The following is a 72089-nucleotide window of genomic DNA, read 5'->3' on the forward strand; positions in this document are numbered from 1 at the left end:
TGCCCTCCGCTGTGCAACGAGACATCAACCAGGTGGAGGTGGAGGATGATCCCTCCCCGAGCGGTAGCCCTTTTCACATGGGCGAGGCTCATGGTGAGAGCTCGGTCCCCTCGCAGGATCCTCCCATAATGGTTTCCCTTCCGAGCGAGGGGGAAACAACTCCATCTTCAGCACACCGTGAGGTCATTCTACCTCTGGTGCCCGTCGAGCCCCCTTCTTCTTCTGAGCCAGGGGCATCACTGGGTTCTAGGTCCAGCCATGTCAGGGCCCAGATAGCATTTTTCGAGTCATACCTCCAGAAATTCCAACCACTATTTGCCCATGTGAGTGTCCTTCTGCCCAGCCGCTTTTCTTCTCGTTCTGTTTCTTTCCTTCTTCTCTTTTTTTTTTTTTTTTAATGAGATGGATTGATGTTAACTTTTCAGGCCGCTGAGGTGTTTGCCGACTTGGTCTCCCGAGAGCAAGGGGCTCTGGAAGAGGACCTCAAGACCCAGAGGGTGCTAAACAAATTGTTGAACCTCCGCGAGGAGAAGATGCTAAGTGAGAAGCAGTCCCTGGAGGTGGAGAATGAGTCCCTGTGGGAGAGCAACGCGTTCCATCTTGAGAAGATTCGCGAGCAGAGGAAGCTGAACAAGGATATGGTCGAGCTAATGAAGATCATGAGTCTGAAGCTCAACCTCAAGCGCAAGGAGCTCCAGCTGAAGGGCATTGAAATGGATAGACTCCAAGTCAGACTGACCTTCGCGGTTGCTGACTTGGAGTCTACACAGAAGGCACTGGAGGTTCTTCGTACCAAATCTGGCCTTCTCTCGGCCGAGGGGGAGAGGACCCGTATAGAGATCCAGAGGCTGGGGAGCGAGTTAGAGTCCGCTCGGTTAGCTTTGGAGAGGAGCGTCGATGTTGCTAACACATTGGAGGACGAGCAGAGGCATGTGGCCGAGTTGGAGCGTGAGCTGGAGTTTGCTCAAGTGGCGCTTAGTCAGAGCGAAGGGACACTTGGGACGCTGGAGGCTGAAAAGAAGTGGGCCATTGAGATTCGGGTTCACATGTTCCACCGTTACATGGTACTGCTCAAATCTGTGGACGTGGCCAAGGCTTTAGCCCACGCCTCTATCTCCCGTATGGAGGCCTCCCTGAGTGATGTCCAAGATCGCACGACCCAGCTGGAATTGCAGCTTAGGAGGGCCCCTGCCCTTCACAACCAAGCTTGGATCAATGGGTACCGGGATGGCCTTGAGCGCCTCCGGGGACTGCTCCTCCAAAACCCCGGAACCGACCTCCGCACTCTGAACCTTCGGGAAGTCATGCCAGATGTGAAAGCTTATGAGAGGATGCTGACTTGGGGCATGAAGGAGATGCCTTTGGCTTTCAACAGTCCTCCTCCTTAGCAATCTTGTTGTTGTATTTATATATATGTATCTTTTTTGTTGCACGCTCTTTTCGAAAACACCAATGTATAAACTTTCCTAGAATAATAGCTTCGATTCTCGTATTCTGTCCCGCACTCTGATAAAGTGTCAAAAACTACATGATTAAGCTACTAAAGTGAATGAATTGTTTAACCAAAAAATGAATTAATCACTTAATTATGTAGTAGTTTTTAGTACTTGACTCAATGTTGAATCATGATATTTTACTCTTAAAAAGATTTATGCGGCTGCTAAACTCCATCAGAATTAATATCTGAATTTTACCCTTTCCATTGTGAACACTTAGTCCCAATTTTATGTAGGGTATTTTTGGAAGAGGCCCACCAATTGAACGTGCAGCACCCAAATGCTAAGGGGCTAGGGATTTGAAACACAAAACGAAAAAAAGAAAATGAGGAAGGCAACAGCTAGCCTCAAGTCGTGCAGCAGCACACTCACGCACACGGAACTGTAGGGACTGGAGCTGAAATGCGCAACTGGAGAAGCAAAACGCTGGGCTAGATCGAGCAGCATAGGACGCGTAAGAGGAGGAGGGACTAGAACGAGCGCACTGCAAGGGCTGGAGGTGAAATGGTGCAGAGCAGCACGTGGGTAGTGGGCTGAAACGCAGAAAGTGGAGATGTGAAATGCAGAAACTGGAGACGTAGAAAGCATAGATGAAATGCAGAAAGTGGGGAGGCAAAACACCGCTGGAACGAAATGCACGCACAGTTTAAAAGAAATGTTTTTCCGTGCGCCGTCTATCTCTTTTTCTTCATGTTTTTCATTTCTTCTCTAAGGGATTTTAGGTTTTCAAACTTTTGGTTTTGAGATGATTTTATTTTCTCAATGATTCATGAAAGCGGATGAAACATTTTGATTCAAAGATGTTAGGCTAAATTTCTAAGCCTAGGTTGTGGGGAGTAATCCAGAAACTTATTGGCATGACTTTGCTCATTTTTTATTGATTTTCATTTCACATCTTATTGAGTTGTAATGCTGTTATATTTGGAGAAGCTTGGAATTCTTTCTCATGCATTTTGATCTGTTGTAGACATTAGGCACAACTGATGCTTGATCTGATTTAAGATTCTGATAGTCTTCTTTTATTGCTCAACTGACTTTACAACTCAGTAGGGAATTTGGAGCTAAGATATAACTTGTGCTTGATTTGTTACATTTTCCGATCATGATCCTTTCGTATGGGTTAGTGGTTGAGTAGAAGAGGGATTTTAGCATTTTTATTGTCAATCTGTGAAAGGATGAAAACTGCAGCTTATGTGCTTATTTTTCTGCAATTCCTAATTCCTTGCAACCATTTCTCTAGCATTTATTTCTTTCAATTTCCATTTCTTTTAAGACTATAAGCATTCAGAAAATTATTACAAAAAAATAGGGAAAAGATCCAAACCATTCTTCATTAATCCATTTCAAATCAGTACATAAATTTACTTTACTTGTTTCTTTTCTTGGTTTTGTAAATACCCCTTTTTACAAACAATTCCTTCACACTAAATACACTTCATTATACATTTACTCAGCATGAATACTATTATCCCTATGGAAATGACCATGGAACTCATCCATGTACTACTTTGATAGCTTTTGCACTTGGAAGACAGATTTAGAAAGCCATCACACTCTCCCTTTAATTTTTGTAGTGTACCCTGTAGTCCTTTGATGTTAAGTTTTACCGGACCGAAGAGTGCATCAGGTTCCCCTCCTCGGGTAAGCACCCCGCAAGGCAATTACCGTGCCGGGTTCCTTAGCAGAGGTCCTCAACGGGGCTCTACCTACTGAGTGTAAAGTGAGGTGCTCCAAAGATTTTTTATCCTGGCCTACCTTTTGATGGGCGGCACACCACAGGGGTACCATGGTGTAGTGACTTGCTTAGTGAGCATTTTCTCATTTCGCCTTAACTTTCCATGGGGGGTTCCCATGCGGGTTCAGACAGGTGACACTTCTTCGCATTCAGTGACCTTTTAATTTTGAACCCCGCACGTGACTCTATCGTGTAGCTACCACCTTCCTTCTAGTGTCCACCGAGCCGTACCCCATAATCTTTATGCACGTGGGTGGCTGAACCTACTGCCGACCTCATGACCCTTATGGGGTTGCTCTTCACCGACACTTCTTTCTTCCCTGTTTGGCCCAAGTGTTGTCCAGCTTCGTTCAACCGCACCAGGTGCTTTTATCACATTCGTGACTCAAGTTTCGTACTTAACTTCCCATGGGGGGTTCCTGTGCTGGTTCAGACGGGTGACACTGCTTCGCATTCGGTGATCCTTTAATTTTGAACCCCGCACGTGACTTTGTCGTGTAGCTACCACCTTCCTTCTAGTGTCCACCGAGCTGCATGCCATAATCTTTACACACGTGGGTGGCTGAACCTACTGTCTACCTCGTGACCCTTCTGGGGTTTGCTCTTCACCGACACTTTTTTCTTCCCTGTTTGGCCCAAGTGTTGTCCAGCTTCGGTCAACCTCACCAGGTGCTTTTATCACATTCGTGACTCAAGTTTCGTACTTAACTTCTTCATTGGTCACCCTCTTTATGTCATTTTCGTGTCGGCTAAGATTTCCCAAGCTTAATTCTCCTCATCGACCGCTCCTCGGGATTCGAGTTTTCACAGGGGACGCTTGGGCAAGCCTTGGAGTCCCCGAGGACACTTGGGAACCGCGCCGGGGGGGGGGGGGCTCTTAGGTGCCACGGGGCCCTAGGTGTACCCTGAGTCATTTCCAGCTATAAAAGGGGGGGGGGCCGTCCTCTTCTGCCAGGATATAACTGGCTCTGCTTTCTCTTTCCTTTATTGGCTTTGTCGATATGCGGTGACCCTTTTTTCCCTTCTTCTGCAATTTAAGGGAGGTGGACGCGTTCAGTTCTGGTGTTTGGGATGCTGCCGGTAGGGGTTCAGTTGTTGGGAACACGGCAAACTCCACACATCTCTTGTTCTTGCCCTCTTGCTTATGACGCCTCCCTTATTCTAGCCCTCTTGCTTACGGGGGTCGATCTCCATGAGCATTTGAACCAGAACCTGCATCCCACAGGTTCTGGACAACGTTTTGTCCAAGCAGTGGCATAGCAGCTGTGGCTGAGGAGGGCGGGAACAGACGTCGGATGGGGGCTACTCCTTAGTCGTTGCCTGCCCATCGATCTTCTGTTACCCGCGCTGCTACAGCCTCCCGGTTCAACCTTGAATCCCAATTCGTCACCGGGAGACTCTTGGTTGGGTGCCACCCGGCTCCTCGCCAGCAAAAGAGGGGACGTACTTTGCCGAATCTACTGGGCGTCCATCTCCTTAGTGTTGCTATGTTTATTTTTGTAGTAGCTTTGTAGTTGGGCCCCTTTTCGTCTCTTCTTCCCATTTTTACGATGTAAGAATTCCCTTGTAGCTCCACTTGTAACTCTGTTCGGGATATATATTTATAAAGAACTTTGTCTACTTTCTTCTCTACGGGCTTTCTATATCTTGTCTCACTTTAGCTTTTGCCTGGGTGATTGTAGTCAAAAGGTCGGAGCTCATGGCCCGATCCTGGTGCTTCCCTCACCAACGCGTTTCTTTCTTTCCCTTTGCACGAAGCTCGGCAAGTCACTTAGACTGCGTTGGGAATAGTTGTTAGTAGGTCAGAGCTCATGGCTAGGTTCCTGTGCTTTATACTTCTTGGATTGGCACTTATAGGTTGGCAAAGCCCGATGGCCCCGCTCCCTCACCAACGCGTTCCTTTTTTGCAAGAAACTTGTCAAGTCACTTAGACTATGTTGAGAATAGCTGTTAGCAGGTCAGAGCTCATGGCTCGGTTCCTGTGCTTTATACTTCGTGGCTGGTCTTAAGATCGGGCTTAAGTGACTTGGGTTGTTTCAGAGGGACATAGTAACACAACATTTAGAAATTAGCTCATTAAACCTTTAACTAGTAATAGTTTGACATTCGTTTGAGCCTGGCTCGGATCATTTTTATACAAAATACCTCCTTAAATGCTCCACATTCCACGGGTGTTGTAGCTTGTTCCCTTCATGGTCCTTCAGCCGATATGAGCCAGGTCTCCCGGTCGCCGTTACCAGGTACAGTCCTTCCCACTTGGGACCTAGTTTTCCCCCCCATCTTGGGTCGTGACTTCCGTCTGCTTTAAGACCATATCACCTACTTTGAAGTTACGAGGTCGGACTCGATTGTTAAAGTATGACTCAACTCTTCGTTTGTTGGCTGTCGCTGGGCGCACAGCTTCCTCCCTCCTTTCTTCCAGGAAATCTAGACTCTCCCTCAGCTGCTCGCTATTCCGATCCGGGTCATATTGTTGCACCCTGTACGTGGGTATGGCTACTTCTGCTGGTATCACAGCCTCTGTTCCATAGACCAGAGAGAAATGTGTTTCTCCAGTTGGGGTTCTCACTGACGTCCGATAGGCCCACAACGTGCTTGGGAGTTCATCAGCCCATTCCCCATTCTGTGCTCCCAGTTTCTTCTTTAAGATGTTAAGCAGCGTCTTGTTGGTGGTTTCTACTTGACCGTTGGCTTGCTGGTGTCCTGTTGAGGAGCACTTGGCCTTGATCTTGAGCTTCGAGCACCATTCTCGATAGTGCGAACAATCAAATTGCCACCCATTGTCAGAGACGAAGCTTTAGGGAATACCGAAACGATAGATTATGGATTTCCAAAGGAAATTTGTTATTGCCCGAGTTGTGATTGTCGCTAAGGCTTTCGCCTCCACCCATTTGGTAAAGTAATCTATTGCTACTACAACAAATTTCACCCCTCCTTTGCCAGGACAATGAGGTATGGGGGCGTTTTCCTGGCATTTAAAGCATTTCCGGGTGAACTCGTCGGCGTCCTTATGGGCATTAGGTCAGTAGTATCCCGCTCGGGCCGTTCGCAACGCCAATGCCCTTCCACTTGCGTGGTTGCCGCACACCCCTTCATGGATTTCAGCCAACACGTGTTATGCCTGCTCAGAGGAGATGCACCTTAACAGAGGCTCGGTGTAGCTTCTTTTATACAGAATTCCTTCTACTAACGTGAATCTAGCTGCCCGGTTTCTAACCTTTCAGGCTTCCTCCCGATCAGCTGGCAGAATTCCCTCTTGAAGAAACCTCAAAATATCTGCAGCCCATTCCAGGGGCTGTTGGACCTCGATAGCTGACACCCTAATTCCCACCCAAGCTATATCAACAGTCCGGGCAACCACATGGTCTGGAAGCGGGACCTCTTCTTGCCCTGAAGCTGCCTTAGCTAGCCAATCCGCTTCCTGGTTATCTCCTCTAGGGATCTGATGGATGGTAGAATACTAGAAGTGATCCCGCTCCTCTCCCACTCGTTGAAGATATCTTTTTAGATTTTCTCCCTTCGTAAGGAACTGTCCAGTCACCTAAACCACTACTATCTGCGAGTCGGCTTTTACTTCAACTTCTCTGGCTCCAAGGGACCTGGCAATTGTTAGTCCCGACAGGAGCGCCTCATATTCTGCTTCATTGTTGGTGACCTGGAATCCAAGTTTGAGCGCGTAATCGAATTTCTCACCCAAATCTGTCACTATGTGCACTCCCGCTCCACCACCCATTCGGCAAGATGAACCGTTGACATAGACCTGCCATGGCTTGCCCTAGGGTGCAACGATCACTTCTTTAGGGAAATTCAAAAATTCGGCTACAAAGTCTGCTAGTACCTGTCCTTTTATCGACGTCTAGGGGAGGTATTCGATTTCGAACTCACTTAACTCAATTGCCCAGCTAGTTATTCGGCTTGAGATATCGGGTTTCTGCAATATCTTCCTCAGGGGGACATCGGTTTGGACCTTCATTGGGTGAGCTTGAAAGTAGGGCCTGAACCGCCTGGCAGTGATTACTAACGCAAAAGCCAGCATTTCTATTTGAGGATACCTGACTTCCGTGCCTCAGAAAGCTCTACTAATATAGTACACTGGGCGTTGAACCCCTGCCTCTGTCCGGGTTAACACAGAAGACACCGCATTGGGTGACACCGCCAGATACACAGTCAAGCTTTCTCTTGGGGTGGTTTGGCTGAGCAGCGATGGATGAGCCAGGTATCCCTTCAATTCGTCAAAGGTTCTACTACAGTCATCATCCCATTCCCGCACCTTTTGGAGGACATTGAAGAAAGGAAGGCACAAGTCAGTTGATCTGGCGATGAAACGGCCCAAGGCGGCTACCCTCCCCGTTAGCTTCTGAACTTCGTTGATGTTCCCCGGCAGAGGCATATCCATGATGGCCTTGATCTTTTCGGGATTGGCCTCGTTTCCATGGTTCGAAACCATGAAGCCTAGGAACTTACCTGATTCCACCCCAAAGGCGCATTTATACTGGTTGAGTTTCATTTTGTACTTTTTCAGCACCGCAAAGGTCTCGCGGAGATCATCAAGATGATGTTCGGCCCTCCTGCTCTTAACTAACAGATCGGCTACATAGACCTTCATATTCCTCCCGATCTGGTTCTTGAACATTCTGTTGACCAGGCGTTGGTATGTCGCTCCCGCGTTTTTGATCTCCCCTATGGGGGGTTCTTTCCTTCTCGAATTTTCTGGACGTGGGCCCCCTTTACTGGGATTCGTAGTTCTTCTCTGTTCGGGACTTGCATTATTCCTCCAAGCATGGTCCTGGCTCTCACTAACTGGGCTGCGGCTCCTTCAGTCTGGATCTCATCTTTCCCGAATGGGACTTCGGTTTCGGCTTCTTTGCACGGGGCTCCGATCTTGATTTCTCCAAGAGTAAGGGCAGTATCCTCGTTGTTAATCACTCCTTTTACCACCGTGTCATTCTGTTCGGGTCCCCAAATCATCAGATTTTCCCCATTTAGTATAGCAGTCTTGAGTGTTGTGCCCACTGCTCCTGTGGAAGGAATAGTATTTGGGTCGGACCGGGCCCTGTTCCCGTTCTTCTTGTTGACTCAGGTCTTCTTCCACTTCTACTGCCAAGCTAGAGTGCAAGCGTGGGCCATGCTTCCCCTTGCCTTTGACTTTGTGAGCTCGTTTCTAGCGGGCCCGGTCTAGCTCTCGATGCCGATCTGTCGCTTTCTTGTCTGCTCTTTCCAGATCCAACTTCCTAGGCGCTATCAGTGCTTGGAGTGTGTCTTCCCCATTTATGTAACCGTCTGTCCGGTCCATAAACTCCCTCAAATTTGACGACGTCTTGCAAGCAATTTCCGCCATGAACGGACTGTGAGGCTAGACTCCCCCTAATAATGCCGCCAATGTGATCTTTTCATTTTGGTCGTCCGTTGTCATCCGTTCCCTGTTAAAGCGAGAGAGGTATGACTTAAGGCTCTCGTCATCCCTCTGCTTAATAGTTAGCAGATAGGCGACCGGCCTCCTCCTTGTCCGGCTGGCCATAAACTGCGTTAAGAACCGACTTGCTAGTTTGTTGAAGCTATCTACAGTTCCGGGTTGCAAGGAAACAAACCACATTTGTGCTGCCCCCTTTAAGGTGAGAGGGAATGCCCTACATGCTATCTTGCTGGGGAAACCATGGAGAGTCATGGGAATGCCCTGAATGATGGCTTTGTTTATCTGCTTCTGTTTCTTCGACATTTCTTCGTAACGCAATGTTCTCTTGCCAGAGAGTCTCCATATCTATCATGAGCTTCTGTATCGCCTGGTTTTCTGGTTAGACCTCGCTTTGACCACTTCAGACTGCATTCTTTCACGCTGTGAACGCTGGGAGCTGGTTGTTGCCAGCATACAAAAGACACGCTAGTTATGAGACAACCAAGATCTCACAGAGGGCGTCACTGTTGATGTCGTGTTTCACAGGCCTGGGCAACTCCACACCCCCGGTATCCAAGCGCGATCCTGCACAGTCAAAAAGAAGAGAGGGGACCTCGAGGTCCGTTAATCCTTCGATGCTTAAGTCAGTATCTAGAGGGAAAAATTAAGGAGGAAAACCAAAACCAAGATGATAGTATTTTTTTTTTCTATACATCCTTACTTGTCGTTGGGTTGACCCTTATTTATAGTTACCGTGTTGGATTCCCCATGGTGGTGCTTTGGGTAGTGTGGGGTGATTCGCCCTTTGTATTTTATTATTGAGCAGCTTTCACGTTGTTTTCTCACCAAGCAGCGATGGCCCCGGGTCTTCTTTGTTCATTGCTCTGGTCTTGGTCTGCATTCAATGTCACATACCCTGCACCCTGGGATGCATTTAATGCAACGTGACCTCTGTTTTGGGCCGCATTAAATGCGACGTGGCCCCTCCTCTGGGCCGCATTAAATACAACGTGGCCTCTGCTCTGCGTCCCCTTTGTTTGGTGATACATGTCACAGTTTTCTTTCCTTTTTCCCTAGTCTTCCTCCAGATTTCCTGCCCCGACCCGATCTGTTTGTCCAAGTTCCAATCTAGGCTTTTACTTTCCTAGCCCGGGCTTATGTGATTGGGCTGGGCCCCATTGTCGGCCCAACTCCCGCAATGAACACTCCCTGCCATCCTGGGCCCAAGTTAATGATTTTTTTTCCCCATCACATTTCTCATCATCTACCCTACAAGAGATGTTTAAAAGATTTGAAGCTTGTGTTCGATTATGATTTAAACTCTATCGAAGGAGTTGGTTATAATGGGTCTGAGGTTGTTGGGAATGTGGGACTTATTAGTAAATTGTGTTGTTATGAGCTAATGATAGAAAGTGAATGCAATAGAGGAAGAGAAAGGGATTGAAAAGGCATGAGGAGGAAGATAATGTGATGTAGAATAAGTGATTGTCTTGGGATCATTTTCAATTTACTTGATATGTTGGTAATGGATAGGGGTGAAAAAAAAGTCGGTAAACCGGACCGAACCGGACTGAACCGGTTGGTTCGGTCCGGTACTGGTTTCATTTTTCTCAAAACCGATCAAAATCGATCTGGTTACTGTTTTTCTTTTTCTAACACCAAACTGAACTGGACTAGACTGGTTCATATATATATTTTAATTTTTTATATTGTATAAAATATTTTTATATGATTTTTTTATATATAATATATAATTATATATAAAATAATTTTGTATTAAATGATAAATTACTAATTAATATAATACTAGATTTTAAAATTCTATATAAATAACTGTATAGTATCACTAGTCTATTGTATTAATAGATATATTAATACTATATCACTATATATTATAATATACTATAATATATTATCACTATATTATTATGTACTATAATATATTATATTATATTATATATACTATATAATATACTGAAAAAATCAGACTGAAACCGGTAAAATCGAAAGTATCGGTTTAGAGGTGTAACTGGTACAATATTGATTCTTCAAATCTTAAAACCGGTATATACTGGTTTGGTTTAAAATATATCCAAAACCGAACCAAACTTGACCTATTACACAACTAGTAATGGAGATATGGTCTTTCCTTGTGTTCCATGTTTTGGAGTTTGTAGGAGTTGTACTAAAGCGAGATTGAGGGAAAAAAATGTTATTTTCTTTTATTTATTATTATTTTTTAATTTGAGTAACGGCTAGGAAAGGAATTTGATTCATCTAGGCTTTTAACTCTATCACACATGTTAGACATGGAAAGCCTAAAAAATAAAATTATTTTTCAAGTGTTTGGATTTTATTTTAGGTGGAATTGAGAAAATGGATTTAGTTTATATTAACAAGAAAATGTGAAAAGACTAATCTGTGATCTTCTCATGCTGCCAGAGGCGAAGGGGGACAAGAAAAGTAGTGTTTGGTAATACTTTTTCCCCAACTTCTTTCCAAACGTACCAAACCTCTCATCCTACCATATTTTACTTTAAATAATATAAGCCATGTGGTGTCCTGCTTCAATTTCCCAGTTCTTCACTTTTTTTTTTCTTTTAAAAAGTAATAAATAATTTTAAAGAAAATTTCACAAATTCTTTATTGAAATATATTTTGAAGGTGGAATTTAGGCCTCATTTATAAAAATAAATGAGATGTAATGAGTTGAAATAAAAATTAAAAGTTAAATAAAATATTATTAGAATATATTTTTTAATATTATTTTTATTTTAAAATTTAAAAAAATTGAATTATTTATTTTATTTGATCCAAACAAGAATCATTTACCTATTAAGAAAAAAAAAATTCTGTTTGAAGAAGAATTGTAATATAATATTGCATACTTCTTTCTAAAAGGAAATGAAATATATTATTAAAATATTATTATTTTTATATATAAATCTCATTGTCACTTTTTAAAAAGGAATACGTAGCCGTTACGCTACAAATATCATTTATGATAGCATTATATGCCCCCAGTCGGTTAAATAGGACGCTCATAAATTCATAACTAACTAACTTTATTGCTGTATCGTCCGTGGAATCCCACCCTCTAAAAGAGAAATGATTTGTAAAAGAATAATGTTATTCATTATTTTAATTTTTATTAATTTTTTATTATTTTATGATATGACAATAAAATTTTAAAATTATTTATTATATTTTATTTATAAATTTATTATTTAATACCACATCATGAGATGATAAAATAATAATAAAAATTGAGATGATGAATATATATATTTTTTTATAAAAACTTCAAATAGACAAATATCATATAAATCTTTATTTTTATAAATCACATCTTAAAAAAATATAAAAAAATTATTTTTTTTAATAAAATTTATTATTTTATAAAATATTTATATAAAATTTATTTAATACTTGTATCAAGCATTATTCCTCTCAAAATGTTATAAGGAGTTCGGGACCAAACCAACCAAGTGTATTTCCCTTGCCACGCGCAAACCTCCTATACATCATATTGATATAACCTGTTAATTCAAATTCCCCAGAATACCCTTATTATTTTTCTTTTTAAATATTATTTGAAACACACATTTTTTAAGAGACACTAAGGGTATGTTTGGATACAACGAAAATATCAAAATTTTAAAAAATTTTTATAATTTTATTCTCAAACATTAAACAAAAATAATTTTTAATTTCAAATTTTTAAATTTTTTTCTAATAATTATTCAGACATAAAAATTAATACAATTTTTATAAACTTCAATATAAAAATAATATTATTTTTAATAATTTTATTCTACTTTTTTTTATCTTATCTCAAAATCTAATAAAATATCAACCTTTAAATGATTTCATTACTATTTACAAAATTATGAGATATTCTAAATTTTTAAATATACTCTAAGGCTAATAGGTCAAGTCTTAAGGGATGTTTAGTGATATTTTTCATTTTATCTCATCTCACCTCATCTCATTCCATTTCATTTCATCTATTTTTCTTTCTAAATATCAGTTAAATATAAATACTTTCAAATTAATTATTATAACATTTTCAATCTAATCATTATAATTTTTCTAAACTTTTAAATGAAATATAAAAAATAATTTAATTTTTTCAAATTTTAAAATAAATATAATATTAAAAATTATATTTTAATTTTATAATATTTTTATTTAAACTATTTTACTTCTATTTGTAAATAATTTTATTATTATTTATAAATTTTCCATCTTATCTTATTTTCAAATATCACCTAAATAAAGAGCAGGTCTACAAGGTACCAGTCTGGAGTAAATTTTTAAAGAAATTGAAAATAATGCGAAAAGATTTTACTTATTTTTATAATAAATCATTTAAAAAAATTGCATTCTTTTTAGTTTATATATTAAGAGAAGTGCTGTAATTAGGCCTGTGCCAAAAAGTCCTTGGCCCGATCAGTTTGAAAGACCCGACTGGGCCATGCCCCATCATAGTCGGGTTTATTGGGTCAAGTCTGAACTCGGTTTTAAATACTCAGCTAGTTTCGTTTAGATCTCAAACTTATTTCAATTCATCTTAATTCATCATTATAACTTTTTCAAATCCTAATATAAAATATAATAAATAATTCAACTTTTTCAAATCCCAAAATAATAATAATATTAAAAAATAATATTCTAACAATATTTTATTATCTCAACTCAACTCACTTCAACATCTAAACACAACCTAATAATTATAAAAAATTTTACAAATAAAAATATATAAATTGATATAATTTTATGTGATTTATTTTTATATAAATATATAAAATTAATTTTATAGTCTAATATCATAAATTTATTTTTATAAAATTTTTTTAACTAAAATATTTTAATATTTTTTTTATTAAAAATTAAAATTACACTTATAGATTATTATAAAAATTTTTACTATTCATCATCTATATATACTACACATCATATTTTTTTAAAATTTATTAAATTCTTGTACTATTATTATAATATAATTTTTCTATTATTATTATAATATAATTTTTCTATTACAAAATCCATATTAACCCAAAAATAATAGATGGACTGCAGTGTGCACGCGTAAATTTGGGTCGTTTTCGAGGAAAAACAACATCATTTGTTTGCCAAAATCACCGAGGGAAAGAGAAAATAAAATCAACGAGGGGCATAAGAATCTGTTACATGTTTAATGCAGGATTTTTGTTTTGTGTATTTGGTATTTTTTTTTTTAATCTAAAAATCATTGAATGTTTTCTCTGTGAGTTAATTTACCTTCCGGATATGCCCTTATCTTCTCCCTCTCTTGTTGAATTGGGACTTTTCTGGTTATATAATCTTATTATAGAACCTCTGATTTGTGATTCTTCTAGGTGAAATTCCTTTGATTTTGCAGTCAAAGACTTCTCGGTGGGGTGGGTCTTGTTTCTCATTTTTGGATCTGTGGGTACCCTTGTTGACCTTTTTTCTTGGGGTTCCTTCTGCTCTGCCTAAATCGTTTTGTCTCCCTCCCAGCCATCTTGGTTAGAGTTAGGGTTAGGGTTAAGGTTAGATCTGCTTCATCAGATTTACTCTTCTTTTGTTTTTCCTTTTTATTATTATTATTATTATTATTGTTACTGTTGTTAGTTGTTTTTTTTTTCAAAAACTGAAATTAGGGTTTTCGAATATAGAATCTTTTTCTGGTAATAATTGCTTCCTTGAACCAATTGGGGATCAAGTAGTTGGCTTGTTTAAAAGCTGGGGGAAGTTGATGGTGTTTTGAGCTCCTTTTATTTCACTGGGAATTCCAGACTCTTGGATCAAGAACATGTAAGCACAAATTTTATTTAGTTTTTAATTTAATCTAATTAATTTTATTTAGTGATTTTATTTATATTTTCTTTTCCTTTTTTGGATTTCTGTCTGATTGCAACGAATTCAGGGATAAAATTATAATTGCAGGGCCTTTATTTGACCATTGTGGCGCTGAATTGATAGCTTTCAGTTCAGTTGTGTCATTAAGAGCTTTTGATTATGTTGTTTTTATGACTTGTCATAAAAAATTCTTGTGAACATCTGTAGGATTTAGGATCATTATATTCGTAATAATTTGTAATAACTACTTGATTCTGTTACCAAAAAATGCACGATGACATTATTTTTTTTTTTTGTTTAAAAATTAGGCCTGGTCGAATCTCTCTCTCTCTAGGTAATCGTTCTAGTGGATTCAATCTTATTCCCCTTTCCTCGTTATTTCTTGTTTTGTTTTTGTAGGTGAAATTTTAATTCATATTTAGCAGTCGATGATATTGCAGACAGTATGGTATGCTATGCAATACAATTTTATGGTTCCTTAAATTCGTTATTATTTTTTTTATCTACTTGATTTTGCCACAAAAAAAGAAAAGAATAGAAAGCAAAACAGTACAATGTGCCTGGTGAATCTTGGATTCAAATGCTAAAATTATTGTTTTTATTTTTTTAGAAATTAGCCCTGATGGGCTATGCCTATTATTATTAATACAATAGTTTAATTATCAAAAAAAGAAATTAGGCCTTATGGATTCAATCTTATTACCTTTATCGTTTTTTTTTTCCTTCTTGTGCCTTTTTTTCAAATAATTGAAAATTTAAGTGATTCTTAAGAGTTCATGATACCGCAAACATAATTGTAATAAAAGTTTCTGGGAGGTAGTGAATTATTTATCCTTGTAATCATGATATATTTGGAGTCATGTTGCTCCATTTCGATTAGCCCCAAACCATGGGGTTTCTGAATCTTCGGTGAAACAGTTGATTTCTGGTTCTACTTATAAAAAAAAAGTTGATTTCTCGTTCTTGTTCTCTTTCTCATTTTGTTTTGCATAGGAATATATATATTTATTTATTAAATAATTTATTTATTTATTTATTGTAGAGCAACTTTCTTTACTCTGGAATATACCCTGGATAGTGTGTTAGTTTCTTTGGAGCTGGGCTGTTGCAAGATACCAGGGGAGGTTTGGACGTAATGCTGCACTTGTCACTTCAGATCTGCATTTAGTCACATTGCGAGGTTGATGAGCCTGAGACAGACAACTTTGATACTGGATTGATTCCTTTCGGCATGAAGTGAACGGTTCAGAGAAAATATTTTATGCTGTCTTTGTTTCATGGTTCTAATGGGGACAGAGCTAATGAGAGCTTGCATTAAAGATGAGAATGATGAATTTCCATCAGTTCCACCGGGCTTTGAGTCAATTACATCGTTCACCTTGAAGAGGTTACAAGATAGTGACAAACAAGGTATGGAAAACGTGGATGCTTGTTTGGCCTCCACAAATACTTCTCAATCAATGCCCATTAAGATAGAAGCAGAGGTTGGTGTCAGTGATGCTACAAAGCCTAAAAGGTGTCTCCGGCTTAGACCTTCGATAAACTATGGGCGTTATGATAACAGTTCAGGAGATGAATCTGATGCTGAGCAGCTTGATCAAGTTAGTTTCATTCTGTTATTATATATAATATATATGTGTTTTTTGTTGCTCTCTGTTTTGTTGATATTTTTTTATCTTTTTCCTCTTCCTCTTTGAGAATGCTGTATTTGTACATGATGATTTATGTGCCACTTCTTGTTGCAGAATTTCTCTTCAAAGCCTCGTCTTCCAAAAGGGGTCATCCGTGGATGTCCAGAGTGTAGTAATTGCCAAAAGGTTATTATTTTAGAATTTCATGCTTTAACACTGTTGGTCTTTCCCCTTCCTTTTAGCGACTTCTCCATAGCTGTAATAGTTACCTGTCGCCTCCTAATTTTTTTACAACCTAATATTGATCAAAACAAAAATTTTTTACACTGCATCATGCCATGATTTCTTTGTCTTTCTGACATGCTGATAATTGCCACAATGACAGAGGAGTGTAAACTGATGTGGTCCTAAAATAGTATTTGGGCCTGTATTTTATTTTGTTATTGAAAGTTGAAGTCTAACAGGTTACTGCAAGATGGTGCCCAGAAGATGCTTCTCGAACAGACCTTGAGGGTGCTCCCATTTTCTACCCAACCGAAGAGGTTGTTATTTTTTCCAATAGGATTTAACTTAATAGAAGTATGACAATTGTCTTCTATCATTTTTCCTATTAACTATAAATTTCACAGTTATTTTATTTTTAGGAATAGGATATTTGAACTTTTAAATGGCTTTTCCAGGAGTTTGAAAATACTTTGAATTATATAGCAAGTATACGCCCAAGAGCTGAACCATACGGAGTCTGTCGCATTGTTCCTCCCTCATCCTGGAAACCTCCCTGTCCTCTTCAGGAGAAAAATATGTGGGAGACTGCCAAATTTTCTACACGAGTCCAGAGGATTGACAAACTTCAGAATCGAGATTCAATGAGGAAGAGGTTAAAAGTTCATAATAGTATGAAGAGAAAAAGGAGAAGATGTGTGCGCATGGGTGCAGATTGTGTGACTAGTAGCGGAGGACTTGCTGATGCTGGATTTTATGAGGCTGAAACGTTTGGGTTTGAACCTGGTCCAGAGTTTACTCTGGAAACTTTTAAGAAATATGCAGATGACTTCAAGGTCCAATACTTTAGTAAGATTGAACATGCCAGTAATATTGGTTGTAATCTGGATATGCTTAAAGAGCAGTGGGAACCATCCATTGAGAATATTGAAGGTGAATATTGGCGGATGGTACAGAAACCTTCTGAAGAAATTGAGGTATGGTTTTAGAGTTTGAATCATTTTACTTGCAAGCTGGTGTGGAGGACACACCTCCACATGACAGGATGTGGTTTGCAAGAGAAATCTAAAATTAAAATCTTTTGCAAATCAAATCCTATTATATCATTGGTGTGGAGGGTATGTCATTTACACCAACTTGCAAATATAATTTTCTTATAGTTCAATATGAATATTATAACACCCTCTCCCCTATGGTTAAGAATAAAGTCATTTTTAGAAATGTAAGGGAACCGGAGTGCTATTGACCTTGACTTTTAAAAAAATATTTTCTTTTATTCCTAAGGAAGCGCCAGGTAGAAAAGATTCCATATAATAGATAGAATTGTTCTTTCTTAAAATATTGAATATAAAAGAGACTATACGGAAGCACTTATTAAAATCTATCAAGTCTCGGGTGCTGAACCAAATAGCCTATTAAACTAAAATTATAAAAATGAGCATGCCATAAACTGTCTTAAGCCTTTGCCTCACCACCCTAGGTGAAGTCCTGTCCTGTAGTTCCATTCTCATAAAGATCCTCACCTGGGGTGGGTAAACATAAAAACATACAAAAATGAGTCGAATACTCAATAAGCAACACATCATACAGTAAACTTAAGAAAAATTCTACTTAGCATCCCTCACACAACACAACTTTTAATTTTCTTTTTTGCAAGTATGTAGTGTTTGGATGATGAGTAGAATAACTCAATTAGTTTAGTATGAATAAAATAAGAAAGCAAAAATAAAAAAATTTAAAACATGTAAGTGTTGTAGGATGTTGAGTCGCATTGCCTGTAAACATAGTATTAACATATGGTTTCTTGAAAGACATGCATACTCATAGTTACATACATAAATAACATGAACATGAACCTGATCTGTGCATGCAATGCCTTAACTTGTAATTTACTTGTCATAGGCCGGTACCCATTGTGGACCCTCGTGAGTTAGGGTTAGCGAATCTTAATAAATTCTGATTCTGACCGTGGCCGCGGGTTGTGGAATCCATACATAAGGAAGATACATTGGGTGCACTACTAGCATGTACATCCTAGCAATGCAATATGCCCCTTAACATATGATACCGTCTTCATATCATAACATAGGCCGTTATGTATCTTAACCGTCATACTTCATCATAATCATATATGTATACTTTCTTGTCATATCTTGTCTTATCATATCATAATCATAAATTTCAAATGAAATCGTGCCATATCATATCATAGATTTCAAATGAAATCATAATCTTTCATTAAATGTTGTGATAAATGTTTCCTTTCATAAATATTTTGACGCATAGCTCTTCACATAAAATCATGACTTGTCTTTATTTTGATAAGTAAATAAAATCATGACTTGTCATAAATATTTTATGCATAACTTACAGAAAATGACTTTTCATAAATATTTTGATGAATAACTCGTTACATAAAACTATGGCTTTTTATGAAATATCTTGATGCATGTACCATGCAACTAACATAAAACTTATGCATAAAATCATGACATTTATAAATCTATCATGTTAGTAAAAAATCCTTACATGCATGACTTGAGTACGTAAAAAGGGGCTTTCAATGGAGGGCGTACATGCATAATATTTTTTATTTATAAAAGACATGTCATTTACTGTACATACGTGTAAGGGTATGATCATACTACTTACCTCGTAGTGCTAAACCAATATTTCCGGTGCATTATTGATCACCTATAAAATGGACAAGTAACTTGGGTAAATTTCTAATTTAATGCGTACCTTTTAATTAAAACCTAAAATACTTAGATAATCTACATTTCCTAAAAATCTAAAATTCTCATTTTAAGCCTAAAAATATCTCCGCATCCCAATGTTTATTTTCTCTTGTTTTTATTATAAAAATATAATCATAAATAACAAACCCTATGGTCAACGCTAAACTGGGTAGGGGTATTTTTGTAATCTAGCTTTCTTGAAGAGAGAGAGAGAGAGAGAACTAATGTGAGAGAGAATAGTGAGAGGTGCTGGGAGAGTGCGTGATATGAGGGAGAAAACGAGAGAGAGAGAGAGCTTGACATTGGAGAGAGAGATGGAGCACGAACAAAGAAAGTTTATGTGGGTGGAGAGAGAGAGGGCCTTAATGAGAGGTGGAAGGGTGGTTCATGAGTTGTGCGGGAAGCTAACAGTGCAATTGTTTGGTCAGCATTGTTTGGGCTTCCATTGGCTTCTCGACAGCGTAGCCTTCTTGGGTGGCTCTTAAGGTGGAGTTGGGAAGTGTTTGTCCATGGTGCACGACGTCGACTGGGAAGATTGATGGCTTTCCTTGTGGTGGATCGGCTGGGTTGGTTGTTTCCAGCGTGAAGCAGCGGCTTGGAGATGCTCATTTCCGGTGGTTGAATGGTGGCGGCTCTAAACGCTTGCTATGCTCTACATGGTGGGTCAAAGGAGTGGTCTGGGTGTTTGACGATGGAAGAGAGGTTGTTGGTTTGGAGGGGATGCAGGAGGTTTGGACATGGTTGGGCTTCTCAATGCTCTGTTTTTGTTGTATAAAAATAGGGGCTGCGTCGGTATCGCGTGGGGCTGGTTTTGGTGGTTCATGGTGATATACTGTCTCGTTTTTATATGGAAGGTGGCTGATAGAGCAACGAGAATGAACGTGGGAGGTGTTTTAGTGCTGTTTGCAGCGGTGCAAGGGCCATCAGCATGTTGGGTTCACTGTTGGATTTGGGGCTTTCATAGTGGATTTGCCTTGCGGTGCAACGACATCAATCCTCTTGTGGCCCACTATTTCATGCGACAGGGCATTGAGTGGAGGCCATGGGGGTGTGAAGCCTTGAGATGTGGGGGCTGCTTGCTTCGTGATTCACATCCATGGAGGAGTGAGGCACCTGGGCTCACTGTGTGGCGTATGTGGTGGCAGTGTGGATGCTTGGCTAACATGATGGTGGTGCTGTGTGAACTAACGGAGGCTAAGGGGTTGAACGCACAGTGGATGGCTTGAGGCTCAGGTGCGGCAACCCTAGTTTTGCAAGGGGGGAAGGAAAACAGTGAATGGCTAACGGGTTGGAACACACACACACACACACACACACATATATGTACTCGGGTTTGGATGTTTGGGTAATTGGGCTTGGGCCTTTTCATGGGCCTTGGGTCTTGGTCTTTACACATACCTACTTGGGCTTGGCCTAAGGGTCCTAAAGTTTTCTCTTGGGTCTATTTTTTGGACTTTTAAGGGGGTCCCTTGGGACTTGCAAAATAATTCTTGGGCCTAACCCCAATTTAATATGGCCCATAAATATTAAATGAGCTTTTAATTCAATTATTGAGCCCAATAAAAACCTTGAATTCACCATAATAAATTTTGCGCCTATCAGCCTAATTAAAATTCCTAGCCAACCTCAATAAATTATAGCTTGTGGGCTTATCCAAAATGGCCCATTAAACCTAATTTAAGCCCAATAAAATTATCCATGTTCCATCCTTGATAATTTGGGTGTTCAATTTTTTTATAATATTAAGGTTTTAAAAATATAAAGATCAGTTTTTGTTATAAAAATATATTTCTTATTTTTGAAAAAAATTTAATTAAATCCTCATAAAAAATTAAAATCAACATGTGGCAGTCTGTGATTGGGCCATGTGTTTTCAGCTAACAACGTCTATCTTTTGCAAGAATTCGTCAAACTGGGGGTGGAAAATGATTTACACCTTGGAGAGGGGTAGGCCATTTTCCACCCGACATGATTTTTCAATTGACCCACTAGTCATTTTCCGTCTCTGCCCTTTTCAAACATGCCAGGAGATGAAAATGTTTCACAAAAATAATTTACAGCTGAAACAAACACAGCCTTAGGGCTAAATTTTTTAAACTTTGATACATTTATTTTTCTGATTTTTTTGCAGAGATTACAGGTTTGTTTTAAAGATTTATTGAGGCATGGGGAGGTTATTTCAATTTTTTTCCTGGGGGGAGGGGTGAAGTAGATTTTTTAAAAGCTTCTTGGTTGGGCTGGTCGCCCCTCTCCTCCTGACTCTGCTTGTGACGGAGTGTTTGTATGACTGTGTACTGTATGTGTCACCACATATGCATGTCTAACCTTAACTTTGCAATGTTATCATTTTTTTAGGTACTGTATGGGGCTGATCTCGAAACTGGGGTTTTTGGCAGTGGTTTTCCCAAGGTGTCCAGTCAAGTTAAATCTGCTTCAGACGAAAAGTATATAAAATCAGGCTGGAACCTGAATAACTTTCCAAGGCTTCCTGGATCTGTCCTCTCTTATGAGGGCAGTGATATATCTGGTGTTCTGGTGCCGTGGTTGTATATAGGGATGTGCTTTTCCTCCTTTTGTTGGGTAAGACTAAATTGTAATTTTCCTCTGCATCAGCTTATAATATCTAGATAATTGCTCATGTATAACCTATGCTTATGTAAGAATGTGTGCACACAAGGGGTATTCGTGATTCCTGTGAATAAATGACGTGTATTTGCATGGCATTTTATATCTGGCTCTAAAAAAAAAATTAAATGCAAAATGATTGAAACAAGAAAAGGTTAAAAGAACAGAGTGCTCTAACTTTTCCAAAAAATAGGGAATATAGAATACATTTAGGCTGTTGGTTATACCTTTTTCTTTTTGACAAATAATGTTGGTTTACTTTCTTTTACCCTCTCTTTCTCTATTTGTTTTGGCTATGGCACTCCTTTTCCTCCCTGTTTGTTCTTTACTGATCGTTCTGTTTTAATCATACAAATGGTGGAGGGAAATCTCACCTTGAAACTTTTATGTTCACTATGCATAGTTCATAGTACATGTTAAGATCTTGAAGTCTCAACTTTTAACATTTCACTCATAAAGTTAAATTTCTCGAATATTTTTGTGCGTGTAGAATCACAAAGTGTATGACAACTGTTTAGGGGCTCTAGCTCATGTCTTCATTTTAGAGTCATGACTGATAATTTTTTGTGTTGTCTTACTTCTAAAAACAGCATGTCGAAGATCACCACTTGTACTCATTGAATTACTTGCACTGGGGTGCTCCTAAAATATGGTACGGTGTTCCCGGTAGGAATGCCTGTAAATTAGAGGAGGCTATGAGAAAGAATTTGCCTGACCTTTTTGAAGAACAACCTGACTTACTTCATAAGCTGGTGAGTAAATGTTGCTGCAGTGTTATAACATCGTTTGACATCTGTAATTTCTGGCCTTGGTTTACTTGTTCAACTATTGTGTGGACATACAACTGGTATGTCCTTTTGATAATCTCGCTTGCTTCATGTGTTGTTTTTTTCTTTCTATACACTGCGCCTTCAAGGCAATATGTTCTTAGATTCTATTGATTGAAAAGTTTTTTCTTATCTTGAAAAATAACTTGGGGGAAGGTTCATTTTCCTAGCAAACTCCAATTTTCCTTCCATTCCAGTATTCTTATTAAGTTCTTGGATAACAAGCATAAGGGTTTCTTTATTTGAAATACAAGATAACCCATAAAAATAATTATCTTTTTTTCCTCCTATATTAGAAATTTTAAATTATTAGTAACTAATTATACTGAATGACATGCTCTATTTTATGGAAAACTTGGAATATTGTTTATTTAGATTATTGTGACGTCTTGCTGTCATTTGTTCCTAAATTTTCGCATCCTTCTTTAGGAAGTTAACGAGAAGTACAAAGAGTTAATCTCCTGTTGTCTCTGCAGATAGTGTATCAATATGGATATGATTATAAATGATCCTTTCCTCACCTGAAGGTTGCGTTAGGAAACTGAGCTTGTTATTTTCTGGCCTCCCTTTTGTTTTTACTATATTTTTTCTCCTCCCACACTTGTATTCTTCTTGCACTTGCAACGTATTGCTTATCTATATTGATATGGAAAGCTTCCCATCATACTAGTTCCCCTCTTTTTCTCAGTCCGTTCCCTTGAGAAGAGGAGATTGGTTGGGTCTAGCTGAAGTAAACTTCCTATATGTAGTTTCCATTGCCACTTCAGTAACTGTATCTCTAACACCCCAATTTTCCTTATTGGATGGATGATCTATGATAGAAGGGGAATGAGTCTGTTAAATGTTAATCGAGTACCAAATCCCATATTGGTTCCTTGCTTGAACTAGATTTTGTAATGATTCTTATAAACTTTAATTTTAACTTTGACTAGTTCTTTTCAAGTATAAGCATAGATATTACTTAAAACTCTCTTGGATTGTTACAAATGGTATCAAGATGACCTTATGAGCCATGATGCAACAAAATGACCTTATGAGGATGTTAGACATGAGTGGAGGAGATTGTAACACCATACTTCTAGATGAGGGTGGTGAATGAAGAAGGCCCACACTGTATGGTAGGGAGAAGATTAAGTTCCAGTGTATAAGTGTCGATGTGACTTCAACTTTCTTTAGATCATTACAAATGGTATTATTAGGGTTGACCTTGTACTATATAACATCAGTATTTAGTGCAATGTGAGCCTTGATAAGTATTTCGTAGATTGTCTTGGCCCATGAAGTCTCATTTTGGGTTGGTGATTAATGATTAGGAGAATGAGTTTGGTATAGGTGTATTGAATGATTAGGAGAATGAGCTTGGTTCCTCGCTATGTGTATTTGGGCTTTATAATACTTCCAAGGAGCTCTAGTTACAACCTTAACTAGTCCTTTCCAGGTAGGGGTGGGCGGCAGGGCCCCTCCACCCGTACGTCTGCCCCCACCCAGCTAGCCCCTCTTGGGGGGCCGAGCGCCCCCGGCTATCAAATGCTGAGGTGCAGGCCTCCGCTCGCACTTGGAAAATTAGGACAAGACGTGGCCCAGGCTGAGCCCAGGCCCGCCCATTCTAGGCCTCGCCCGTCTGCATATTATATAGGTATATATTAAAAAAAAAACTATTTCTTTAATAAAATGTTGTCGTTTTGGGGTTTTATTTTAATATAGGGTTTGAGTTTCATATAAAACGTGAAATCCCCACTCCCAGCCGCCCAGCCATTCTCTTCCCCCTCGGGGCTTCGTGCCTCTCACTCTTTCTCCCCCCCCCTCTTTCCTCTCTTTGTCGCTATTTTATGGTGTCACCGTCACCCCCAGCCGGTTGCCGGTTCTATCGTGGTCTCTCTCTCCCTCTCACTATCACCCCCAGCTGATATCTCTCTCTCTCCCTTTCCTTTCTCAATGCCTTTGTTTTAGTGTTTTATGGCGTCATCCCCAGCTAGTCGTCGTCTCCATCGTGGTCTCTCTCTCCCTCTCATCATCGCCCCCAGCCGGTCTCCCTCTTTCTCTTGTTGGTGGTTCACTGGTGGTCTTGGTTTTTTTGGCCATGGGTGGGCAGTGAGCTTCTTGTATTTTAACCGGGGTGGCAGATGGATGAAGGGTTTAATTCGCCCCTCGGCACTGGGATGGGGGACCCCGCCCACAAAAAGCTGGGCCGGATTCCGGGCGGCAAACCTCGTCCATGCCAAGGGCGGCGTATAGGAAGGGGGCACCCCCCCATCCAGGGGGTATAGGTAGCTCCCTTATTTCCAGGTATGAGCCTTACACAGTTTTGTGTGATGAGGGTGGATTTTGTTGGGGGGTTTTGGCCTCTTAGTCTATCTTGGACTTGGTAGTCGTCTATGAAGTGGATCCCCTCACATTGAGCAATGTTCAGTTGCTAAAATGGTTTAGAAGAGTGCTACCCATCCAGGGGGTACGGGTAGCACCCTTATTTCCAGGTATGAGCCCTACCCAGTTTTGTGTGATGAGGGTGGATTTTGTTGGGGGGTTTTGGCCTCTTAGGCTCGATTTGGATACACAAAACCTCTCATCTCATCTCATCATTACAACTTTTTCAAACTTCCACACAAAATATAATAAACAATTCAACTTTTTCAAATTTCAAATTAAAAATATTATTAAAAAATTATATTCTAACATTATTTTATTCAACTTTCATCAAAACATCTGATCTTATCTGAACTGTGTAACAAAATGTAACCTTGGGCCTCGTTTGAATTCAAAACCCACCTCAACTCAACTTATCTCATTTCATCATTACAACATTCTCAAATTCTCACACAAAATATAATAACCAATTCAACTTTTTCAAATCCCAAAACAATTTTACCAAATTCCCACACAAAATATAATAAACAATTCAATTTTTATTCTACTATTCACAAACCATCTCAACTCATCTTAACTCACCTCTGAATCCAAATCACTCCTTAGTCTGTCTTGGCAGTGGTCTATGAAGTGAATCCCCTCACATTGAGCAATGTTCAGTTGCTGAAATGGTTTAGAAGGGGAAAAGGTCATTTTGGGCTTTGAAGCCCTCAGTTTTGGTTTTACTTTGTGGGGGGAGTTAGTGGTGCTTTTTCGGGCTTTGTGGGGGTGTTGTATAATCTCTAGAGGAGTAGCTTGTTTTTGTGGGTAGGACCTGTTAGGTTCAGTGTTGGTAAAGGAGAGCTAAAGTGCAAAGCACCAAGGCTGAAGTGCTTTCCTTACCAAAAGCAAAGCACATGTCATATGTGATCTATATGCTTTGAACCTGATATAATGGTCCAAATTGGCTTTTTAGATGGATTGATATTGGACTGCTAATGTTAGCGTAGATGTTAATACCGACATTTCGTGAGCTCTTTTGGTGATGGCCTTTCGTTATATTTTGATTTAACCATGTACTTAAATTTGATAATGGCTATCAAATATCATAGATGTGTATATTTAGTAAATCACAAGAGAATTATAGAAAACAAAATGTTTAAATTTTATGTAATTAGATGATTACTCAATTGTCGTGTTGCATGATATTCAAATAAGTCGTTAGGCTCAATGTATTACCATCTTGCTTTCTAAACTATTGCATTGTATTATATGGATTTTGTTATTATATATGATCACTAAAATTTTGCACTTTACCAATTAGGTGCACGCTTGCTCCTAGGCTCTAGATGGTGTTTGTGCTTGTGTGCTCCTAGTGCTTTCACGAACATTGGGTGTGTTAGGTCTTAGTTTGGTGGTTTTGTTTTCTTTGCCCATTTGATAGGTGGTTCACTTTGCACATGGGTACACTGTTTGGTTTTTAATGAATTTTGACTAACAAAAAACTTGTCAAGGGTCAGGGCCCAATTACTTGTCACTGTTCTCGATACAGCTTTGATGCTTGTTTACCTGTTGGTCACCACGAGAAGGGTTCGATAATTTTCCTGGAATACTTGAAAAAAAATTGTTCCTGGAAGAAACTGTCTGACAATAATTTTATCCATCGGGGACTTCAGTGTATCCAGTAAAATTATAGCAAAATGGAGAGGAAAGAGAATAGGGTACTTTCTTCCTAATGCTACATGTAATATGCTTTGATTGCTTTGCAGAAGTAAAAGTACTTATCTTTATATACATGTTCCTTTGGTGTCTAATTAGGCCCCAGATGAGTACATTAGCATCTCATTTTAGGGTAGATCTATTCTCTTATCCGGCTCATGCTGGACTCTGGGACTTCTTTTACACTTTTTTGACATCAAAGATGTACAATTTCTTAGCATTATAAAATGACATTTGCATATGTTGGTGGACACTTTGAGAGCCTCTCTCCATATGTGTACAACATAAAATGGACTTGATATTTTTGTAAAGAGCTATTTCTCAATAAGATTATATATATGTTGCCCACTTTTGTTCATATGTTTTTCAAGTTTTCATCTTGCACGAGCCAATGTGTATGTTGTTGCCACTTTATTTCCATTTTACTTGCATGCCTTAGATCCTAAAATACATTGTTGTTTTGTCATGCCCCCTTGTCCTTATCTATTTCTTGGTAGGGACCCGTGTTTGCCAGTTTGAAAATGGCATAAAACGTTTGATGAAGTTTGTGAATTTCTTGACAAAGGTAAAGGTAAAGGTAAAGGCAAAACTTGGAGCCCTAGTAGGTGGCACCGATGATGGCACAAAATCTGATTATTTTTTTTACTGAGATTTGTAGATGGCCTAAGATAGCCTATTTTCTGTGATAGGAATATTTTGATTCTTTGAACCTTGTTCAATCACCAATTTCCTCAAAGGTTATTGTGATTTAACTTTTTACAGATGCATCTTAGTGGAAAAGTTTGAATGTTATCATTTAACTAATATCCTTAATCTCCTCTCTCATGTAGGGGTCTAGAGTTCCCCATATTAGATGGGACATAATACATAACCCCAAGGGGTTGGCCCAGGTGGTGAAGACCTTGGTCTTGGGGTATCACTCCCTTCAAGGTCCAAGGTTCAACACCTCATGGGTGCAAATAATCCTTTGGGGCCACACCTCCCGGTGAAAAGCCAGCGATTTAACCAGTTTTGTGTAGGGAAACTTCCGAGGGTGCGGTGCATAGGACTGGGGTCTACTCTGCAAGGGTGGGCCCGAAGGGCCCTGCCTTGGAGAGGTTCCCGGACATTAAAAAAAAAAAAAAAAGATGGGACATAATACATGGAATATATTACTGAAATGGGGGCACAAAGAGTGGAATCATTATTCTATCAATGCATTGAATTCTGCTATGCCCTGAACATATGAGTTTCTCATGCAGGTCACACAGCTTTCCCCTGCGATACTGAAATCTGAGGGGGTACCTGTATATAGGTGTATTCAGAATCCTGGAGAGTTTGTTTTGACCTTCCCTCGAGCATATCATTCAGGGTTCAACTGTGGCTTCAATTGTGCTGAGGCAGTTAATGTAGCTCCAGTTGATTGGCTGCCCCATGGGCAGATTGCTGTAGAGCTATACCGTGAGCAGGGACGAAAGACTTCCATTTCCCATGACAAACTTTTACTTGGGGCAGCAAGGGAAGCAGTTAGAGCACATTGGGAACTAAATTTACTGAAGAAAAATACTTCGGATAACTTGAGATGGAAAGATGTCTGTGGAAAGGATGGGATCTTATCTAAAACACTCAAGGTAAAACTCTACCTCTCTCTTTGTTGTTTTTTTTTTTTTTTTTTTTTAATTTTCTTTTTGATTGGGATGATTGACGTATATGAAATATTCATTCAGTCCTGAGTTAATTAGAAATCCAGATTTTTTTTTTCACTTAAGAAGAGAAGGGTTGAAATAATCAGCAAATAGTTAAGGAACTGTCGAAAGATTAGAATTATTACACTTAGGATAGACTTAGAATCATGGCATATCATTTTCATAATTGATTTTTGGATTTATGATTTAGGAATGTCTGGAATTAGGTTTGAATATACAATCTAATCCCATTTTGCATTTCAGAACATGGATTTGAATTCATGAACAATGCCTTGATAGTTAACCCAACTAAATGCTAAACTGACTTAATTGTTCACCCTGATTAGAAAACAAAGAAGATAGTTGGTACCTATTGGGTTCACCAGCAGATATGGCAGCACTTAGACACAACTACTGTTCTTTGATCTTTCCTTTTTTGACTTTGTATGTTTCTCTTGCTTAGACACGAATTGAGATGGAATGTCAGCGGAGGGAATTTCTCAGCAGTTCTTCACAGACAATAAAGATGGAGAACAATTTTGATGCCACATCTGAGAGGGAATGTAGTGTTTGCCTTTTTGATTTGCACATGTCTGCAGCAGGTTGTCGTTGTTCCCCAGATAAATATGCATGCTTGGATCATGCAAAGCAGTTCTGTACATGTCCTTGGGATTCCAAATATTTTCTCTTTCGCTATGACATCACTGAATTAAATATCCTTATTGAGGCATTGGAAGGAAAATTAAGTGCCATCTACAGATGGGCAAGACTGGATCTTGGACTTGCTCTGAGTTCTTATGTGTCCCACGAGAATCTACTGCCAATTGGTAAAGAGACCTTGAGGAAATCAACTGGGATCATGGATGAGATTTCTCAACTGAAACGGAAGATATCAGAAGCTGAATCGGTTTTGAAGTGTAGAAATGCATCATCTACAATTTGTAGTTCTTCTCGTGAAAATGAGATGGCAAACCATAACTCTAAGTTCAAGAAAGAAGGATTGATTATTTTGCCTTCCAATTTAAGAAATCCTGTTTTGCAGTTGTCTCAAGAAGATGCAATATATGCTGTAACAATGCCTGCAGAGGAATCAAGAGTGAAGAAGCCTTCAGTCTTGAAATGTGAAAATGTTATACTTCTTAGCGATGATGAAGGCGATGAACCTGAGAGGCCAGGTTTAGGAAAAGAAAGGGAAACCTCTTCGGAGAAGCCTTTAGGACTTTCTGAGATGCTGGCAGGTTCTGATGATAAAGCAAGCCTATGTAATAATAATAAAGATCCTATCTTGACTACCCCTTCTACTGACGCAGCAGTGATGGGGACATTACCTAATGGAGAAAGGAATAGTTTATCTCATTCTATGCGCATGAAAGATGGAGATTGTGGAAGTAGTGAACCCCTTCTAGGATCAAATCCACCAAACATGTCTTGCCATGTGAATTCTAGTGGTGCAGATTTAGGAAGGAAAACTCAAGACTGCTCGACTGCAAGAGAGACCAGTGAACATGATCTGGCAAATTGTGGGAGTTATCCTCAGAATCTACAACCATATGGCAGTGGATTGCCTAACAATGACAATAAACATGAAAAGATGGGATTAAATGCAACCTCAAATATAGTGGATAATATAAGAACTATTGCAGGAAACCCATCTTGCACCGTGAACAATTTGGACAGATATTTCCGCCAAAAGGGTCCTCGCATTGCCAAGGTCGTGCGGAGGATCAACTGCACTGTTGAGCCTCTGGAATTTGGAGTTGTGTTTTCTGGGAAGTTTTGGTGTAACAGCCAGGCCATTTTCCCCAAGGGTATGTTGCAGCCATTTTCTCCACTACGATGATAGAAACTTGAAGATGTTAGACTAAATAGGTAGGATGCACTTATTCATATTTATTCTATTTGATGCAGGATTTAGGAGCCGGGTTAAGTACATAAGTGTATTAGATCCAGCAAATATGTGTTACTATGTCTCAGAAGTTCTTGATGCAGGAAGGGACGGACCTCTCTTTATGGTAATTGAAATTTCTTCACTTCCGAAAGTTTATGTTGTATTCTAGCTGGTTTACACTCATGATTGCATTCAGTGTTGCTAAAAGCTTAACTTGCACCTGAGCCTAAAGGCTTAACTCTGATTTGAACTTTAGTGTACATTTTTTAAATGCAACATAATACGATGGAAAATATGTAAAAGGAAAATAGTGGTTATCATCTTATTAGGTCAAATAGAGTGGGGCGGGGGGGAGTTTTGGCCCCCAAAATCCGCCACCGTATCCCAGGGGTGGGGCCCCCGTCCATGTGCCGGAGTGCGGGGGTGGACCCCTGGTCCGTCTGCCCCCCTTTCACAGCCCATGGCCCCATAGCTGAAATGGAAAAAAATTAAACAAAAAATTGAATAACACAAAATAAACAAAATCACACAAAAAATCCACAACAATAAACAAAATATAAATCAAATCCACAACACAATTTCTATCCAATGATTCGAATTGAAAACAACAAAAGAAAACCTTAAAAAACAAACTCAAGAACTCAGAGAAGAGGAGGAGCTGAGGAGGAGGATGAGGATCAGAGGACAGCGATTGCAAGAGGGAGAGAGGGCAGCGGCGGCCATAACAGATAGAGCAGAGGGAGTGGAGGCCCAGCCAGGGTGGCAGGGTGCGGAGGGGGCGGGGTTGGGCCTGGCGGAGCCCCGTCGCCCAGCCCTAGTGCTTTCAAATGGTATGAAGGATGTGGGTCCATAATTCTGGCTCTTACATAGGCTATTAAATTTAGCAGAACAGCTATTATCTTGTTCTTTACAAAACTTATTTTCCTGTGCATTCCCAAATATACCCAACCATGATAGAAATCATCAAATTCTTCAAGCAAATGGTTCCCAATGTTTTTTTTTTTTTTTTTTCTCAATGTTACCTCTATTTTAATGGAAGATAAGTAAACATGCTTTTTCTCACGTAGCACTTCCACTATAAGTGTGTGCTTTTGTACTGCACTTGTTTAGGTTTAAAAATACTTTTCCCCTGGCGGTTTAGCTCTTTTGGTGCATTGCAAATAATAAAAAACAAAAATGTGGTTTTCATCTTTACTTCTGCTTCCGTTAAACTTTGGGAAGCTCCTATTGAAGTTTGCTACAATGTCTCAACAAATGGGTTCTCTTCATTTTCTTACCATAAAAAAATGGTTTAGCTTCATTTTTTCTCACATTAATAAGCTTTTAAATATTGAAAATCTTTGAGATGCTAAAGTTTTCCCGGAAAGATTTAAGAAGACATGATTGCTTGTGCAAAAAAGGAATATGATATGTTTTTTAAGTATGATTTGGTACTGATTTCTGTCAAAAGCATGGTTAGGTACTCAATACTCTCAGATTTATCATGCTAATGCTCTCCTTTTACTCTGGTGCACTAGATTTTTTCTGGATCAAATTGTGGAATATTTCATCCTACGATGCAAAATCCTTTGGAATATTTCATCCCAAGATGCAAATTTCCGTGACAGATTATTTTCACTTTACACGGGCTGCTTTATATTATCTTTTACACATTTGATACCTGTTCAACTAAAACACCTAAAGTGCTTCCCTAAATAGATGTAAAGTTTCATTAAATTGACAAAATTCTGTTTTAATATAGGATTCCTTAGAGATTTTGTTTTATGAGAAAATGTTGGAGTTTATGGGAATATGTGAAAGCGCAGAAAATGAGTAAGCATATTATAGGCAACATCTTCAGTAAACTGTAGTAAAACGGTGATATATTGGACAGTCATATATAAAGTAGTATGGAGATCACTGGCCTTGTTTGGCAACAAAGGATTTTTCAAAAATTTTCAACATTTGTCATAACTTCATTCTCAAACATTACTCAAAAACACACAAATTTTCTGTTTCAAAATTTCACTTAATCATTACTCTCACACAAAAATCAATACAACTTTTACAAATTCCAAAACAAAAATTAATCTTAAAAAAATTATATTCAAACAACTTTTCAACTTTATTCGTCCACTTTCACAAACTTTAATATCAGACTTATTTTAAAAAATATTTTTATTCAATTTTCTTTTTCTTCTTTTCCAATACCTAATCTCAAACAAATTCCCAAAATGCTCAAATATTTCCAAACATCTATTATGACCAAACATTATACTGCAAGATGGATCTGTGGCAAGAGAAATTAGGGAACATTGTGATGGTCAGACTTCTAATGTAATAGCAGCCTTTGCTTTTTCTAATCTGAACAGTGAATTGGCTTTACATGTAAATAGATTTGTAAATTGCACATTCACCTGATAGGCAAGTTACACAATATCTAGGTCATGAATCCATGGCCTCTTCCTTCATCTTGTTCTTAAAGAGGGAGGAACCGCTGCTTTGGCTGGAGTTTACTTGCTTTTTAGCATTATTGGTAGATTTGGAAATTACTTATTACAATAATAAAATAAAGTAACATAAAATTGTAATTTTAATTAGAAGTGAGTTCATCTCTACCCCACTTTTTAGGTTTCATTGGAGCAATGTCCAAAAGAGGTGTTTATTCACATCTCTGCTTCAAGATGCTGGGAAATGGTGAGAGATAGAGTGAATCAAGAGATCACAAAGCAACATAAACTGGGAATGGCAGACCTTCCTCCTTTACAGCCACCTGGGAGTCTTGATGGTTTTGAAATGTTTGGGTTTACTTCACCACAAATTGTGCAGGTAAATACCAATTAAACTAATTTTTCTACTTCTGTGATGGTGTAAGTGTCTGTGATGGGACATGGGTGAAAGGTTACAATGCTTATAATATTTTTCTTTATAGTTCTTCTGCTAAAAAATTATTTCCCATTTATTGCTTTTGGGTTTATGGGATCTAGTTTGTGGCTTTAATGATTTATCTTGTAAGCAATCATGGTATTCCTCTTCCATAAGTGAGGTCTTATTATAAAATTTCGGGGTACGGTTCTCTTTAAAAGGAAAAAAAAAAAAAAAAATCTTGCAACCCATGTAACCTGGACAAGCTCAAGGTGATAGCCCTGGCAATTTTCTACGTATAAAATGAATTTGCTTTTGTTATGTAAAACTTCTATGCTGAAGCATGACAAATCCAACCATAGTCTAGAAGAGAAACTCCTTTGTTGATGAAAATTCAGTTTCTTTTTTCTTCTTCATATGATTTGTTCACCTTTTTTATTTTTGAAAATCTAGTCTGCAAAGCATTGAATTGACTTTTCATTTTCTCTTCGAGTTGTCCAAACATGGTTGTTTATGTTCTCAAAACTTTTGGAAATGAAAATGAAAGATGTACCCCTTACATTAAGCTTTTAACGCAAATTTTAGTTTCAATTAGTAGTTTGCCATTTGGTATGATTACGACTATTATTTTTCTCTGTGCTTTTGACAATTTTCTCAATTTTGTAGGGAAAAATTGTCTAAAGTGTGGTAAGTAAGTTTGTATTGACCTTACCTGTTGCTGTCTTTAAACAGGCCATAGAAGCAATGGATCGAAGTCGAGTCTGTACCGAGTACTGGGACTCCCGGCCCTACTCCCGGCCTCAGGAACAGATTCCACAAACTTCTCAATACAAGGACTCTGGCAAAACCTTCCATTCAATGTCTGAGGAAAAGTATAATCAGGTGGCCCCTGGAAATTCTAGCTTGCCCAGTAGAGTTGATTCAATGCTGAGGGGGCTATTTAAAAAGGCGAGCCAAGAGGAATTGAACACACTGCATGGCATTTTAAGTTATAATGACTCAACAGCCGATCGAGGTTTAGTGACTCAACTTCTTAGTGAAGAGATTCACAATCGTCCTAGATGATTCATTATTTGGTCTGGATGAGGATTTGAGAGATCAAATATCCTATGGCAGTTTTTTGACTGTAAATTCAGTTCCTGCTCTCAGGTTGCAGGTATTTTGTACTCAACCTGATCGTTCTTTAACCAAGAAGTTAACATGAACAAAAGAAAAGGAAAATAAGAAAAAGAAAAGCGTCCAGATTTTCATGATACTTGGAAGCTTATTCGCTGTTCGTAGCAGTGAAGAGGCTAAAAGATTCATCATCAGTGGATCAATATTCGGACTAGATGCTCAAGTCCGAATAAATAACAAGAAGAAAGTAATTATTATTTTTATTATATAAATATTATAATATTTGTTCTACTAGATTGCGGAGTGCGTGGATAAGAAACTCTACGAAATCCTGTGTGGATGGATGCCATGTTTGTTTTTCTAAGTCTTCATTGTCGAAGTGTTTGTGAAGCGAGAGCTCCATGTTTGGATTTGCACATTATGGAAGGGACTAAATCCATTCCCCTTTCGGGAGCTTGCTGGACCATATCATGGGCCTAAGCCCAAGCTTAACTCAATAAGCTCTGAGTCGAGGACTTGGCCCATTGAAAGGATATAGTAATAGCTATCCAAGAATTTCAAGAGAGTGGTTATCAGTTTATTCAAAGCAAGGGAAGCTTGTATAGCTATCTCGTAACTTGAATTTCAAATGATGGGTTAGGTGGTTAGCACATCAAATAGAAGACACTATGGGTTCTATTTATACCACCCAGGTATGACAACGAGGCTCTTTTCTACTCCCAAAGAAAACTTTATTATTTTATTGACTTAGGCATCGGAGACGTTCCCACAAAACCTCCAACTCTTATCTCTCTTTGGTTGTAGGTGATTGCGTGTGTGGAGCCGTGACATACGTCAATAGGTGGTACTGTCTGTGAGATTTCTTGTCTTACAACCAGCCTGCTTTTCACATGCTTGTCACCACTCAGATCCCAGACGACCAAGAATCAAGAGGCACAATCTAGAAACATGGAAGGAAGACTTGCAGAGATGGAGGAGATTGTGAAAAAGCTCACCACTAAAGTCGAATCACTTTGAAGGGAAAACAAAGTCCTCAAGACAAGGAATAGATTGTCAAGGGAGGATACAACGTCTAGCTAGGTCGACAAGGTTGAGATGGAAGCACAGAGCACATGCAAACCCTCCCCCCCCCCCCCCCGGGAAAATGAGGAGACGAGGAAGATGCATCATGACCTTCATAGTTTGATAGATAAATACGAAGAAATGACCAAGAAAATAGGGACATATTCCTCGGTTGATCAGTTGTTGACCAATACCAATATGTCGTACAGTCTAGAGATCATGATAGTGCTACTTCCGCAAAAATTCAAAGTTCCTGCGATAGACATGTACAATAGGTCCAAGGACCCTATGACGCTTCATGGGTTTTTCGGGAAAATTGCATGCAGGGCTTTCCCTTTGACCCTAAAGGGAATGGCCTGAGGATGGTTTGGAGCGTTGCTGCCGGGTTCCATCGACAGGCGAAGGAGGTCTGCAGCCTACCTACTGACCGTGAAACAAAGGGAAGACGGAGTTTGAAAGCGTATTTGGCGCTATTCAATAAAGAAAGGTGACAGTCGACAACTAAGATGAGAATATCATGTTGGCAGCTTTGCTTGGAGGAATTTGGCCGAGAAGCCCCTTCATGGCTAAGTTGGCGAGGAAGAGCCCTTCCACTCTGCAAGAGTTCATGGACTTATAGACGGTTTTGTCAACGCCAAAGATACACTGCTAGTCCTAATGGTGAGATCAGAATGGAAGGAAGAACAAGCGGTAAAAGGGGGGGTTAGAGAGATCGAGTAGGAGGCCCGAAGACGAGGAGAGGCCAACACAAAGGAAGGTGAGAAGCTTCGGCTCACACAGGGAGCCATAATGGCCCCCATGTGCACTACTATAGTGTGCACGTCCAAGACAAAGCCATAGAAGCCTAGCGTGGTGAAGAGTAGGGGTGCCAAACCTTGAAGTTTTGTACGCATCACAACGTAAACGGCCACATGACCAAGAATTGCCATACGTTGAAACAAAAAATTGAAGAAATGAGGGGCAATGGCGAACTTGAGCGCATTGTCGCCTGGAATGCTACTCCAGCAAGGCGTCCAGGTGACAGGAGGCATGAGCACAAGTGCCAACGAAGTGAAAGCTCAAGGAGGGAGGCTCACCGAGAAGAGGGAGGAGGTCCCAAGAATCATGAGACCGATCCCCTAGGTGGGATGCAGACTAAGGGAATCCACCTTTAGGCGATATACGCACGATTGCTTGAGGGTACGCAGGGGTGGACCCACTTCCTCAGAGCAAAAAGTGCACGCCAGGTGTGCAAGGTACGAATAAGTCTACAATGTAGGGAAATTGGTCAAACAGCCACGGATATAGGTTTCACCCATTATCTCCTTTGACGACGATGACTGCAGGGGGTAGTCTACCCACATGATGATGCACTGGTCGTAATGATATTGGTAGTGAATTATACTACACGGAGGATACTAATTGACAATGGAAGTTTGGCCGACATCCTATTCTGGGATGCGTTTATGAAGATGGCAATAAGTTTGGATCAACTGCATCCAACACTGACTACCTTAAAAGGGTTCACAAGGGAGGCAGTGCAACTTGTGAGGTTTATCATATTGCCAGCATTGGTAGGGGCAGACCCCCACATTATCACCACCATGATGGATTTTCTCGTTGTGAGAACACGAAGGGCGTAAAATGCTATCATTGGTCGGCCTACGCTGAACGCCCTGAAGGCGATCACCTCTACCTATCAGGGATAAGAGAAGTTTCTGGTGAACAAGTACTCGCTCGAGAGTGTTATATACAAGAGCTCAAACAAGGGGAAAGTCCTGCTATAGTATCAACAATCAAGTTTATTAGTGGAAGGGGAAAGTTATCCTTCAAGCAAGCCTTATTAAGATCTACACACATGCACCATTTCCCGTTGGATTTCTCTTTACCAATACCACATTCGATAGCCACACAGGATACTGAGTTTCTCTAATGAATCTAGCTGCCAGCAGTCGGTTTACTTCCTCTACAATGGCCTTATACTTCTTGGAGCTAAAACTCCTTTTCTTTAGCCTGATTGGTCGCGCACTTGGGCTGAAGTTCAGCCAATGCTCTATATCCTCCTAGCCAATCCCGACCATGTCTCCGTGACTCCATGCAAAGGCATCATTATGCTCGGTGAGGAGTTATTTCAGTTGTTGCCTTTCTTTGCTTGCCATCCTAGTCCCAATCTCCATAGTGTTCTTCGGTTTGGCTGGGTCAAGGACGATGAGCTCCTAAGGCTCATCGACTTCCTCCCTGCTTCAATGCATCCTCATCCCTCGTCTCCCCATCAGTCATCAGTACTTCTGGCGGAGGGAGGGGGGGGGGGGTAGGATTACCGCACTGCTCTCTCTCGAATGGGGCTCAACCATCTTCACCTAGTTTCATGGACGCCTACTTCGGATACAGTCAAATCTAGATGGGCCAGGCTGATCGGTAGAAAACAACTTTTATAACCGTTCGAGGATTATACTGCTACAAAGTCGTGCCTTTTGGCTTGAAAAACGCGGGAGCAACGAACCAGAGACTGGTGAACAGGATGTTTAAACATCAAATAGGCTGAAACAAGAAAGTCTACATGGACGATCTGCTGGTGAAAAGTATGAAGTTCGAGCAACATGTGAAGGACTTGAGGGAAGCTTTCGGTGTATTACGCCAATATGGGATGAAGCTCAACCTGATGAAATGTGCATTCAATGTGCAATCGGGAAAATTTCTGGGATTCATGGTTTCAAAAAGGGGTATCAAGGCGAACCCTGAAAAGCTATTGGAGATCATTGAAATGAAGTCACTCACAAATCTGAATGAGGTACAAAAGCTGGCAGGAAAGATAGCGGCACTCAACAGTTTTGTTTCTCAGTTAACGGACAAGTGTCTCCTCTTCTTCTAGGTCTTGAAGAAAGCTCAGGACTGGGACTCCAAATGTGAGGAAGCCTTTACACAATTGAAATAGTACTTGGCACATCTTTTGTTGCTCAGCCAGGCCAAGCAAGCGGAGCCTTTGTTATTGTATCTAGTTGTGACCCCAGACGTCGTGTCTGCTGCATTGGTAAGGGAGGAAGGAAAGGAGCAGAAGCTCGTGTATTACGTAAGCAAAGCCTTAAGGGGAGCTATAACACAATACCCAAAGATAGAACTGATCGTCTTTGCAATTGTGATAGCTGCACGTTGGTTGCGACCCTACTTTCAGGCACACCCCATAAAAGTCGTTACATTAGTGCCCTTGCAAAGGACCTGAAGGACACACTGCAGAAATCAGGGGACTTGAAGGACACACCAGGAAAGCCTTTCGGAGGCGAGAGGCTCTAGACAGGTGTGGGCGAAGCAAGGTATCTCAAGGGTGATCCCGCTCAAGACTGTCTAGGTGACTGGTGAGCCAGATGTAGCAAGAATGGGGCTGCCAGGAAATCTGGGTTTAAGGTCGCAATGACCTCATACTCATCCAAATTAACGTCATCCTCTCGGGTTGTTGTGTGAGGGGAAGTCTGTGGAGTAGTCTCAGGGGGAGCACCAGGCGATAGGGCAGTTTCGGCCTCTATCACTAATTTCAGATCAGCCTTAGCTTGGGCCACAATCTCTTCAAGAGAGTTGGTTGCGGGCACTTGGAGGCAACCTGAGTCTTTTCTACCACTCGCCAAGGGCGGTGGCGAGGGTCTACCCCTTGTGGAGCTAGATTCATCTGAAGAGTTTGTTGTGGTTTTTGCGTAGGATGATGCTCCTAAGCGAGCAACCTTCTTCTTCTTGCCTCCTGCCACTGGTGAGGAACTTCTCTTCAGACCACAGGCCAACGACGAGGCAACCAAAAACATGTGTCCTGCTAGGCGTCATCACAAATCTCTCAATAGGGTTAGTATAGTATCTGACCGGGTAGAATTGTTATTCTTATCAGTCCAAGCTTGTACCAAACAAATGTGAGTCTCTTCTCGATCAGAAAGAATGATCTCGAAGCCACGCTCATCGGGAACCGAGCTCCATGAAGCCTTGATGGGAAACTCTTGGTTCACCGATTCATCTGCAAGAAACTACCAGCCTTCACCCGATACAAAGAAGAATTTTTTTTGCCACTATTTGGCGTGGGAATACATGCATTCTAGTTGGACCAACTTATTGTGAGCCCTAAAACTGCAATGGTTCCCTTCCAAATGCCTGAAGTCGTGCAAGAAAAGGAAGTCACTCGCGGTAATGTTGGGGTATACATCACCTATAGGCTTCGAAACCCGTCACCAAAGAACACAGCAAGCCATTAGAATCCATCATGCATTGGGTACGAGTTGGGCCAGAGTGAGACCCCAAAAGTCTAGCACGTCACGTACAGGATGGACAAAGGGCAAATGAAGCCCGATTGAGAACATGGCTAAATACAAGGCCACAGAAACGGCCAAACCCCTCATATCTATGGCTCCGTGGCGTTGCTAAGGCAGGTCCAAAACCACGGAGTTTGAGATCCCGTAGCTATCCCTCGCAGAGTCTAACTCGCGGCATGTGACAGAAGAAGCCCATTGATGGCCTTTGAAGACTGAGCAAGGAGCAACCACCCCCTCAGGGTGAGGGTTAGCGGCCACCTCCTCAGAGCAAGGATGAGGGTCACATGGTCATGAAGACTTGTCGCCGCGAGAGGAAGAAGGGAGATTAGATTTGGAAGATGCCATTGTTTCGAAATGTAACAACAAGGGTGCACAGGGAAGCAGAGTGTTTGGAAGAAAGGGAGAATGCCAAAACGATGAGAGTAGAGAAAAGGAGTGTTCGAGAAGAAAAAGTAACTGAACGAAAAAGGGAAGGGGCATATGTGAAGGGGCGTGAAAGTGGAATGATGCCTTGACAGGGGAGCACGAAATGAAGGAACACCCAGGTAACGAAGCAACGCCATTATTACAAGTCTCATCATGCCGCGCGTGATGAGACTTCGCAGGGTGGAAGGGGTTAAATCCTTTCCCCTCTTAGGAGCTTGTTGGACCATATCACGGGCCTAAGCCCAAGCTTAACTCAATAAGCCCTGAGTCGAGGACTTGGTCCACTGAAAGGATATAGTGATAGCTACCCAAGAATCTCGGGAGAGTGGTTATCAGTAGGGCTGTAAAAATAAACTGAAAAATCGGCCTGAACTGGTTGGTTCAGTCCGATTCAGTCTGGGACCGGTTCCTCCATTTTAAAAATCGGTCATAGCCGGTCCGATCTTGGTTTTATGTTTTTTAGGACCAGACCGATTCGCATGTTTATATATTTTTAATTAATTTTAATATTATATATAATATTTTTTATATTATATATAAATTTTATAAATTATAATTATATATGAAATAATGTTATATTATAATTTATAACATAAAATTTTAATCTTATACATGAACATTTATTTGTTCATATGTTTTAAATATAAAATATATATTAATTACATTTTATGGCTTAATAAATTATCAACATATTCATTTTGATAAATATATTAATGATACTAATATACATTAGTATATTAATTAGTATATTATCACTAACATATAATAATAGTACTATACCTGTGATGACCCGAGCTTGCCTAAGCATGGTCCATATAATTAGTTCTTAGTTGCCATAGCATTATAAGAGTTTTGGATATTTTAGGAAGGCCTTGGAATCTTTGATTTAGCAACTTGAGTCCAAGAAGGGAGTATCCCTAGAATGCTTTGTATATTTCGGCCCTGATTACACTCAAAGAACAACGCGGTAGTTGTAACACAACTTTGGGGTGCCGATTCCACAGAGAGACAAATTAAAAGAATAGTGGAATGAACAAAAAAACTAAGGAAAAATATTAAATGATTAATAGAGAGCAAAGATTAATTTTAAATGCAAATTAAAGTGAAGTAAAGTGACTAATGGAAAAAGTACTCAAATTTGACGAACAGAAAAGCATTCGGAATTCCTTGCACAAATTCGATATTTTAATTATTCTTAATTCATTGAATAACTCAATTGGGAACTCAATTTCCAAAATTCTCAATCAGAAGGTATAGATTTATAAACCAAAATTAAACCAAATGTAACCCTTTGAAAAATCATTCACCACTTTTAAAATACGTAAATTATTATCATTATTGAGAAAATCTAACAATAACAATATACTCAGGGAGCGATATTGCAGCAAAGAATTAAATCAATATAAATAAATAATTAATCAAAACATAATCAAAGAGCTAATCTATTCAATAGAAAAAGCATGACTGAATCCATAAACATAATAAATTCTATAATTATTCGGAGAAGAAAACATCAACAATGAATTGAGAATGACAAAACAAAAGAGTTTTAGTAATTAAAAATCAAATACATAAATTAAAAATACCGTCTATGTGCAAGTTCATCCCTAACTCTACTTGAGAATTTAGTTGTCCATTTGAGTACGAACAACAAAAACTCTCCAAAAGATCAGCCAAAGAAAAATCTAGAATAATCTGAAAACTCTTTGTGTACGTGCCGTCAAATGGTTGAAGAGTCCCTTGTGTGTTGGAAGCCTTGGTCACCATTTGAATTTTAAATTTACTTATGCTGTTCACGTGTTGTAGTCCCAACCACACATTGAATTTAATTTGAATTTGACAATCACTCGTATCGTCACCAATCCATATCTAATTATTCAAAAGTCCACCCGATGTTGAAAGTGATCTTACTTGATTTTCTTCACCTTAAATGCTATCCACACGTTTTCCACCTACCAACTTTCATAAAATTCAGTATATTTGAATTTACCCGTACCTCACCAACCTAATTTCCTCTTTTTGAAAAGTGTTATTATCTTCTTTTTTCTTTAAGATTCCTGGAGATCAAATCGTTCAGATCATAAAACTTGAAATAGTGCACAACTTTCCAACAGTTAGCCTTTCAAATTTTAGCACATTGCCTATTCAACTTCCTTTTTGAATTGGACTTTAGTAGGCTATGGACTCTCATTTGAGTGGGCTTAGGCATCTCCTCTTTTCTGGACTTTGAAATTAAATATAAAAATATACTTATGAACATCTCAAAATAAATAGAAATTAAATCCAAGAATATAAATTAATTCAAATAATTTCTATTCACATTTTAACATTTTAGTCTAATAATATAGTATTTCGAGTCCATTTTTGTACACTCATCAGGCCCTATTTAGAAACCCAGGCCCAATAGCTTTAAGCCCATGACCTAAATCTTAGTCACTAGTGTCATGTGTCATACATGTATTGCACTATGAATCTGGACTTGATAGTGGACTAAGGGAGAGAGAGGAGTGTAGGGAAACACTAAGAGGTGGCTTGCACGCCTACCCTAGAGGGATTGCCACTTGTCAAGCATGCTAGAAACCTTCTAGAAGAATCAAGAGACAAAATGGACCTAGGAAGAAGACTAAAGGATTTTTCGGCGAACCCTTTTTCACACACCTAGACCTCTTGTTTTGGCCCTGTTTCGAGTTCTAAGGTAGATATTATTGGAAAGGGAAGCCTAGGGAAGAGAAATGTGGTTTTTTTCTAGGAAATTTACATGAGAAACCGAAGGGGCACAAGGGATTTCAAATTTGCCAGTTTTTGCTAAGTGTCAAACATGCATTAAGCTTCTAAAAGATTAGATGAAGGGACTTATGTATCAAAGAACTAATATGCCCCTAGGATTTTGATCACCACACTCCCAAGCACCTCTTCACTTGCCACTTGTCACTTAGGTTACTATTAGACCAATGGCACATGAGAAGTCATCTTGGGAAGGAGCAATAGAAGATGAAGAAACAAACGGGAAGGAGAAGAGATGGGCGGCAATGGACAAGGCACACACCCATGCCACTTGTCACCCATACCAAAAGTTGTCTATTGGGAAAAGGAAGAGGCATGAGATGTTTTACAAAAGTACCATTGAAGAGATGTTCACTTACTTAAGAAAAAGGAAGGGCATAAAGGAGAAAAGAGGGATTTCAGCCAGGGGAGAGGAAACCCCACACGCCATCCAAGTCGTCCCTTCCCAATGCAATCCAAAGTGGGATTCTAAGAATCTTTTTGGCAAAAGAGAAGGGGGAAGAACCGAAGAAGAAACACTTGCCACTTGTCACCCATGCAAGAGTTTTGGAGGCAACCAAAGAGGGAAGTGAGGAGATCACTATAAAAAGGAGGGAGTACATGCCTATGGGCTTTTCCCTTGCCATTTTTTAGAATTTGCATGAACTCTCACTCTCTCCACACAACTCTCAGATGCTCACTTGAAGATTCTCTTACTTTCTTGCACTTTCTTTCCAAGAGAAGATTTTGCCACCTTCAAGGATAGACAAGGTAAGGTTTAGTTTTCTCTTAGGTGTACACACAAAGGTCACCTTTTTCAACTCAAAATGAGATTCAAATCTCATAGGATTTCGAGAGTAGTGAAACACACATTCTTTTACCTGTTTTTATGGAAGATGTTTTAGGATTTTCAAGGAACCCTTGAAGCCGAATAGTGGGGGAAGTTCATCCTCCATTCGATCACCACATGTGTTCTTACCTTACTTGGAGTTTTGTGCGATAACACGTGTGAAATGAAGGGGTTTTGACCTAAAAACCTAAAGGCCGTATGATTTAAGATCAAGTGATACCCTAGAAACTCTCACACACTCAAGAACATGAAATAGGGTGTTTAGATACTCTTTCTAATGTAATACATTTCGGATTGCAGCTTGCTAGTATTTCATTACGTGGATTTTTTTTGTAAGTATACACTCAACTTGCTCTTGATTAATACTTGTATATATTTGTGTAAATTCTTTAATTGTTATGTTTGTTTTGATTGCTATTTCTCATTTGTTTGTTTGACTATGCTTATATGATCTTGGAATATGAATATTACATGGATGGTATGATTCAGTTTAAGATGAAAATGACAAGAATGTCCTTAGCATGTTTCGGTTCTAAGGAAAACATTGTTGTTAATTTTTTATGCTTAATGATTCGGCTATACCATGTCTTGGAAGTTTCGGATCTTACCCAAATACCATGATTTTATGTTCTGTTTCATTATGCTTTGATTTCTAAGCATTATGTTTGAAGTTTGAAGCATGTTTAAGTGACGATTCTTCATGTTTTTGCACTTACATGTTTCAGCCAAGGAACATTTTCATAGTTCCAAGTATGTGTTTTGATGATTCATGTGATCTATGTTATTATGCCATGAATTGAACATGTTATGCTTGGTTATTTCATACACGGCATTTCATATGTCATATGTCAAGTGTAAGTAAGTATGTCTTAAGTCTCATGTCACATGCATTTGGGAAAAAGTGTTTCCAAAAAAAAGAAAAGTGTTTTCAAAGAAAAGAGTTTAAAAGTTTTATCACGACCCCAAGTGCTAGGACATGGGATTGTCATAATGGAACTCCTCTGTTTACTTTGGAGTGCTTAAGAAATGAGTGGTAACCCCTGGGTCGACAAAGAACCGTCGACAAGCCTCGAATGAATTATTTTTAAAGAATGCTGGAGAGAGGAACCGCCTAATGCTAGTGGGTGCATAAGACATGTAACCCGACGAAGTAAGGTCGAGTTATTATGAAATCTCTATTTATGACGTATTCATCACGATATACGAACCGTTGATAGTGTGGTAACTAGCAGGAACATGCGACGCAAAAAGGGGAACCGTGTTGTGTCCACCCTCTGAACAAGAATAAAAGTTCATATGTTATGGATCACTTGATGAAAATCTCATGATATGATAAGGATCACTCGATGAAAATATTGTGATATGTTCTGATAAGACAAGTTCTTATTAAGATCAACATGAAAAAGAAAGTCAAGAAGTTTTCCTGAAAAAGCTAAAGTCTTTGTTATAAGTATTTTGAAAATGGTCAAATGCATAAGTCAAGTTCCGGTCAAGTCATATGTCAAGTACATGTCCATGCATGCATTTCATGATATACCTCTTGTATGCCTGCGTTAACTATTGTATGTTGCGTGATTACAGGCTGAGATTTCTTGAAATCTCATTATGGTAGTTTCCACTACCATTTCCCAACATGAATGGTATAAGTTGTGACAGGTACCCTGGATTCCTAAGAACCATGAACCTAGATGGTTCCATGATAGATGATGAGTTTACTGTACAGACTCGTTATGACTATACTGCTGACGCATTAAAACACATGACCAAGTTTATCAGGGAAATTCTAGCTAGCATTACTAAGACCGAGATCAATGCTACGATCTATCAACCATCTAAGAATCTAAAATTTTGGTAGAACATGGACCACTTGTCTACTTATCGTGAGCGAGCCTCGAAGGCCTCGGCTGACCCAAAGACAGTCGCAAAGGAGTTAGGTTTGACATCGCCCGGGCCTCAGCAATCCCATGGGGTCTTCTGGTGTTTGACTCCTAATGGGACAGTAGTGATGAAGAAAACAAAAACCTAAGATATTTTGTGGAAAGAAGAAAGAAGAAAAAAACTTATGGCTTAAATCTCAACTTTTGAGGAACAATATTTTGAGAAGGTCTCATGTTTTGGGAGATTAAATCATACACTATGCTTTTGGGATGCTATATCTTTTATGATGCATGCTTATGGAAAGGGACAATGTTGGGGTATTTTGTTAGTAACGGTGTCATGTGCTTTGCAATTGCTTATCGCATTGCTTAGATAATCTGACTTTTACTATTTTCCGTTGCTATATTATTGCATACTACTAGTGTACTTAGGTGCATAGCATATTATCTATCATGTACGAGGGTGTGTAGCCTGGTGTTACATGTCCCGGTGTTTCAGTCACAGTCCAATCCCAAGCGGGGGCTGAGGGAGCCAAAATACCAATAGTATTACTATATACTAATAGTATTAGTGTATTGCTAATGTTTATATATATTAATATATATATAAATATAAGAGATTAGACATTTAATATATATTAAAGATCGAAAAAAAGGACCGAACTGAATTGCAATTGGTAAAACTGGAAGTACCAGTTTAAAAGGGTAATCGGTGTGATATCGGTTCTTGAAAATATAAAATCGATGTATACCGTTCGGTCTCAAAATTTGTCCAAAACCGAATTGGTTACACCCACTAGTTATCAGTTTATCCAAAACAAGGGAAGCTCGTATAGCTATCCTGTAAATTGAATTTCAAATGATGGGTAAGAAGGTTACCATATCAAACAGAAGACACTATGGGTTCTATTTATACTACCTAGGCATGACAACAAGGTTCTCTTCTACTCCCGAAGAAATCTCTATTATTTTATTGATTTAGGCATCGGAGACATTCCCACGAACCCTCCAAGCCCTATCTCTCTTTGATTGCAAGTAGGGGTGTAAAACTCAATCGGAAAACCGGCCCGAACCGAACCTGTTTTGGATTAGTCTGGTCTGGAACCCGTTCCCTTAGTTCTAAAACTAGTTGGTACTGATCTGGTTCCGGTTCTATGCTTTTTAGGACTGGGCCGGACATGACCGGTTCACTATATTATATATTTTAAATTATTTTTTTAAATATTATATATAATTTTTATATATAATATATATAGTAATATAAATTTTAATTATATATAAGATAGTGTTATTATAATTTATAACATAAAATTTTGATCTTAAACATGAAAATTTATTTGATCATATGCTTTAAACATAAAATATATATATTAATAACATTTTATGGCCTAATAAATTCTCAATATATTCATTTTGATAAATATATAATACATTAGTAATACTAATATACATTAGTATATTAATTATATTTCGCTTTAATTAATTAGTATACATTAGTATACTAATGTATATTAATATATTAATTAAATTTTATGCTCTAGTACTAATACTATTAAAACCGAAAAACCGGACCAAACCGGTGCGTAATCGATTTTTGAAAATTCAAAATCGGTGCATATTGGTTCAATCATAAATTTTGTCCAAAATCGGATTGGTTACACCCGTAATTGTAGGTGATTGCACGTATGGAGCTGTGAAACACGTCCATAACATACCCATTTGAAAATCATTGATAAATTATTCTCAAGGCCATCATAAATCTAAAAAATAATTAATCTAAAATTGTCGTTTCAGCAAGCAGCATCCTCTTTCTCACCAAACCAAACTTCACAGTCTTCAAAGTAATACTATTACCAATTGACACATCTATCTCCTTAAAGTTTAAACTCAATCTCCAATAAAAGATTGATTTTTTTAATGTACAAAAAAATCAAAACATATATAGGTGGTTTATAAAATCTTGATAACCGTATTAAAAATAGATAACATCATATACCAAATCTGTAGCAACTTGGCCAATATTATTAAGCATGGGAAAATGATAATTTATTAGTCCCTAATTAAGTTTATTGGACTGGATAAGCCCACAGGTTCTAAATTTTAAAGCCCGTTGTAATGGATGATTTTGAGTGGTATTAATATGGGCCCATATTTTAGGGAAACCCAGTTTAAATGTTATTGGATAATTTTTGATAGATCGATAGACCCTAAATTTATTATGTTGGTTGTGGTTTTAGTGGGCCTAATGATTCGGCTAAAACCCATGTGATATTTTATTGGGCAAGAAGGTACATATTTTATGGATAATAAGCCGATAAACTATTTAAAAAGCTCATATATGTTTTTGTATGAGTTTGGATTATTTTGGATTCAAGACCCGGCATATTAGAATTTATTAAATGACCTAACCCATAAAAATATGAAAAATTATATTTATCATCTTTATACCACACACCTACTTTAATTTTTATTTTCTTAGCTAGTATGTGGTGTATGGATGATGAGTAGAAGAATTAATTAGTTTAGTAGGAATAAACAAAAAAAATTAAAACAAGTGTGGTATGTGGTGTAGGCGGTTGTGTAGACAAACAGGCTTTGTTTAATTATACAGATGAGATGAAATAAAAGTTGAAAGTTAAATAAAATATTGTTTGAATATAATTTTTTAATATTATTTTTGTTTTGAGATTTGAAAATTTTAAATTCTTTATTATATTTTGTATGAGAGTTTGAGAAAGTTGTAATAATGATATGAGATCATCTCCCAAATCAAACTAGGCCTTAAAATATAGGGAACCCTAAAGAGTCTTGCTAAGCCCATGATGGAGCTCAATAGACCCCAAAAAGCCCACAAATAAGTCCATGGACTTCAGCCCAACTCCCAAGCCCGATCCACACCTTGTAGCCCTATAAATATGCATGAGACTCGCAAAGCCGGCGTCTTCTTTCCCTTCTTCCCTGGGGTTACCACAAGCCTCAGGCCGTACCACCCTTGCCTGACTGCTCTGCAAGTTTTCCTCCCCTACGTCCAGACCTACACCCAAAACTCCCTGCTTGCTCTGTATTATCGTGTAACACCCGGGCCAGCCAAGTGACTTTACAAAAATTTTTGAGTTTTAGTTAAAATCATTTAGGATTACGAGTAAAATTTTTAGAAGAGAGTTTGAGCCTAAGATATTTTTGGCGGTGTATAATTTTTTTTATAAGTTTGATATTTAGGTTTTAAAGCTTAATGGATCAAGTGGATATTCATCAAAATTTATGGGATAATTATATTTATATATATTTTATTTTTTTCTTTAGTTGATTAGAGACCCAAAACTTTAGATAAAAGCAATGCCTTAATCTCGTTCAGAGCCCAGCCGTGAGATCGCGCGGGTCCAGACTCCATCGCACGGTTTGCGTCCAATTTCCTTTTTCATGCACGTATCTCCCTTCTCCATCTTTAGGTTTCATCTGTTTCCCTCTTATAGCTCTTATATATATTAAGCATTTCTCAACCCTAGAATAAGTGCCGCTGCCCCTCTTCATCACCCTCAGCCATCCGAACTCCTAGCATCCATCCTCCACTGTGAACCACGGCTACCACCCCAACCAAGAGACAAACGACCGAAACCACCTTGCTCTTGCAGCTCAAATCAAAGCATTTGCTTCCTCCACGTCGTTCACCACCGATCTCAGTCCACGCACGGAACCTTAGCCACCCAGGTCCACCACTCAAGCCGCGCGCCATCGCCCTCTCCACGTAAACCCGCCTCTATTGCACCACCGAAAAACAGAAGACCAGCCAAGCCATCAAGTCGCTACCCACCGGACCCAGTCCACGCGGAACCTCAGCCTTTGCACCGTAACACCTCTGCTTGGCCGCTGCTCAGCCTCACGAAACCGAGAGTCATCCACTCGCACGGACGCACCACTCACTAACTCCCCTGTTTTCCAGCAACCAAAACAGAGTCTAGTGTGGAACCTCCACAACCAACAACCGAAACTTCTATCCTTCTATCGTTGTGCACCATAGCTCAGCCGAGGCACCTCCAGTTTGCTGCCGTAAGCCTGTATTCCCTTCCCGTGTTCTTTCCTTCCCTCACTCTCCGTCTCTCTCTCAGTGCCCCTCATACCGTTCTCAGTCTCGCTCGTCGCTTTCTCCCACTCAGTGCGCGTCCGTCGGGATAGCCCTTGTCCACTGCATCCGCCCAGCTCGCCGCCATCGTGGCTCCCTCTCTCGGTAAGTACTGCTGTCGCCACTCACTGAGTGTTTTCCGAGTTTTGTGTGTGCAGCAGTTTTTGTTTTCCTTCTTATAAGTGATTTACGTACATATATATTATATTTCATAGATATATAAAGTGGTAACTTGATAGTTGATTTCAATTCCCAAATTTTCCCCTTTACACTCCAGAAGTGTGTTTTCGGATGAAGGGTATTTATTTATTTATGTATTTTTGTTGTTATGTTAAAATGAGTTTTGGTTTTACGTCTCATAAAACATTATTTTTGTGTAGAAAATATTTTAACAATATTGTTAACAAAAAGAGGTAAACCTATTTTTAAGAGAGGAGTTTTGCATAGCGAATTCAACAAGATTTTTAAAGTGGTCTTAGTATTCTATTAAGTTATAATATATTGTTGGTACTTTAGATTTTTATTTTATTTTTTCAAATATGACTCTTTATTGAGTTCGATAAATGCATAAATACTTGCTCGATTAAATCTCTTATTGGTACGAATTTGATTAAGTGGATATTGGTAGTTTTAGAAAATGGTGGTATTATAGGAATTATTAGAATTCTAGGTTTTGAGGATTTAAATAGGTTCTTAGGTTCAACTATCGAAATGCGTGATTGATTGAAAATTTACAGAATTTACGTAATTTTATAGTTGACGATTAATATTTGTTCGGCTTCGTTGAGGAATCTTGAAAGACTAAAGAGTTCTAGGTAAGCGGGGTTCCTATGCTAGATTTGCATAAAAATAAAATGGACTGAGGTTGATTTTTGAAAATAAACATGTTTTGTTATGAAAATATATTTGAACTACCTCAGTTATTTGTTTCTGCATTACTCATGAGATTCTGTTTAAGAATAAAGCATTTTCTGGCATGACTGGTGTAGACATGAGCTATTTTGCATTTTACTTCTAAACTCTGAAAAAGAGAGCGAATATGAAGGTTTGTGCATAAAATAATGTTTTGTGATTTCTGAAAACTCTGTTCTGTTCTGAAGATGGTCTGTACTCTGATATGATATGCTTTCTGAAAATTCTGTTCTGTTCTGAAAGTATTCCGTATTCTGATATGATGTGATTTTTGAAAACTTTTGGCATGACATTCTGAATTGGGATGTGGTTTGTGGATGATGACCTATTTGACCTACCACGGGTGCTAATAGTGGCTTCTGTTTGGGTTGGTACCAACTGTTCTGTTTCTGGTGCACCCACTTTGGAAACAAAGTGGTTTTTCTAGTGGTCTTTCCTGTGTGCACACTCGGGGCTCCGAGAATAAATAAGGGGAAGATTCACATTCTGTTTCTGCTCGGTTAGCTACCGGGGTTTGCAAAACCCTACCACGGGGGTTAAACATGGCCTCTGATACGATATGATGCTCTGGTACGATGGTGGTCAGTTATGCTATGCCAAAAGAATTTGAATAAGAATATTTTAAAACTTTCGCTCTGATATTTTTTATAACATGTTCTAACTCTGCATTCTGAAAATAAAGTGTTTTGTTCTGCATTCTGAAATCTGTAAATGCTCATGTTTGCATACTAGTATATGTTCTCTGCTTACTGAGTTGTTGATAACTCACCCCTATCTCCATAATATGTTTCAGATAATTTTGATGCAACAGCTGGAAATCAGGAATAGGGAATACTTGCAAATTTTGTGGATCATAGAAGACTATGTACCCTAGGGTACAATGACTTTTGGAAAGTCTTTTGGTAGCGTTGATATTTTATGTGGCTTTGATATGTTAAGTATTGGATATTTTTAGTCCTTGTGGAAAAGTTTATCCATATCAATGAGACACCACTGATGTGCCCTTATGTAGGAACATGGATATTTGTGTTGAACAAATAGGTTAATATGTTATGGAGATTCTGGTTTATTTTAAAAGTATTATTTGGAAATGACTTTTAGGTGATATGAGTTAACTCTCCGGACTCTCTGGGGTCGGGGCGTTACAGTTGCCCATGTCCCGCATCCATGAACCAAACATACTCCATGGAAAACCATGCCCCATCGATCGTAAACCAACACCATCGGCATCGAACGTAAGCCGCCATCTCTCTGTTTTCATAGTCCTCCTGCAGCTCCTCCGCCCGTCAGCTACACTATCACCATCCCTCTAAGATACCACAGATCCCTCTATACTCTCTCCTACGTTGCACGGTAGCTGCACCAAAGCACGGCCTGCATGGAAGAGAGTCGAGATCAGCTCAGCTGCCTAGCCACCGGGAGCACCGTCAATTTGTACAGAAATGGCAGACCAACCCACACCAGCAAGCACCTCTCCCACGAACAAAACCGTTGCACCACCCTCATGGGCCTCCCTTTGTTTCCCTATTCTTCCCCATCCACAAGCTCTCCCTCACTCGAGTTCGGTCCTGCACCAGCCATCAACAAGCCAGAACAGTACGCCATTAGCATCGTAAGATTAGCCCCAACTCTCTTTGTCCTAGTCGGTGCCACCAACACAGGGCAAACCCCTGATCCCTGTTTTCCCCGACTGCGGCACCAAACACCTCCGCAAGATGCATATATAGAAACTACCGAGAGAGGTGTAGATCTAAAGGGTATGATCACACCAAATGGTGTATTCCTTGAATTGCACCCTCTTCATGCTATGGCTCTGGTGTTGGTTGAGGAAGTGTCAAGAGACAACCGTCTGATTGAGTCAAATAGTTGTGTCTCTTACTAATGGTTGTGCCCCATGACAACCAGTGTCTTGTGGTATATAAATAAAGATCATTTGTACACAATTCGTACTCTTCCAACTCCTCTGTCCATCACCAACTTGTGACACAAATACCCTCACGGAAGTGTCACTAATTTGCACATTTTCATTCTATAAATTCCAACAGTGGTATCAGAGCCTAGGTAAGTGTTTGGTTTGGCAACCACACTTGCATATTATTGTCACTTATGGAGGGTATAAGATCAAGGTTAGAAACTCTTTCAAATTACAATAGCGGGCCTTGAATATACTAGTAATCTACCGAATTTGGTCACTACTTATTATTTTGAAGAAAACTATTGGAGAATATTCACTCAAAGGGGTAAAAACAGTGAACCTAAAATAGAGAAAAGCCAAAATTTTGCAAAAACTACTCCAACCGATTGCTGGAGTTCCTCGCTATTGTTGGGGTTTGAAAGTGTCGGGGACACTCTAGATGCACCATCATCGGCGTCCAATATATCAAAGGAGAGTGAGGACTCAATTTTCATAGAGACGCAATCCAATGACTTCAGGGAAGAAGATGACATTGTTGGTCGAAACCGTTTCGACCAACGATCAACAATACTAAAAAATTGTAGTGCTAAACGACAGTACTGCCGTTCATCCAAGTGGGAAGGAAACTGTAACGCCCCGTCCCCGTGGATTTGGAGAGTTGGCTCCTATCACTTGAAATCATCTCCAATAGCACATTTAAAATAACCCAGGGTCTCCATAAAATATTAACTTATTTGTTTAACACAAATCCATTTTCCTCCATAAGGTCACCAAAGAAGTACCTTAATGACATACATAAAAATTTCCACAAAAATTCAGAAATCTCCATGACTCAAAATACCAAAGCAACATAAAATATCAACACTGCCAAAAAGACTCTTCAAAAGGTCCTTGTACCCTAAGGCACTTAGTAGAACTTCTACGATCATCCAAACGTGCTAGTACTCCCTATTCCTAACTTCCAACTGATACATCAAAATTATCTGAAAAATAATTGTGGAGATAAGGGGTAAGTTATCAACAACTCGGTAAGCAGAGAACATATAGTAGTATATAAATATGAGCATTTATTGAGTTCAGAATGCAAAACAAAATATTTTTATTTTTAGAAATACAGAATCAGAACATGTTATCAAAAATATCAGAGCGAAAGTTCAAAAATATTCTTATTCAAAATTTCCTTTAGCATAACATAACCGAAACATCATATCAGAACATAATTCCATGTTTAACTCTCGTGGTAGGGTTGTGCAAACCCCAATGGCCAACTAAGAAGAAACAGAATGTGAATCTTCCCCGTATTATTATCGGAGCCTTAAGTATGACCACAGGAAAGACCACGTAGAAAACCACTTTGTTTCCAAAGTGGGTGTCATAGAACAGAAAAATTGGTACCAACCCGAGTAGAGGCCACAATTTTACACCCATGGTAAGGTCAGAATAGAACAAAAACAGAAATAGAATGTCATGCCAGAGGTTTCAGAAATCATATCACATCATATCAGAATACAGAACATTTTCATAATAGAAAAGAATTAGATCACACAAACATAATTTATGCACAAAATTTCATATTCGCTCTCTTTTACATAGTTCAAAAACAAAATACCAAAACTTTGCTCATGTCTACACCAGTCATAACAGAAAGTACTTTGTTCTTATACAGAATTTCATGAATTATGCAAAATAAATAACTGAGATTGTTTTAAATTTCTCTTCATAACAAAACATGCATATTTTTTCAAAATTGACCTCAGTGCATTTTATTTTTATTCAAAGTCTAGCATAGGAACCCTATTTACCTGAACTTCTTAGCTTTTCAGAAATTTTCTTCAATAATGCCAAACAACTAAAAATCGTCACCTATAAAATAGTCACAAAATTTTTGTAAATTTTCGATTAAACACGTATTTCGATATTTAAACTTAAAATGCTAAAAATTAACCTATTTTAATTCCTCAATACCCAAAAATTCTCATAATTCTAAAATACCATCATTTCTCAAATCCATCAATATCCACTTAATTTATATTCCGTTAATTTCATCAGTATCCTAAAATACTAACTTAACAATATAAGCCCACAACAGCGTTGAACGAAAGTTGCTCGTCACCTATAAGATTGCCATGTAATTTCCATAAATATCCGAATTTATTCCTTTTTCAATACTTAAACCTAAAACGCTAAGTAACCTCTTTTTAAAAAAGATCTAAATTTCTCGAAATTCTAAAATATAATAAATTCTCAAATATCTCTATATTCACTTAAAAGAAAATCTCTGACTAATTAAGCTCTAACTTATTTATTACCGGAATCTAACTACAATAATTAATACTAAATAATATAATTAGAAACCGTAATTATTTTATGTTAAACCACTTTTAAGACTAATTTAAAAATGAGCCAGAGTACATTTAAAAATAACAGAGCTTTTCTACAATGAGACCTAGGCCCATCAATAGTAAAAGAAATATCAAGTCCACTAAAATATTCATAAAAAAAATTGCTAGTTTTACAACTGGAAGGGCAAAAAAATGTAAAAACACTTAAAAGGTATGAACTTCTTTACGAGTAAACAATAACTAAAGGACTGGATGGCATTTCTGTAAAATACTTCCAAGATCATGACTAAAGCTAACCAAAAGTTATCAACTGCATCTACTTGTTTCTGGATGACAAGAAAAAACCAGAGAATGGAATCGAGAGAAAAAAAATTTAGCGAGAGGCAGCGAGCGGCAAAGTGGTGGCTAACTCGACGGCGGCACACTGAGAGAGAGAGAGAGAGAGAGAGAGAGAGATCACGGCGTGAGGAAGGAGGTGTTACCAAGAGCAGAGAGAGTAGTGGCTTGAAGCGGCAGCCGTTGTTAGGAACCCTAAGAGAGAGTTGGGGAAGTAAGAGAGAACTAAATTGAGAATAGGGATCTCAGTTGTGAAGTGAAGTGAAGAAGTGTTAGAATTCGGAATGACATCATGCATGAATTGATGAAGTGCATCATTTAACCAGAATGAAGTGCAGCGTTCTATTAAAGCTTGGAAAAGGGTTGTAGTGTGTCTTAGTAATCAGACCCTGTGTTTTTGTGAAATATCCGAATGGTGTGTTTTGATTACTATTATTTCAGTATTGAGTCTGTGTAGTGAGAATAGCAAAGTTAGAGTTTGTTATGCAACAAAATGTGGAAATGTGCTGCGTATATGAGGGAAAATGTATGAAGGGAATATAATCTTGAATGTACTAGAGTTCTAGTTTGAATTTGGAGGAATGGCTGTCTCGAACTAGCCCAGCATGATTACACGTTTTCTTTCTCAGAATTTCTATCAAACATTTACTTTACCATTTTCATATTGTTCTTCCTTATTTCTTCTACCCAATTACAACCAACACAAATTCTTCATCACAAAAAAGGGTCTTAACGGCCATGCACTACGGTGGCGACGTGGAGGTGGGAGCTGGCAGTGTGGGATGGTTGGTTTGTGGCACTCGATGGAGACATAAGTTCCTCTGTTTTGAGAAGTAAAAACAGGGGCCTCTTAAATGTGCAGTGGTAGCTTGTCGACAGTGGTGTAAGGCTGTGGCTTAAGGCAGTGATCCTGATAGTTTCTGTTCTACAAGGGAGGTCTCGGCATGTTGGGTGGTGGCGTAGTGTAGTGCTACGGTGGCTGAGTAGTGGGCTACGATGCAAAAGATTTCGTGGAGGAGCTTGGCAGGGAGATCCCAGTTTCGCGTGGTGGTGGTTAGCTGCAATGGAAAAATCTCAAACTCACCTAGAGAGGTGATTGCATGCTGAGGAGATAGGGGTTGGACGTACGCGAAGGGCTTGGCTTTGGTGAGGTTAACTTAAGGTGGTGCATAGGTTGCTGCGGTTTTGTACGGGAAAAATTTAAGGTGGTAGTTGGTTTTCATTTGAGCTGAGTAGTGACATGAAATATTTGTTTCACTGAAAGAAAAATCCAGGCTGTGGAAAGCTTGCTGACGTGCTTGCTTCTAGGACACATGGGGTCGTGCATGCTGAGTGTTGTGGTGGCCTTGCCGTGCTTAATGGAAATTTATGTAGAAGGTGCGGAGTGATTTACGTTCATAGGTCAAAATATATATGTAAGACAATGGTTTAAGAAATTTTATCACGAAGAGGACTCTAAAATTGTGACTATAGTGTGCTTGAAGTTGGACACATTAATGGGCTTGGACTTGATAAATAACTTGGGCCATAATTCTCATGTCCAAAATAAACCTCTCATCCAACAATATCTTCGAAGTTTAGAAAAAAAATTTATTGGGCCAAGTTCAAATTATTTCGGCCCCTTGGTCCGTGAATTATTAATTGGGCCTTTGTCCAATCATTGAGCCCAATGAAATTCATACTTTGCCAAAATAAATCTTGGGCCCATAACCTGCTCTGAAATTGTTCGTTTAAATCTCAAATGGGCCTTTCATACACAAATCCAAAAATATTTAAAAAGCAGACTCGGTTGGGCCCGGGTGTTACAGAAACCGTCGCGTTTAATACTACAATTGTCATAGTGAATGACACCATTTTAGCCAAGGCACTGAACGACGCTGTTCTGAGGACCTTGGAAGCTGCTCTATAGAAGTAGCACGACACCGTTTCGTTTGGACTGGGCCTTCACCAAACGACCTGCATTAGAGCCCTGCCTCCAGCCCACTTCATTAAGGCTCATGGACTTGTAAGGGACTGGACCCAAGCCCAAATTGCTAGCCTACAAGCCGACCAACATCCAGAAGTGGTGCACCAAGATGAAGATAGAGTCGTTGATCGAGCCATTGATCACATCGCTGACCGAGCCGTTGACCGTCAGTTTTCTGCACTTGAACCCTTTTTGAACCACTTGAATTGCCTAACTTAGTTTTCTGAAATGGTTCAGACTAGCTTTTGTGTTTTTGGCCATTCTAGGTCATTGCAAGCTCAATTTGGTATGTTCAAAAGTCTTTACACTCTTGTTCTTGTCATATTTCCTTATGAGAAATCCAGCTTGACAAAGACCACCTGGGGTTGGGGTTTTGGCTCCAATTTCCATAATGGTGATCAGTATTTTAGTTAGCCCCAAATCTATTGTAGTTAAAAAAAAAAAGTCTTATAGAAAATCATGGAGAGCATAACATTATAAACACAAGAGACCCATTTTCAATACTTTTTTACAAAACTACCCCATTGAATTCCCTGTAACGTTGATCTTACTCATGTGCCACTGCCACCCATCACTTGCCACATGCAACGAAACATATCTATGAGGCATGTGACAACAAGTACTACCCATTTATTTGCTAGTGCAGTGCAATTTCTATGTCCAAACACAAATACAATAGATCCATTTCATTCAATGACTCACACTATAGTATTAATGCCTATAGAATTTGGCTTCAATTTTCATGCACATTTTCTATTACAAGCAGGTTCAAGTTTAGGGGGCCTACCATCATAAGTAGTGTATGAGAATGAATCTCCTTTCCAGTAAAAAGATGGGCAACATTTCTTATTATTACTAGTCAAATATTAACTCGAATTGAATTTATCAAAATATTATATTTATAAAGTACTAATATCATCAACAATTACCAAGATAACAGAAGCATACTTTAGTGATACCTAAAGTCAACCAAGACATTTCACGATGCCTTCAAAAGTCTATGCATTCCTACAATAACATATAATATCAATTAGTGATAAAGGGGAAAGATAAAAATTGTTGAGAGGGTAGGAAAAACATTATACATATACCAACCAGCTAGGTTTACTCCCACTTGCATCATATCTATTATAAAAAACATGGACTCAGCCTACACTACTGTATAAACCACATGAACATTAGTTTCATATTGTCCTGGCTATTTTCACTTCCAACCAAGTCCCCACAATAGATCCCAATCTGCTCAACGAAATAATGCATACCTGCTTATACTGTTACTAGCTACTCCCTTTTGGACTCCACTTCTGTCATGCGGGTATTGAGTTGTTTCTCACATTCTTCAAAATGGCCCTCATAGCGAGGACATCACTCTCGAATGCCTTATGTTACTTCGTGAAGCACTCCGCATCATTCTTGTTCTTCTCATTCTCCTCGCTGACACGCTGAAAATCCCTATTAGATAACAATGATGAAGATAGTTCAAGTATAACTAAGTGACCTAAACCTCGGTCGGGCATAGCCTGATCGATGTCCTAAAAATCTCTTGAACACAGCATTCGCTGCATCATCCATGTTAGCTTCTAGTTCTCTATCATTCAACCTCCTATTATCCACGAGTCGTACAACAAGGTGGCAGATGCGACTTCAAATCCAGAGTATACTCCTAGCCACTAATTCAAATAAATGTTCATCTGAAACGAAATAATCTTTTATTTTGTAAGCTCCCCCTTCTTCTTCTTAGAATCCATATTCAATGTATTCATTATATTACTCGATTGATTAAACATGGTACCATAAGAAACCCATCATATTTTGCATTATATCAAGCATAACAAAATTAGTCTAGTACCACCAAAAGAATATAATTTCAAAAGTGAAGTGTTGTTTTTACTTACATAATTGTGCTTATCTATTTCAATAATAAATCTCCCATTCTTTGTAGACCAATGCACCTCTCTATAAAAAGTAACCAAAGTTGGAGCCTTCTCTTGCTTCAATGAATTAACAAACCTTGTTAGGCATTCTATTCAATGATTAAAATGTTAAACCTATACTTTTGTTTCGATTGTAGTATTAACCATATCCTTCATTAGCTTAACAAAAGACTTCTTGCCACCCATGTGATTGATATGTTGTTTTAGCCTATTATTCTTGTTCTTCTTTAACAGGTTTTGGAATTTAACACGCAATGGTTGAATATTATTTTTGTAGGAAAGGATAAAAAACTTAATTCATATCTATCATTACTACTTAAATCTAAATATAAACTCCATTGAATATGATAAAGTTGTTACCTTGAAGACTTCATTCACACATCTCTCACATAACCATTCCTAGAAAGTTTCTCCACCAGCTTTGTACCGCCAGAAATAGCATTTTTATGTGTTACATACTACAGGTACTTGCATTATAGCAGGTAGTGAAATTTAGTATACTTTTGAGAAAGTGTCATTGCCACTGTTTCCTGGTGGTTGCTTTTAGTCAAACCCAGAACAAAACCAGTCTAAGCACACGAGGTTAGTGAAACGCATACGTGTTTATAAAGTTTGGAACTGAATGTGCAAATAATTGTGTCCTTGTAATTGAAAAAAATGTATGTGGACACGATCCGCTAGCCCATTCTTATCCTATCTCATGTCAGCAAATAGTCTAATAATCCATGTTGTAAAGACCATCCCATTATCACATGATGCTCATCTTTGTCCATCCTTAATATCCAAATGAATTATGCTAGATGTGTGAAGGCGGTCAAAGACAACTTACATGGCCCTAGAACGAGTTTTGAAATTTGGTTTGGTGCCTACGTGCAACGTTGCTCATGCCTTTTTCCTTAATCTTTTAATAGTGCTTACTACATGCATAGATAATGAGCAGTATTGAATGACTTCTAGCTTTGGAAAAGGAAAAATTGATTATAACACCCCCAAACTCCACTTGGGACTTGACAAAGTTTTGAAGCATTGGAACATGGAACACAAGGTTACATACTCTCATTCATGACAATTAAGGATGCAATGCACCTAGCATGCATCTAACAATATGCACTATTTGAAGTGAATAATTTTTTTCTTTGAGCAATACACAATATACTAGAAATACTATATCCCAAAACATAATTATGATATCATACTATTCACATCTCCAAATAACATGGTTCCAACCCGTATGTAGCAAAACAGGCATAGTACAAAAAGTGTAACTCCTTAGTTACAAATATGTATGATTTTAATTTAAGTGCCAAGCCACTAGCGTAGCTCTACTATTGTAACAACCTACTAGAAATTCACTGGTGAAATTTCTATTGACTTTAGGAATCTCGTGAAAACTCCATAAATTTTTACGAATTGACCCATCGCACAAGTTTTAGTCTGTCAACATAGTTAGTGTTATCACACACTATGGTGCTAGAAATATGAGTTTAATTATTTGAGGTAGTTAGAAGTGTCAGAATGTGTTTTGGTCTATGCCAATAGACTCAGTTGATTATTTAAGATTTTATGGTGCAATAGCCAATTTTCATAATTCCGGATGAAATGCCTATTTGAAATTGTGAAATTATTTTTTGGGGTACTTTGTGGTTAAATTTCGATAAAAGATTTTCACTATAGGTTAATAAGAATCTTTAGAATTTTTCAGTACTAAGGTTATTATTCATTTTTTTAGAGTGAATAATAACCTCGATAAGTGCACCTAGTACAGTGTTTTTAAAATCACAACGTGGAATGTCCAAATTAAGTTAGAGAAGTTTTATTTGGACACCTGGAAAGATCTTAGCTACACATAGTAAATAGTATTAGACACTTGGCACCATGAGGAACTATTAGATGGATTTGTGAAGGAAATCAAGGTGTGAGATCATGTCATCAAAGCAAAACTTTGTTTCATTTGATCAACCAAATTGTGCCAGACCAAAGAGGGTTTCAATCCTAGCGAAACTCTAAATGGTTGGAATCCAATTGAAACCCAAAAAGCTTGGTTGAAACCAAAACCCTAAACGGTTTCCCAAACCCTAAAGTTGCCCTCCAAACCCTTTTTAATCCGATTTCTAGCATTGTGTTTAATCACTTGATTAAATCACTTTCACATGCTATTAATTAATCAAATCCTTGTTTTGACATCCTTATCCAACCTTTTAAACCTTAGAAACTTGATTGGGCCAAGAAAATTTAGATTTGAGCTTGATAGCATCCCAAACCCTAACCAAACCCCTTTTAAACCTCAAATTGAAGCCCACTTGGTTGAGGCCCACCAAGGCCCACGAATTTGGCCACCTTGGCAAAGCTTCTTGAAGAAGTTTCCTCCCCCACATGGCAGATGATCGACTGCCATTGGCTGCACCCAATAGTGCCTTGATGTGAAGAAGAAATCCACCCCATCAATCTCCATATCTCACAGCTGCTGCAGGCAGTCCTTGCCCCTCACTATTTTCTACTTTATGTCACATAGCCACCTCCAATCAAGGATACTTCAAGCCCATAACTCCCCCCTCCAGATGTATAAAGTCATGCAAGACACATTTCACTCCCTTTCATCACTTCTTCACCCCGTTCTTAGAGAGAAACTCAAAAGAGCTGTCTCGGTCAGATTCCTGAGTCGTTTTGGGTGGAGATTTTAGACCCTTTGTAAGTATTTTCTCATGATAACTCATTCATAAAAGTTGTTCATCGTTGAGTGTAGTTTCCATGGATATCTTATTATCTCATTCCATGCTCATTTGATTGGTCAAAAGTATTTTTAAGTATGGAAAGGTCATTCTGGACGTGAAACTGGAGAGTATGTTATGTTTTGGAATTTTTGACCAAACTAATGGACATATCTTGGTCTGAAAATTTTATAAAGTGTTGTTAGCATCTGTTTATGAATGTTCATTGAGGTTTTGTTGCATGAATAAAGCTTTTGATGATATATTTCCTTAGATCTAGAAACTTGAAAACTGGAAGTGGAAAAACAATTTTTGTGTTGTGAAAGTTTGAATATTTCATGGTTTAATCTTATGCCAAAGGCTTTGATATTTTTATGTGATAATCCTAAGCCTCTTATATACATGTTAGGATATTATTTTGAAGATATTTAGTATTAGTTTTAAAGATATGATTTTTCTATGCAAGATGATTTCGATAGGCCTAAGATTTGATGTTTTTGGGTTAGATCCATGTTTTATTGAGTTTTAGCCATGTGATTTTAAGTTTGAGGGTTGGATATTCTTTAGGACACATTTTTAAACCATATAATGTTTTAGTTTGAAGATCACATGTCTTTAAGCCATGGATCAAGAGATTGATCAAAGTTAGTTGAGAGAAAAGTTTTTGTTTTGGGCCAAGTGTAAAACCAAAAAATCCAAGTGTTGTTTTGTGATTTTTGGTGACTTTTTTTTATATGATTTAAAGCATGGATCTTAGGATGATTTTATGAATATGTTAGAAGTAAGATTTGATTTTTTTGAAATTCTTGGTGATTTTTTATTAAGGTCAAAACTTGTGATTTAAGGGTTTACTTTTTATTAAAAAGTTTGGGTCCTTTTACAAAAAGTTTAGTGTTGATGATTAGCTTTTTCTTAATGGATATTTTAAGTGTGTTTTTTTTTTAAAACTTAGGATAGGAAGATATTTGTCACAAAATTTTGGTTTAATCATGGGTTTTGAAAATGAAAGAAATTGCAACCAAAAATCAAGGGAAAAATCCTATGGATGTTTTGGCCATAGTGAGTTTTCTATAATTGTGAATGGTTTTAAATTTTTTTGAGTTGATATTTGAGTTTATGACAAAATTTCTATGAGGAATGTAAATTTTGGTAGTGTTTGGAGTTAGGATGTAAAATCCTTAAGTTAGGGGCAAAACGATCATTTTCCACATGTAGTGGGTAAAATAGTAATTTTACTCTAAGTTGTCTCTTTTCACATTTCTAATTGTTAGTAATTAAATTTCTAACTTTTTGAATTCCCTCTTACAGTTTCTCGCATTTCACGCTTTATTCTCGTAGAACGCGACTATCAAGATAAGTTAGCTCTTAACTTACTATCAGTTTACTGTATATGTGTGATGGGTAAAGGAACTACAGTTAATGTTCGTATGTTGTTATATATGTCATGCCGTGCCATGTCATCACATGTTTATCCATTACATAAATTATTCTGTCACTAAATACTTATCTGTTACATAATATATTTTGTCTCATGTTATTACCTGTTTTAAATATGTCACATTATGTATGCCATCTGTTACATGTAGGTCATGTCAAGTAATATTCACTGTCACATGTTATGCCATGTTACAAAATATTGCTTGTTACATATATGTCATGTTACGAAATGTTGTCTATTACATATTATGCCATGTTATAAATATTGCCTGTTACATGTATGCCATGTTACGAAATGATGTTTGTTCCATTTATGTCTCAAAGTATGTCATGGCTGTCGTCTTATGTTCACGTCACGTTACGCTATGTTAGAACTTCTGTCTTTTCGTATTCATGTCATCCCGTCTCGAATACAGTTTGTGTATCTCAAGAATAGTCTTATTAAGTTATTCATGTCAATCACGACCCTAAGCGCTAAGATAGGGTAATATCCTAGTGGAACTCCTTTGTTCATACTGGAGTATTTAAATAGGTGTGAGATTTCCTGGGTTGACAAAGTGCAGTCAACAGGTTGCGAATGGGGGCCTAACTAGCTGGTCACCTGAGCACACCAGACATTAACGCCGATGGAACCACACTTTATTTTACATGTGTCCACAACAAGTGTGGCACATACAATTCATGGGGTCACAACAACTGTGGAGCATACACTACGTGAGACATAGCGATTGTGACACGCAGAATACGTGGGGCCACAACAACTGTGGAGTACGTATTAAAGCACTTATAGCTGGTATAAACACATGTGTTATGATGCGGCAATCGGCAGGGACACACGGCTCAAGGGGACCTGTGTAGCACCCGTATAGTCACTTTATTAATTAAGTCTATTGAATAAGATTCCAAGTACATGTATTTCACGTTCAAGTCATGCTTCACGTTATGTTATGTTCAAGTTTATGTTCATGTCAAGTTTCAAGTTCATGTCAATCATGGTAACCCCATGAGATAAGAATACGCTATCATGGTAACCCCATGAGATAAGGTTATGCAATCATGGTAACCTCATGAGATAAGACTACTCTATCATGGTGACCCAATGAGACAAGAATATGTTTCAAGTTCATGTTTATGTCATGTCATGTTCATGTTCATGTTCATGTTATGTTCAAGTTTATGTTATGTCAATGTTTCAAGTTCACGTTTATGTTATGTTATGCTCAGGTTCATGTTATGTTCAGGTTCATGTTCAAATTATGTATGTTCACGTTCATGCCATGTTTCAAATCCATGTTATGTTTCAAGATCACATTCATGCTATGTTGCTAGTCTATGTTATGTTTTAAGTTCACGTACATGTCATGTCACGTCAAGCTAAGTTTCAATTTCAGTTCAAGTTATGTCATTTATGCCATGCTATATGTCAAGTTATGCTATGCTTACTTACGACTTTGATTATGCATACATGTTTTTACTGTCATGCATGCATCATTAACCTGTGTGGAAGTTTTCTGTTAACTTTCTGAGATTTGTAATCAAATCTCACCATGGTAGTCCCAACTACCATTTCCCTCGAATGATAGGCGATGTGTCAGGATTAGAGCAGGAAGCAGATACTGGTAGACTGGAGGAGGTTAACTAGACGCCGTAGACGCAACATAGAGCTTCAGCCTCCATAGTTAGGTCTTTGGATAGTATTCTGGCATCGCTAGTCGAGTTACGCAAGTTACTCAACGAACTAGCTCAATAGTGTATTTTGGTAATGTAATTATGGAGCCAAGTCTTCGTTGTTTTGAGATTACAGTCTTCCGAGACCCGTGTTGTAATCATGGATGTTTATTTTGTTAAGTATGCATGGATTATGTTTTAACTATTTGGGATATTATAAGTTTGGTGCATAGTATTGCTAAAAAAATATTATCTACTGCGAATATTGCATAATGTTAAATGCATGTTAGGAACATTGCATCTTATATGTCATGAACGGGGGTAGGTAACCTTGTATTGCATGTCCTGACGCTTTAAATGTTCGTCCGATCCCAAGCAGAATCTGGGGACGTCACAACTATCAACTCAAAACGATGTCCCAAAAACCAGAGTATCAACTCTCTCATTCTCCCGAGGCTCCTCCTCGATTTATTTGACATCCTCCAGGCAATCATGTTCTTTTCTTCTACTTCCTAATACATCGTCTACCATCCATTATGGAGAATTGGGGCAACAACTGTGAGATTTAGAAAATCTCAGCAAGTAAGGCTCCTAAACTACCAACGATATGAATGAATTTGTACTTTCACCGTGCCGTTCTCAATCAGGGGAATTGTTCCATCACCGACTGCTTCTCCAAGTTCACCACCTTGGTCGACACTCTTACTGCTATTGATCAACCGTTGAACAGGCCTAGCTCATATTCTTGGCCATTAAGACCATTGCCTAAGGTCACACAAGAAAGAAAGGCCTCTTTAGGTAAATCTGTGTATTTATTTTGCAAGGAAAAAAAAAAAGAGAAAGGTAAAAGGAAGGCCCAAAATAGAAAAACGAGGATGCAAATGTTCCAAAATAGCAAATATTAGAAAGATCGTGTGTTGATTAATGATAGAACATTTATATTTTTTTATTGTAAACCAGAATCAACTTTCTTATTTTATTTTACTTAAGTTAATACGTAATTAAGACAGTTAGAAATATAGCAAATAGAATATCTATACAATAATATGTGAGAGATAGAAAAATAAATGATGACGTTTGAGATATTGAAACCCTACAACAATTTTAGTGTTTATATAAAAACTTTAATATCAATATTTATTAAACTATCTATCTTAACAAACAAACAAACAAACAAAAAACTTTGGCATGCCATTTTTATAAATTCAGCCATTTATGCCCTCAGCTATTTTTTTTTAATTTTTATTTCTTTTTCTTTGATAACTCATCATCACATGTTCTATTATTCCATTTTTATACTTTAATTAATCTAAATTATAAATGTATCTACTTAATTAATTGATTGATTTTGGCATAATTGTGAATTGATTCTTGCAATTCTAAGGGCATAAATGGTTTTAGGACATAGAACATATGAATTTGTGAAATTTAGTGTAATTTGGGGCCAAATTGAAAATAGTGGGAATTTAGGGCATAAGTGGCAATTTTGGGATAATATAGGGACAGTTTTGCAAATACTTATTTTGAACCCTTTTGATTATGAACATCTTCCTTATATGTACAATTTTTAACTTAGAATAACTCTTATTACAGTCGTGCCAATTTCCTAACACTCGGAAAGTTTGTTAGTTAGCCTTTAACTTACTCCTAGATAATTTATTTACGATTTTTGTATAAGCGTCACATTCATTTCATAAATGTCATTTTATGCATGACCACCATATGATACATCATTGAGCATTTGATCACTTGTTACATGACATGTGAAATCTTCACCATTTTAGCATATTGCATATTATAATATCATTTTTCATGAAGTTTAATATATGCACATGTCATGAATTATACTTTTCAAAGCATTGCATGAAAATAAATTTTATCATGACCCCAAAGTTTAGGATGAGAAATTATCCTAGTGGAACTCCTCTATCCACTCTAGAGTGAATAAGAATGGAGTGATAACCCCTAGGTTGATAAAGAACCGTCAACAGGTTTCGAATTGATTCTTTTTAAAGAATACTAGAGTGAAGTCGTTTACGACACCTAAGGCTGGTGGGTGCATATGTTATGATGTTATGTTATGATGAAACGTTATGTTACCAATGCATTGAGAATGAGTCTACAGACAATATAGTGTCAACATGAGTTGTACTGCGGTCACCGGTAGGTACTCGCAGTTCATATAGGGGAGCTGTGACGATACCATACATTACGTTATTGTTAATGGGCTTTAATAATGATGAAAAGTTATGTTTTAAAAAGATAGTGAAAAATGTTCTTTGTAAGAAAATGTGCATTAAAATCTTTCTGGAAAATGTTGAGGAATCTCAATGAGAGACAAATGCCGATTTTTCTATTATGCATCTCATGTTTGTCATTAGTCATGCATATTTTATCTCTGTGCAAGTTGGTTGTTTAACTTACTGAGATTTCAAGCAAACTCACCTTTGTGGATCCACTACTATTCCCTCGGAATGGTAGAAGTTGTAACAGGACCAGCTTACGACGAGCAGGATGTACCACTGGCTTCAGATGGTTGAGGATGAGTCCAATTTGGAGAAAATGTTGGACCTGATATTAACATTCATAACATTTACTCTATATACTATAGAGAGAATGAGAGAGTTGATCTGATTATGTGGTTTTCTATATTAGGGAGATTCTATCTCCCATTTTGAGTTGAACTTATCGAGACCTCTTAAGTGAGAAAGTACCTATTTATTGTTTATTAACCATTGGGATATTTAGCTCATTTTGGCATTGAGTATTTTTGTCACCCTTTTTTTCGCTGCGATTATTGCATACTAGAATGCATTGCATATTAATTGTCATGAACGGGGGTATGTAACCATGTATTGCATGTCCCGACGCTCCAAGTCTCGGTTACATCCCAAGCGGTGACCTGGGGGCGTCACAGGGTTGTATTAGAGCAATTACATCTTTGTGTAAGACCACATGTCCTTAAGGAATGTTTTGCGAGAATGTAGGCTTAGATCTTTAGTTTGGATAGGCTTGATCTTGAAGTAGGAGCAAGATCTGATATACGTGCATCTCAGGAGGTTGAAAATTGAAGAGCAATGGCACATGACAGAAGGCAAAGAAACCCCTGAGGGATCTAATTCTAGCAGAGAACAAGACCACCCATTAGATGGAGGACGTGACTTGGCCTGACAGAAACAATGAAACAACAACAAGAGATTATCCTTAGACAGAACCAGCAACAGCCACGCCGACAAGCAGAAAGGCAAGAGCGGGTGGAAAACAAAGGTTGCTCGTATGAAGGACCCATGGAGGCCAACAAGTGGCTACTCGATCTTGATAGGACCTTCGAGATCAGCGGCCGCACTCAAGAAGAAAAAGTGCAGTATGCGAGGCATCTGCTGCATGGGGAAGTCGGTATTTGGTAGGATACACAAAGGCAGTTGTTGATAAGAGAATTGGGCAAAATCGCTGCCTTAACCTAGGAAAGGTTCAAGAGTTTGATAATCAATTCTTCCCATAATCGATGAAACAACAGAAGGCGCAAGAGTTCGCCACTTTGGTTCAATGGAGCTGCAAGGTTTTCTCTACATCTAATATCCATCGAAAAGATGCAGGCTCATAAATTTCAAGGTGGATTGTAGCCCCAAATTCGTAGTCACGTAGCCTGTTTCCACATTGATAACTTCCAAGAATTGGTTAATATAGCCTCAATAGCTAAAGCAGAGCAAACAAACGTCGTGACTCAAATTAGCCTAGAAAGGAAGAGGTCTTCTCCCTTCATTGCAGGAGGGAGTAACGCTAAGAGGAGGATAATACAAGGAACAAACAAGGGCAAGGGCGTCGCACCAACCCCACCTACTGTAACACCCCGCTCCTTCCTTCTGGCGTACGTTCTTTCTTTCTGGCATGAGACTTCTTCTTTCTGACGTTAGCAAATTCTGAGGGCGGAAATTATGCAACAGTCCGCCCCTTCTCTCTAACGACTGTGAGCCTAGTTAGGCATGTCGAACCTTGATGGAGTGTTTTTAAAGATACTATATGATTTCTAAAGCTAGCTTTGTGTTTTGAAGTTATGGGTATTTTAAATGGAATATTCTCATCGTTATTTAACCAAGTAATATTTTAAATAACTCAATTATAATATCTTTGAAGAGCTCCAAAAATATTATAATTGTGGGGAATCATTTTATATAAATGATTCCAGTTATTTAAAATATTATGAGATTTAAATTATGTTTAAAACTCTAATTAAATTAAATAGTTTTATTCTTTTAAAGATGTTAAACAAGACTTCATCATTTTATTAATGATGAAGGAATATTATTTTATTAACTAAAGTTTAGTTTAAATAATATTTTACCTTAATTCCTCTAAGTGTTTTTAATTAAGTTAATGTTTATGCATTTTAAATCAGTGTTTGAGATCCGTCGTTAGATCGTTGCGTAGATCCCCAGACGTTGGGTTTTAGAATAAAACCCCAACCCCTCTCTCTTCTCCCTCACTTTTCTCTCCCCCCTCTCTCTCCTTCAGCTTGCACTGTACGACACCCTCTCTCACCCGATTCCTCTACTGCCCAGCCCGGCACCGCCGTGCGCCGGTGAGCCTCACCGCCCCTTCTACTGGCAGCACCTCACTCCAGTGAGTCCCCCCACACCAGTCCCCCTTTCTCATGCTCTCTCTTCCTCTCTCTCGGTAGTGCACAGCCTGAATGGGCTTGATGTTGCCACGCCGCCGTGCGCCGTCCTCCGATGCCACCAACCTCACGGTAGCCTCCCCTCACACCGGCATCCTCCTCGAGCGAGCTCGGCCTCCATCTCCCTGCCGTTTGCCCCCATGAGTCCACCTCTCTCTTGCACGGGTTTCTCGTCGTCCACCACCATACACCGCCACCCACAGCATGTGACCACCCTCTCTAGCATCCTCAGGCCACCACCAACCCATCCTAACCACCCATGGCCCCGATCTGCCACCCATGCATGCACTCTCTCCCTCACTCTCTCTCTCTCACGACATCTCTCCCTCTCACACTACCATTCCTCTCTCCACCACTGTGGACCGCCGTGCCACCACCACCGAGCCTCCACGACTCCACCAGCAACCTCCCTTGGTCTAACCTAAGCCCGAACCACCACTTTATGTGGTGGGTAGCCACTGCACGTGATGGACAGCCACTGTACATGGCTAGATCCACCATATTACACTCCTTGCCACCATCACAAGGCCACCACGAGCCATTCCAAGATCACACACTTAGCTATCCAAACGCCCAATCAGCCACTGTACTTGGGTTAGCCGCCACGTGCGACCCTTTCAGTATTATCGATTGTGATGATCGGCGATCAACGCATGGGTTATCCCATCGATGGTATAACCCTCTATCTCTCGTTATTTATGTTAGATGTTGATTAGTTGATTAGGTTGTGGACTGTGTTATTGGTATTTGTGGAGTTCGCTGTGTTGTGATGTGCTGTGTAGTGAAGTGTTGGGCATTCTGTGTAGTGAAGTGTGGTGCAATGTTGTGGGTTGTGCTGTGTAGTGTTATGGAGTATGTGATGTAATAGTGGCATGACGTTGTGTGGAATGGGAAGAGTACATGCTGAGCGTACTCTGTGTGGTGTAACGTGTATGAAAGGAGTACACGTGGAGTGTACTCCATGTGATGGAGTGATGCACCATATGGCGTGTATGCCATAGTGGTGATGTGGCATAACATGTGTGAAATGAGTATACGTGGAGTGTACTCGAAGGGGTGTAGCGACACATCGTGTGGCATGTCGTAGAGATAAGGATGGTTGTGTGGTTGATGGGTGTAGAGCGTGGTAAATAGTGTCGGGAACTGTGGAACAGTGTCCTGAAGTAATTATGGGGTAGCCTATCGTCTGAGGTGACAAGTGTCACCGTGATGGGCTTATGGCTGGGAGTATGTGTGAAGTAGCAGAACAAGTATCAGAGTAGTGCAACGGAAGCATGACTAGGCAACGTCATGAAGTGAAGTGGTTACTTACAGTCGTGCTTGTGATGGGTGAGAAGTTAGTGTAGAAATGGTGTAGCAGGAATGTGACGAGATGTCACGATGTGACAGGAGTACGTGAGGGACCGTACTCGTGATGAGTTAAAAGTTGGCGTAGAAATGATGTAGCGGGATGTCAGGTGACGTGATAACGTCACGGTGTAGCTTGGGTGTAGTCTCGAGCTATATGACATGACATAAGGCGTAGTGGTGAATGGAGTCTTATCGTGTTAAGTGTTGGGATGAACTGTCAAAAGGGACGGGTAGCATGAAGAGTCATGCTAGCTGGGTTAAGAGAAGGTTGGTATCGGAGTATGGTGCTTGTTAACACAAGCAGGTGATCAACGTGTCATATGTTGATCTCAGGTGATAAAAGGGTAAGGTACATGTGTAATCTGGTTAGACATATGTGCTGGACGGATTTACCATATGTAATGTGTAATCTGTCCTAAACGTAGTTACACAGTGCTTAAGCCTCAGAGTCGGCTTAGAGCCGTGTGGTTTGTATGGATGAGAATGTGGATTTAGTGTGGACTAAGGTGCATGAAGGTAGTGACGGGTGTATTGTCTAGGATTGGGATGCGTGATTCCATTGGTCGGAATCATGCATCGGTAAATGTGGTTAGTAAGAAGAGTAAGACGAAGGTTTTAGTGTCTTAATCCTAAGGTGAATCATGGGTTCACTTTAGTGGATGAGCACTCGAGGCAAGACCTTGAGTTGGAAGATATGGTGACCGTAAGTGGTCCTCAAAGGGTTTAGCATAGTAAAGGGCACGTAAGTGCACGAGATAGAAGGAGAGTGTTCCAAGTGAAGTATAGTTATATTTCTAGTTTAAGTTGCTTATGCATTAGATAGAGAATGACGTTAAGGTTATCTATATGCATGTAGGTTGCCATCTGACACGCACATGAATGGACTGCATGATATGAAAGTAGCATGGAGTCCATGTAAGTATTGCGTTCATACTCTTCTAGAGTTTTCTAAAAGATACAAAAATGAAAATGAAACGATTTTCTTTACGTTGCTTTATGAAAAGACACGAAAGATGTTTTATGAAAACATGCTAAGTATAAGTGTTGAAATGTATATGTATGTACGGCCCTCCTTGGCTGCCCCTGTTTACTCACCCAAAAGTACTAATTGTACGCATGTGAATGGATGACTATATGTTATATCTATTGTATGTATTTTCTAAGAAAAGAAAATGTTGATGCTTTAACCAATGCTTTGACTAACACGAAGAAAGTGTTTTAAAATGTCCCTATGAACTGACGTTTTATGGATGCCATGAAAGATTATGTTTAAGCCCATGCTTTTAAATGACATTTTTTCATGAATGAACTGTTAAATGAAAGATAGAGCTGAAAGAAAGGACTGAACTGAAAGAATGGATTGAATGATTGAACGTCT

At 38.7% G+C, this 72089-nt stretch overlaps 1 protein-coding gene across 3 annotated transcripts; it reads left to right on the top strand.

Moving 5' to 3' along the window:
- The first annotated feature begins 13740 nt into the window (after positions 1-13740).
- Positions 13741-34239, top strand: LOC108997867 (putative lysine-specific demethylase JMJ16). Of its 3 annotated transcripts, none has more exons than XM_018974253.2 (13): positions 13741-14443; positions 14888-14936; positions 15531-16089; positions 16234-16305; positions 16584-16661; positions 16800-17318; positions 21435-21659; positions 22295-22456; positions 27835-28203; positions 28721-30065; positions 30166-30269; positions 32756-32953; positions 33722-34239. In XM_018974253.2, the coding sequence occupies exons 3-13, from the start codon at positions 15766-15768 to the stop codon at positions 34052-34054; spliced, it is 3729 nt and encodes a 1242-aa protein (XP_018829798.1). In that variant the 5' UTR covers positions 13741-14443; positions 14888-14936; positions 15531-15765; the 3' UTR covers positions 34055-34239. The 3 variants fall into 3 exon arrangements, with proteins under 3 accessions (XP_018829798.1, XP_018829797.1, XP_018829796.1); XM_018974252.2 differs by lacking the exon at positions 14888-14936 and having other exon boundaries at positions 13741-14178; positions 14305-14443; XM_018974251.2 differs by lacking the exon at positions 14888-14936.
- The last annotated feature ends 37850 nt before the right edge of the window (positions 34240-72089 follow it).

The sequence above is a fragment of the Juglans regia genome, chromosome 8 (genome assembly GCF_001411555.2).
Source record: "Juglans regia cultivar Chandler chromosome 8, Walnut 2.0, whole genome shotgun sequence".
NCBI classification, from domain to species: domain Eukaryota; kingdom Viridiplantae; phylum Streptophyta; class Magnoliopsida; order Fagales; family Juglandaceae; genus Juglans; species Juglans regia.

Bases quoted from the DNA above. Each gene is read 5' to 3' on its own strand.
- LOC108997867 (XM_018974253.2), top strand. From the start codon at position 15,766: ATGGTTCTAATGGGGACAGAGCTAATGAGAGCTTGCATTAAAGATGAG. The intron at 16,090-16,233 runs GTTAGTTTCATT...TTCTTGTTGCAG, and splicing joins ATGCTGAGCAGCTTGATCAA to AATTTCTCTTCAAAGCCTCG. The intron at 22,457-27,834 runs GTGAGTAAATGT...TTTCTCATGCAG, and splicing joins CTGACTTACTTCATAAGCTG to GTCACACAGCTTTCCCCTGC.